The following is a 72,089-nucleotide window of genomic DNA, read 5'->3' on the forward strand; positions in this document are numbered from 1 at the left end:
GTTATCGAAAGCCACACCAAAACAACCTTTGTCAATCTCGTAGATGAATGTCCTCATGAAAACAAGAGATCAGAAACATTTAGAATACTTGGTCAAATGGAAGGGGCTCCCACCTAAAGATTTCACATGAATGACAGGTTCATATCAATTCATGTATAAAGTTAGTTTGCCGATGAAAATTTTCCTTCGTTCCTTTAGAGTCAAATCCAGAAGAAACAAACTATCATCCAAGATTTACTTTCCAAAAGATAATTTCATTAAACTCTTTTTCTCTTAATACTTGAGTTTGAGTAAGATTTTAGATAATTAGTAGCTATGTAATATTAGCAATTCAAATTATGTGGATTAGGAGGTTCCATATACAATATAATGAATTGAGTTTGAAATGTTTATATATATATATATATATATATATATATAATGAAGGTAGGGAAAAGGCCCTCAACTCTTAGAATCATTATAGATAGTTAGCACTACTCTGGGCCATTACACCCAAGTAGCAGGTTAAAGCATCATAAACCAAAAAATTTATCAAAAACAACTAACAACAACACTAATCAAACATCATTATGATTCGTCAGTATAAACGAAAAGAATATTGTTCAAGGATATCATAGCACTAAGCCTATGAAACAACTTACTCAAACTGAAATCAAACCAAAAATATATCTTGTAATGTTCAATTAGCAAAGATCATTGATATAACATGACCATCGATATAACATCACTGCAAATTTTTTTGTTTGTTATATAACACTCAATAAATTCACTAAGGGAGAAGTCTTTTTAGGTGTAAGAACTACTTAAACATATATCCAATAGGGAAAACAAGAGTGTGGTGTTTGCAATTTTCTTCTGATATTTTATTTTATTTTGTCGTGCCTTGATGTACATAATAAATTAACCAAGGAACAAGTCTTCTTATGTGTAGGATTCCAACAGGAAAAGAAATGACTTGAATAAATGAATAGTAATAGTGCAATTTTCCCGGTTAGTATGGGTTGGGCAACGAGGACCGCCTTGTTGAAATTCTTCTTGTACGTGGAACTCGGTCCCTTCGACTTGAAATATCGTACTCTTGTTAGACACTATTTATTTAATGGCTTGTCTGATTTTCTGCTTTCCCTTCTGTCAAGATAATTATTATTCCAACATAAACTTGTTAATGTACGCACATGTGTCTTCCTTTCATTGGTTCCTTTGGAAATATGATCATTTCTTTTGACTCCACATCAAATCAGCCACAATATGTCTGTGGGCGGCCTTACCCGATCAATCGGAAATATTCACACAAACAAATAAAATATCTGTTAAAGATAGGGAAACTTACTTCTTCTTTTGCGTTTTTAGCATTTTCTTCTGCTGTGTTTTGTGGAGGAAAATGAGTGAGTATTTTGAGGTGTCTCCGTCGTTTTCTCACTGCTTGAAGAGTGGAGAGTATAATAATCTTCCTACTACATTTCTTGCTGAGAATTTGTGTGCTGCTACTGCTGCTGCTCAACCCTCCAAAACAAGTGATGTTTCGGACAAGAATGGGCGTCATAAATTGATAGAAAGGCAGAGGAGAATGGAAATGAAATATCGCTATTCACAGCTCACATCCTTATTGCCTGCAAGAAATAATCGGGTATGCAATTCTTCAAACTCTTTATTACTTTTTGATGTAATTTAAGTTTTTCAAACCCTCAAAACTCAAAATAGAAGGATCTAGTTTAATGACTTTTTTAAAATTTTATGAATAGATCTTTCCCATTAAGATCTAGTTTAATGACTTTTGGAATGACTAGGTTTGGGGAAAATGAAAATAGTGCAAAATGCACAATACATTCCAAGCTTTCAAACTCCAAGGGATTTAGATAACAAGTCTTAAAATCATTATAATCTTGTAGATAAATAGATATAATTTAAATTTTGGAATTCTCTTACCATAGAGTACTTTCAGATTATAAGAACCTACGTCTAATGAATTCAATTTAACTGTTTACTTCAGTATAAGAATTTATGAGAGATTGAGATCATTTATAGGTGTATCCTTCATTTTGTTTATTAACTTTAATATTTGGATGGACTAATAGACTAACTATGTACTCATTATAGGAAATAGATGGAAAATTTCTCACAATTTTAACTATATAAATTTAGATAATTAGGTTAGATAAGAAATTTGAACTAAAATCATGTATATAACACATATTATATTGTAATCCTTAGAAAATAATAGTTAATGGTTAAAAACAAATGTAGAAGTGTCGTTATATTTGTAATAATATTATTATGAAATTTGATGGATGGACAAAGGTACAGGAAAAATAAAAAAAATATCAACACAATGTGTTGCTGCACAATAAAAATATATTATATTTCATTCACTGTGATTTCAAATGAATATATAGTGTTTTTTTATAGGCAAGTGTATAATATTATAGAGAAATCTCTTAGCATTACCTGACAACACAAAATATCTACAAACTTTTGGAAAATACTATAGCTGACTCAAACTTTTGGAAAATACTTCACCCGACACAACCTAAACCTAAACCTAATAATCTAGAAACATCTAATGATAGACGATTAATTCTTAGTAGAAATTACTATTTCTAACACTCCCCCCTAATTTCTACTATCAAATTTTGTTGCACAATGTGCCATATAAACTTCATATCTGTTAATACGAGTAGTGTTTTCCAACGCTCCAGGCTTTAATTTCTATAAACATTTTGTCAGCAATTGGGTGCCAATGATTTCCTCTTTTCATAGGATCCACTGATAGTCTTGATAATCTTGCCTCATCTGTCACAAATGCCGGTGACAGGGTTTACTAATAACCTTTTGCCTCTTTGATGCCTTACTCTTATTGGTTTTCCAATGCTACTGCATTTCTTCTTATACTTGAGCATTTGTAACTGAATAAACCTCTAATCATTCCTATAATTCTTTGCCAATCTGATCCATAGCTCCATCCACAATCCATTTTTATACAACCTGCCATAAAATCTTTATTGCACTCTTTATTCCAACATGTTTTATTAGAGTGATTTTTCAAGCCACAAATATTACAAGGATGTATATCCCAACATCTATCCTTTGTATGCCCTTTCCTGTTACAGTGGGAACATTGCACAATCTTTATGCTTTCAATTGATTCTCTTGAACCTTTATTCATCTTTCCACTCCTTGCATCATGTCCAAGACCTTCATATTTTAGCTTGACTATAGTCTTAGTTAGATTCCTTAATCCATGTTCATCCTTTCCTAAACCTTTACCTTTGAAACCCATTCTTTCCATAATCTTCAAACCAATATTTTCATAGCTAGAAGTTCTATCAATACAATTTTCATGTTCATCATTACACTCTTTTTTGCAAACAACTTCAACAAAATCAAATTTCTCAATCCCATAATCACTCAAATCATTTGTTTCATCACATACAAATGGTTTCACATTCAAATATTCTTTTTCTTGTTTCAAAGTAGACAATTCCTTCTTTAACATTCAATTTTCCTCTTCCAATTTCTTCAAATTTTCTTCTAAAACTTTGTTCTTTTTCTCAACATCATCGAACAACTTTAACTGTTGTTCCAATTCTTTATTCTACTCTCTAAGTTTGCATGCTTCCTTCACCTGTCAATTATGTACTTCTTCCACAAATTTTAGCCTATCCTCTAGCTCTTTCGTTCTCTCTTTATATTCACTAATTTCATTTAAAAGTCTACATTTTTATTCCAACCTCTCTCTAATCATTGCAAACTTTTCTATCTCTAGTTTCAATAACTTTTCTTTTAAACAATCCATCTCAAGAGTCAAATTTATATTTTCTTTTAACACTCTTTTATCTTGTTTTCCCATTTTAATTAACTCAAATCTATCAAAGGAAAGTCCAAGCTCCCTCTTAAAATACAAAGCTAAAAACCTTTCTGAACATCATATTTCATACTTACCATGATTCATTTTTATCAACACTCCTCTATGATTGTGACCTCATGACTATGATCTCTTTTCATAGACTCTATGCTCTGCAAACACTTTAACAGTCTCTTCCACAAACTAGTGACCCCAAAGAAATGCTCACTTTTTCTTCCAATATTCCAACAATTCTTTGGATAGTACATTCCTTTTCTTCAATGAAATCTGAATTGACATCTTTTTGACTCAAAACCTCCAAATGATCTGACCCATTGGTAGACAAAAACAATCTGACACTTCTCTATTTCAGCAGATATGATCTTCACTATATGACCTTCACACATTGACTACACCAATATATCACTTTCTCTTTTATTATGGTGGGCAATTTTATTCAACCTGGCTAGATCTCACAATAGCTTCCTATCCCCTTTCTCTGCTGCAAAACACCTCTTCTTAACCTTGCTCTGATACCAATATGATGGATGGGTAGAGGTATAGGAAAAAAATTTAAAAAACCAAACACAATGTGTTGCAACATAATAAAAATATATTATATTTCGTTCACCATGATTTCAAATGAATGCATAGTGTCTTTTTATAGGAAAGTGTATAATATTATACATAAATCTACTAGCATTACCCGATAAGACAAAATATCTAAAAACTTCTGGAAAATACTACAGCTGACTCAAACTTTCAAAAAATACTTTAACTAACACAACCTAAACCTAATAATCTAGAAACATCCAATGATGGACGATTAATTCTTAGTAGAAATTAGTAATTTTTAAAATAAAAATCTTATGTGTTAATTTTTGGATTTATTACATTAAATTAGGTTAGTTTTTAAGTTTAGTTTAAATAAATAATTTAATTAGATATATAGTTGCTGGGAAGTTATTCTCATAAGTATTTGTTCTAAGGGGAAATTGAGCTATATAAAGTTGTTCACATATCAATGTGAAACATTTAGTATCATTTCAATATCAAATTTGCATGTATCTAAATGTACCTAGAAAATTTGAATCAATAAATTGAGTCATTTTATATTTTAGCTCTTTCATTTGATATTAGAGCTAGTTGATAAATGGGAAGAAGAGTTCTTTTAATGGATTTTGGATGACCAAACCCTAACTTTTGTAGATGAGATCTTCTACAATTTTTTATTAAAGATAAGAGGCTAGAGGCAATGGAGGTTGGAGGGATTTTATCATCTTGAGCTAGCTTCTCGCTCAAAGACAATTATAACATGGGAAACATCTATTTGTGTCCTTGTAAAGTAGGGGATTGGAAGATTCATCCTTGAAGAGAAGATGAAACTTGATAGATTTGTGTCCCTGAGAAAAGAGGGGGCTTGGTTGCATGATTGTCCTTCTATGGAGCGAGGGGGGCAAGATTTGAATAATGGCATTAGAGACACTCTGTAATGTCCCCACTTTAGTAGTTGTCTGGTTGTGTGACCATTAGCCTTTTATTTTATTTATCCCACATTGCTTGTGAAAATTGGTCAACCCTATGAAGTAGGAATAAAAGGAGAGTTTGTAGCTATTTTTAGGAAGGTTGAATATGAGAAGAAATTGGAGTTACAGATCTATTCTTGGCATTAGAGGACATCTATCCTCTCTTGTGACATTCTAGATGTCATTCCCTTGGGGTTTGGCATTTGGAATTCATTTCTATTAGCTTCATTAATAGGAAGCTTGGGTGTATTTCCAGCTATAGGAGGATTGTGTGTTTTCTCATACCATTCTCATTCCTTGTCCGATACTCATGCCATTGTGGAGGAATGTTTTAATGAGGGTCTTGAATTAATTGAAGGCATTTTTTACTATACAAACACTATAGCGCAAAACTATTCGTATTATTGTAGCAGCAAGTTGAGAAATCATGACTCGAATAACATGTTATAATGTTCAAGTAATTAGTGAGTTTGAAAGTTTTCTATGTATTTGATTTTATTAGATTTAAAACTAAAATTATTTCAATTGTAGTTCAATATTCAATTTTGCATAAATTTCTTCTTGTTCATGTTATGTAGTTTCAAATCAATGCAAAGACATTAAAATCACTATTAGTAGTTGGTTCAATTTTTTGGGCATTTCGAGGGTGCCCATTATAGTGGTATTAGAGCTATAAGTCCTACCATCCTATGGATATCTTATAGGGAATTTGGAATAGCCAGATAGAGGGAAAAGTGTTTGACAAAATGTCAAAACACTAAAATTAGAAATTAAAAGGGCTAAGCATTTATATTTGAACATGCAATAGGGGCTTTATAATTTCCACAATACCAAAGCATGATAAAGTAGGAGTTTAGACTTGTAGAGTGAATAGACTAGTTCATCCATGCAGAGGGACATACAATCTAGTCATATAGACACAAAGGAGATATTATTTGAACAAGACAACAGTATGGGTGACCAAGATGACAAGGATATAAGAGTAGGTGGAAGCAGGAATACTAGTCCAAATGAGAAGGAGGTAATGTTTAGATGGTTACTGGGTACATTACAGGAGGGGCAACATTGCAACAAGAGAAAAATAGGTGAATGGATATGATGTTGTAGCTTATGGCTAGATAGATGGGCATCAATATTAATCTAGGTGATGCCAACAATGGAAACAATAATAATGGGGGAAATGATAACAATATGGGCATTAATAATAATGGAGGTTGAGGCAATAACATTAATGGTAATAATGGACATGGAAACAATGGGAATGAGGTTGTTAACTTTAGACATGTTGCACGACTATCTTGAACAGTGATCTCAAGACCTCTTCTACCCACCTTCCCACTCAGAGATCCAATTCAACTAGTTAATGAACCACAATGTACCAAGTTACAGGATCGATTCAGGAGGGACTAGGAGGCTAGTGGGCCAGAGTTTTAGGAAGATATTTCCCTCAAAGATTATACAGACTTGAGGATGAGACACATGTCCAGATCAGGAGGGAGAAATCAAAAATTTGAGCTGAGAAAGAAAGTTGGGAAAATTTATTTACCTTATTATGATGCTTCAGGGAAGATGACTGCATGAGCTTGGGTGCAAAAGGTAGATACATACTTCTAGCTGAATCCTATTCCTAAGGAGGAGGGTATCAAGTATGCAACTATTCATTTGCATGGTGTAGTGCATAAGTGGTGGCACATGGCATGATAACCCTGGAACATAATCAGATCACATCTTATGAGGAGTCCAGTAAGAGACTCATAGAGAGATTTGATACAAAAGATCTCAAGTTGCAGCTTAAGGAGTTAGCACAACTCAAGTAGTGGGGATCAGTTGAGATGAATATCAATGAATTTGAGAGGTCATCTATGTTTCTCACAAATATTTTAGAGAGGAGGTTAGTAGTGTTGTTTATGGATGGACTTTTAGATCCCTTGAGGTGTTGAGTCAAGGGGCATGACCCAGCTACATTACAAAAGACTACTAAGAAGGCTCATGACTTAGAACCTTCTTTTTTCAAGAGAATATTTCAGCATAGGGATTCATATATGAAAAAGGACAAGGAGAAGGAAAAAAAATATTTTCACAAGGATGCTTATCCAAAAAGGGATAATGAGTTGGATAATGACAACCTAAATGAGTTGAGGAAGAAGAAGCTATGTTTTCATTGTAGAGATCCTTGGGACTTATCTCATAAGGGTTCTCTCAAGGCTAAGGAAAATTAAATGGAGTATTTCTCAGCAGAGGAGTCATAGTCAAAGAGGGAGGATCAACACTCTTGACTCAGATGAGGATAGTACTATAGAGGAGAGTAGCATTCCTAAGTATGAGAATCCATTGGCATGATTAACGAGGGCTTAGAAGGAAATCACATTTAAGGTTAGGGGTACTATCCAGGGACAAAAAGTGATCTCAATCATTGAGATTGGGGCTACACATAATTTCATAGATGCACGATTGGTAGCCAAGAGTGGTTTATAGATCAAGAAGCATGCTAGGTTTAGAGCCATGGTAGTTAATGGTAACAAATTATTATGCATTTGGAAGATATCTAATCTTCAAATCAAGTTTGGAGATGGCTATGAGTTGGAGAATGAATTCTATGTAGTAAACATGTGAGACTATGATGTCATTCTCGGCATGACATGGATGGCCTGGCTAGTCGAGTTCACACTCCACCTAGCAAAATTGGAGATTAGGTTTCAGCATGAGGGCAGAACTATTGTATTTAGAGGACTTTTAGATGGGTGGTACAGAGTAATCTCCTTGAGGAGAATGTAGAGATCGTTTCGGCATGTTAATGTAGAGTGGGTGATAGAATGTTTTACTATGCTAGCCTCACATGAACCATAGGATGGATCATGTTTGCTGAACTCAAGAAGGGAGCCAAACTAGTTATGATTACTCCCTATCATCATCCTAAGAAACACAAGGATGAGATAGAAAAGGTGATTAAGGGTTTTTTGGAGATGGAGCATATCAGGCCTAGTAAGAGCCCCTTTTCTTTAGTAGTAGTATTGGTAAAGAAGAAGGATGGGATGGTGTGCATGTGCATCCATTATAGGGCATTAAATAAGAAGACCATTAAGAATAGATATCCCATCCCATGGATAGATGAGATGATTGATGAGTTGCATGGTGCATGCTTTTTTATGAAGATTGATTTATGGTCAGAGTATCATTAGATCAAGATGAGGGTGGAGGGCATTGAGAATATATCTTTTTGGTGTCACTATGGTCACTTTGAGTTTTTGGTTATGCCATTTGGGCTAACCAATGCCCCTGCTATGTTTTGGAGTTGCATGAATTAGGTATTCAAAGCATGGCTTAGGAGATTTCTACTAATTTTCTTTGATGATAATTTTGGTCTTCAGTAAGACTTGGGAGGACCATTTACACCATCTTGTGATGGTGTTGTCCATTTTTGAGAAAGAGTTGCTATATGCCAAGGAATCTAAGTGTGAGTTTGGGTTAACTGAGTTACTATACCTTGGGCATATCATGAGTGTAGATGGAGTTTGGGTAGATCTTGAAATGATTAGAGCTATTGTTGATTGGCCTACTCCTATGAACCTTATATAGCTTAAGGGTTTCTTTGGTCTTTATGGGTTTTATAGGAGATTTATTAAGGGATTTTCATAGACCATTGCACCCTTGATAGACCTTACCAAGAAAGGGGCCTTTCATGGAAAATGGTAGCTCAAAAATGCTTCAATCATTTCAAGAAGGTGATGTCATCATGTCCAGTATTAGCTCTACTAAACTTCACAAAGCCATTTGAGCTTCATTGTTGTTAGAGTAAATAATTAATTAATTGTTAATTATTTATTCTATTGCTTAAGCTTACTTAGGTTAATGCATGTAGTTGAGGTTAATTGTTGACAACACGAGAGTTTGTTCCCTTTAGCATACTTATCTTTTCCACCTTTTGTGGATGTATGCTTGGTTGTCAACCTTATCTCCTACCTCATTCCAGCTTGTTCTACAAGCTTCCATGAGGCCTTTATAAGCAGTCTCTCTCTCATTGTAAATTCATTCCAATTCCATTTTCACATAGCAATTCTAATTTCCTATTGTGAAATATTCTTGTGCGGTATTTGCTTCAAGCTCTTTTCTCCCTAGGTTTCTCTTTAGCAAGCTGTTTGCACTGTAGGTGATCTTGGCGCATTATCGGAGTCAGATTCTCGACTCCTACAATTGTGATGCATTAGGTGATGGGATTGGGGTAGTCTTGATACAAGAGAAGCATCCCATTGCCTTTGAGAGTAGAAAACTCCGTGGAGTGGAGAGGAGTTATTCCATCTATGATCAGGAGATGTTGGCTATTATGCATGCATTGGCCAAGTTTTGGTCCTACCTAGTTGGGGGGAAGTTTGTTATCATGACTGATCACAATAGCATCAAACACTTCATGACTTAGCATGATTTGAATTATGGACAACATAAGTGGATTACGAAGTTGCATGCTTATGACTTTGACATTGAGTTTGTCAAAGGTAAGAAGAATGTGGTGGAAGATGCTTTATCTAGGAGACTTCATATTTGTGCTATAGCTTAGATTACATGAGATTGGAGAAATAAGATTATGAAAGAGTATGTGAGGGACACTTGGGCTTATGGAGTGATTGTAGGCACCATACAAGATGATCATTATGTGGTGATGGATAGATTGATCCAGTTCTAGGGTAGGATATATTTGATTCCTTCATCATAGTCTAGGGAGGTAATAATGAAGGCATTTCATGATGCACCTATAGATGGGGGTATGTGCAGGATCATTGTCAACCAAACTATGTTCTTAAGTGGCAATAAAAAAACAGAAAATTAGGGTTATGTCAACTTGACATGCAATTTTTTACTTGTTATTAAATTTATATCAAAAAGTTGATTGAAAAGAATCTCTAGAGAATTGAATCTAGTTTCTAAACTACTAGGACCTATCTCAAAAAAAAAAAAAAATTGATTGGTCAAAATTTTGAATTTTAATGCAATATTACAAAAATTTCAGAACAAAAATAAGAAGTAGACGTATGTCTGACCACCTTAATTGAAATCAAATGGTAATATTTTTTAATAATATTCTAGATATAAGTAGTAGACTCATTCCTAGATGTGACACATATTTTTGGGTATTTTTATTCTAAATAAATAATTAATAATTAATTTTTTACTTTAGTATTTTTGGAATTAAAAAACTCTTGTGTCTGACCACCTGAACTAATTCAAAACTCTACAAAATCCAATTGCTCATTTTTTTTCCTTATAGTAGAAGAAACATAGAATGTGATGCATCTTTTGGATTTAAAAAATGTTGTACCATTTGAAAGTTATAGTCATTTTTCAAGTAGTGTGTCAGTTAGTAGTTTATACGTAACTCCATTACAAAATAAGTAATAATTCCTTACTTAACTCATAATTTGACAAACCTTACATTTATGGAAAGATAAGAATATTCTTAAGGAACCCTTTTCATTTCATCAAATTTTGGTAAAAAAAAAGTCATCAGCTACATGTTTGAATTATAAATCACATAAAAACAGGCCAAAAGCACATTTTAAGGATGTTTTTAAAGTTGACCATATAGCTTTGGTATCAAAAGATATAGTAGACCTTATAAAGATATTAATTGTTTTCATTTAATATCAGGGTGGGTGGGAAAAAAGTTAATATAGATTTTGAAATGGTTTGAGATATTTTAGAACTATAGATTTTTCTCATTGCCACTTTTTGGCACACCATGATCTTGCACATACCCATGGACATCTAGGGGTCTTTTAGACCTACAAGAAGACCCATGAGTAGTTCACATGGAAAGGGCTCAAGGATGATGTTCAGAAGCATGTTAGGGAGTATGGAATTTGTCAACAAAATAAGGGAGAGCACACATATCATGCCGGATTGTTATAGCATTTGCCCATTCCAGATAGGAATGGGAAAGTATTTCTATGGAATTCATCACCGAGTTACCATGAGTATAGGGGAGAGATTACATCTATGTCATAGTTGATCTGTTGGCAAATTTTGCTCACTTCTTTTCTATTCCATCCACTTAAACAACAACACAAGTGGCCGATCTTTTCTTCAAATAGACATTTAGGTTACATGGGCTACCTAGTTTCATTATCAGTGATTAGGATAGTAAATTTATGAGAGATTTTTGGCAAGAATCGTTCGGGTTGTGTGGTACAAATCTTACACCTAGCACTAGTTATCATCCAGAGATAGATGGGTAGACAAAGATTGTGAATAAATGGTTAGAAGGATATCTGAGGAACTATATGATTGCACAATAGAGGGCTTGGATCAAATGGCTACATATGGGAGTACTATTATAACACCACTTATCATATTTCCATCAAGATGATTCCATCCATGCAATTGTATGATTATGAAGCACCTAGTTTCATGGATCTAGTTTTGAGGATAGTAGTGTGCCCAAAGAAAAAAACTTCTTGCAAGATAGTCAAGATATTTTGATGGTGCTCAAGGAGGATATAGAGAAAACCCAAAATTATCAAAAAACATATGTTGACTAGCATTGGATAGATAAAAGCTTTAAGGTTGGCGATATGGTTCACTTGAGGCTACAACCATACAGACAGTCATCACTCAAGAAGAGTGGCATAGAGAAGTTAAAGCCTAGGTTTCATGGGCCCTACAAAGTTATTCATAGGTGGATGGGGTTTCCTATGAGATTGAGCTTCCAAAGGGTAGTCGGGTGCATAACGTGTTTCATGTGTTGAGGCTTAAGAAAGCCATTAGTTAGAGAGTTGTGCCTTCTATAGATTTTTGACCATTAGATTAGGAGGGGAAGCTTGTATTGATTCCTAAGGCTATTCTAGATACCAAGGAGAGGACTCTATAGAATAGGGTGACTAAAGAATATTTTGTCAAATGGAGAGACCTGCTAGAGGAAGATGCTACTTGGGAGAGTGAGCAAGTGTTATAGATAATAGGACTAAGATCGCTTGTGGACAAGCAATTTCAAGGGGTGTAGATTGTAATGTCCCCACTTTAGCAATTGTTTGTTTTGTAACTGTTAGCCTTTTATTTTATTTTATTTATCCCACATTGCTTGTGAAAAGTGGTCAACCCTATGAAGTAGGAATAAAAGGAGATCTTGTGGCTATTGTTAGGCAGGTTGAATATAAGAAGAAATTGAATGCATGAGTTACAGATTTGTTCTTGCCATTAGAGGATGTCTATCCTCTCTTGTGATATTCTTAGACATCATTCCCTTGGGTTTTGGCCTTTGAAATTAATTTCTATTAGCTTCATTAACAAGAAGTTTGGGCACATTTCCAGCTACAAGGAGATTGGGTGTTTTCTCATATCATTCTCATTCCTTGTCTAATACTATTGCCATTGTGGAGGAATATTTTTATGAGGGTCTTGGACTGATTGAAGGCAATTTTTACTATACTAGCACTATAGTGTGGCACTATTTATATGACTATAGTTATAGGTTGGGTAATCATGACTAGAATAACATGTTATAATGTTGAAGAAATTAGTGAGTTGGAAAGTTTGCTATGTATTTGATTTTTTTAGCTTGAAAATTAATATTATTTCAATAGTAGTTCAATATTCAGTTTTGCATAAATTCCTTCTTGTTCATATTATGTGGTTTCAAATCTATACAAAGACATTAAAATCACTATTAATAGTTGGTTCAGTTTTTTGGGAATTTCTATGGTGTCCATTACACACTCAGAGGAGATGTTGACTTTCAAACGAAAGGAATCTATGTGCACACATATTAGTGGTGCTTGTTTCTACAACACTTAAGGAGGCGTTAGACACACTCGAAGGGGATGTGGACTTTCAAAGGAAAGGAATCTCATGTGTAGCACAAAAGGAGGCATTAGACACACTCCAAGAAGATGTGAAATTTTGGAGGAACTATATCTCATCATGCAAGGGAGGTAGAAAAATGTTATTATGAGGACAACTTAAGGATTTATATTCTGAAGTTGAGATATGAAATCTATGTAAGAGGACAACTTTAGGGTTTGAAATCTAAATTTGCAGAGATAAAATGTACTACAATAAGTGAAGATTGGTGAAGCATTTCATCGAAGGATCCAATGAAAAACATTGGTGAAAGTAGCTTCATCAAAGTTTTAGTTAAAATATTTAAAACATTCACTCTTGTTGGATTAATGTAATAAGGGGGGAATGTTGGATTTATTACAGTAAATCAGGTTAGTGTCTAAGTTTAGTTTGAATAAATAAATAAATTAGGTATATAGTTGCTGGGAAACTATTCCCATAAGTAGATGTTGTCAAGGAAAATGAGCCTATATAAAGTTGTTCACATATCAATGTGAAACATTTAGTATCATTTAAGTATCAAATGTATATGTATTCGAATGTATCTGAATGTATCTAGAAAATCTAAATCAATAAATTCAGTCATTTTATATTTTAGATCTTTCATTAATTTCTCATTTGTGATTTATTGTTTATAAATTGGAATAATTCATCTTTTTATCTTTTTCTCCACATGATTTAGACAAGTAGAAAATAGAATGAAGAATTGAGTAGATGATTTCTATCCATAATTAACATAATTATTATTTTTATCTCTCCGTATCTTCTCAAAATAAATAGTTAACTTCAATCACAAGAAATTTATTTCCATAGCTTATTTCTTCAATAGAAAATTGTGAACTTCATTAATGTGCATAGCTTATTATCCTAATAATAAATGGCCTTGATATCAAGGTGCTTGATTTTTGCATCATATATAGGATCCAATTATTTTCATCACTATTGATGTCATTGGAATAAGCTATTTGGCTAAAAGACTATAACCTCCTTCAAGTTCAATCTATAACTTTAACAACCCATTTCTATAGGTTTTGAAAACAAATGACACAATCTCTATATATTTACAAAAAAAAAATACCTTCTAACTCTACACATTAAAGTTCTATTCTAGTGAAGAAAAACATTCTAAACTTTTATTTTCACAAGTTATAGGTGTCATGAAAGTGAGTCTATCAATGTCACCTTCTTAGTCTACTATTAGAGCTTTCAAAAGAAAATTGTGCTTAGAATATCCCAAAAATACATATCAAGCTCCTTTATATAGAAATAAATTCACGCCATAAATTAGTCAGCCCATTTATGCCTAAATTAATTCTTCATATTGTTATCCTATCAATTAATTTAGTAACAATATATCTTATAATTATTAGTGTTATACTATAGGATTGTCACCTATATTATATTTATTCATATATGTAACATTTCAATAACATTTTTTCTTCATCATTTCCTAATAATATCACCCACATTTAATCTTAAAAATGTAAGAATAATGATTTTTAAAAGAATAAATATACACTTTGACATTCTCTAAATTAAATTTAAAGCTTTCCCTCCTCTTATACATCCTACCCACCTTGTTAGAAACTCATATCAAGTATAAATATAATTATACCATTATGAATATTAGTAAAATAATATTAATAGAATTCTAGCATCTTGGTGGACTAGATTGCTACTTCTATTATTCCATAGACTCTAAGAAACTAATCCTTCCAATATCATAAAATAGTCATAAATAAAACTTTCCTTCTTAACAGTTTTTCAATACTAATCTTCTTGGAATCATCATAATCCATATATTATGAACACTGACAAAACCTCACATGTTATTCAAATAACTTGAAATCAATAACACAATATAAATATTTTTAAAACTCTATTCCAAAGTCATCTAACATAAATGTTTTTACACATTCTTATGGACTCAATGAAATTTGATTTTTCTCCACTAAGATTGATGAATTATTTATATTTCTAAGTACCTCTTTGAATTAATTAAATATACTTCATCTTTATCATTGATACTTATGCACATTCATTAGTCATCTCACAATTATAATTATTTGGATGTGTAACTATGCATATACATATGTCCACAATCCACACACTATTTTATTCATTATCTCTATCAAAAAATTATATTTAACTTTCATATGATATACTAGTGTTGAATTACTAGATTACTCTGATTAGACTGTAAAAATATTTTTTATTATCAATTTTAAAAGAAAATAAAAGTGAATTATACAAGTAATTACTTATGTATACATATCTTCATATGTTTACTTAAATTTAAATTAGATATGTGACTACCTCTTCTATTATAATGTAATTTTATAGTTTTTGTTTTATGATTTTATTAGATCATTTTTTTAAATCAAGAAAAGTATTTGTACATATTTTTAATATTCACTAAGATAATAAAAAACAAATATGAAACTTTTTGAAATCATTTTTACTTAGTTATCTATTATTACTTCTTTAGAAATGTAAAGCTTAAATTGTTAATATCACTATGAATAAATTTCACCAAATAGTAAACTATTATAATATTGTCATCTAAAAAATTCATATATATTCTTCATTTATGGATGTACTTGTGTTATCTAGTTATGACATGATGCTAAATTTTTCATAATGGTCTTTATTTTGTTGTTTTCTTGTATGTGATTTTTATTTCTATTATATTAGTTGTTAGATAATTCAATGCACACAACTTTATTTTAGTCTTGACAACATCTATCTATTTCTTCTATACTAAAAAATATTGTATGAAGTTTAATCCTATGACTTTTTCCTCAAAAATTTTTTTTTTTATACTTGAATCAAAAATCATATAGAAAACCTAAAATGAATATTTTTATAAAAGTACATTTAACATATTTATTAATAGACATAAACAATAATTATCCCTCTTAAACATATCTAAAATTAAATGGTCAAGCCTATTTACACTATAATAATAATAGATCAAAGTACCAATAGTTTTTGGCAAGTGAGGAAGTGGCATGATTGTGGTTCTTCTAGGGTTTCTAGTAGGAGAGGAAGCATGTAGGGGCCCACTTCTAAGTATTAATTTTATTAATTTGACAAATGAAGATGATGAAAATGCTATAGATTTATCTCAAATTCTCATTAACTCATTGGTACTAGTTTCTTTTCCACTTGAGTAGTAGTGTATGAGGCTCATTAGTGTCTTTCTTTGGCTTGTGATACCTATCTTTTCGGTTGTTTTTCCCTTCTTGGTGTAGTGAGATATCTCTTATGGAGTCCATATCTATTTGGTTGAATTTTTTTCTCTATGAGATAGAATTTTCTTAGAAACCTACATGGATCTCTATATTATTTTTAGTTTCATTTGCCCTCCTCTCTTTACCTTTGTGCTCTATATTTATAACTACTTAAGGTATGGTTTTTTTTTTTGTTGGGTGATAGAGTTTTTCATTTGCTTTCCTCTACTTATGGCTTTGGTTATAATTTTTGTTTCTATTGGAAATTCTCTTGTGGCTACATTATATTATTCATTAGTTGGAAAGTTAAGCTTTGGTAGTGCCTGCAATGAACTAGAGGTACATGATCCATTTTGTCAAGCTCTATGGTTAGATTGTTTTTTTCTTAGCCAATTTTTTTATTGTTCCATGTAATTACATAAACTCCTAGTTCTGGTCCATCAATTAGTGCTACTTTTTAAAAAGTTTATTATGAACTTTATTTTTATGGTTTATGGGATTTTTCGATTTGGTTTAAATATGATGCCAAGATTTTTTTCTTTATTGTTTCTAGTTGTTGTATTTTTTTAATTTTAAACATCGTGAGACTTCTACAAAGGTGGAAAGATGTGCTATTGAGTTTTGGTTTCTTTGTGTTTCCATGATGTGTGTTTTCCTTATCTTACTTTTGTTCTCCTATTATAGATTTTTTATTTAGGTCAAAACTCTCTAATGGAGGTAAAGATTTTCTTGATGCAAGGGGTTTCTTTTCCCTCCATGCCATCTACCTAGGTTTTTGGTTTCTTGAAAATGGGTTTAAATCCACAATTTTTGTGTCAACTAGAAATTTCTTTTTGAAACTCCTATTGATGTGGGATCCCTTTTTTTTTAAAGATTAAGGGAGGCTTTCTATAAACCTTTTTTCCCAATTTTTAGTGGCTTGGATTGTTTTATTTATAACTTGAGATTTTTTATTTTATTATATTTCAAGACATTAGAATTATGATGAGATAGATTTTTTATTTTTTATTTTCTATCTTTTGTATCTATTTGCAGGCCAATTTTGTTTTAATTTCCCTTTGAAAAATATTTTATCCTAATAAAAACTACTATAGTTATAATAAATGAAAGCTAAAGTGAAAAGTCTAAATTAATTAATGGGGAACGTTTAATCAAATGTAGCTTTGGTGCTTATGCTTGATCATGAGGTTCTTGAGTTGATAAAAAAAGTAGCCTTGGTAAATGTGCATGTGCTAGTGTGCAGAAAAAGAAAAAGGACAACCCTATGTCTTAAATGAATGAAATTTAGGAGGGGTTGAAGGAGGAGGTGCTATTTCTTATTTTGATACCGGTTTGGGTTTTCATATCCTTTTGATTTTTTGTATTTTTAAATGTATCTTATGGTTGTTGGTTGTAGGTTGTTTGTGTTGATTTTGTCAGTGGGTGTGCTACGTATTCAATGCAGTATTACTTTTTGGTAATTCAATGGTGAGATCTATATCTTGAAGTTTTTAGGTTTTAGGTCCCTTATAGAAAAATAATTTTACCCCTTAATCAAAAAATAATAAATGAAAGGCCAAATCCAAGAATAAAGGTTGAGTATTAATATAGTGAACTTTATTAACACATGTTTCAAGGCTATAAATAATTAAGCTAAAAGTATCAAAAGCTTATTTGATAATTAGCATGATACTTGAGATTGATAATTCTCTTAATACTTTATTTATTGAAAAACATTGAAAGTGGTAATTAGGCTGCTTCTAAGAAGATCCCATACACTTGTACTTAAAAAAAGTCAATTATATATTGAGTAGGCTAAAAAATGAACTTAATCCTATTAAAGATATGTATTCAAAATTGAACATGCTAGAGGGTGATATTGTAGAGGCCCTTAAAAACCTCCACTAATATATTGAAAAGTCTATTAACAAGTGCAAAAATTTTTACTTCAGTTTGAAAATTAAGGGTGATAATCCAATTAAGATTAGTCAACATGAGTTTTTAGTTGATCCTATTATGTACTAGAGAATCAAGTGTCTATTTGATAAGCAGACCCAATTCTTACATGTGCTCAAATATACTTAAAATAAGTCTACAAAGTAGGAGAAAATTAATCACTAAGCTATTAAATAAATGCATGAAAACATGAATATTTTGAAGGAATAAGTTTTCAAGATTCAAAAGAAGCTATAGTTGCATTTTGGCTTTCTTTTGTTGGGATATTACTCACCAATATTTTTATTTACCTTTTTTCTATTTTATGGCTGCAATTTTAGAGAGTATCTAGATGTAAGAAAATTTTGATTGGGAATTTGAGTCTATGCTTTATTAATTTTACATTAGAATAATATAATATCATAGAACTAGTCATCCATAAGTAAGGACATAAGGCTCATGAGTGTAGGAGAGGAATAGACACTAGGAAAATAATTACAAATTTTAATGGCTATTGTTACAAGTGTAATCGGTTGTTAAAAACTACAATTGGAAAAATTATTATGTTGTCATCAATATCAAACCTTATTGGCAAGATAGTTCTCTATCTGATCTGAGTTCCATATCCAGATGATTGATCAAGATAACTTGATAAATTAGATATAATAATTCCACCTAGAGGAAAGGTTGAGTTATGAAAATAAATTACAATGGGTACTTGATTAGTTAAACTTTGACAAGATAAAGTGATTGTTTAATAATACTACAAGTGTAGAAGATGATTGTACTAAATGCTTGAATAAGTGATCAAAGATTGACCAAATGCATAGGATTGACTGAGAAAAAGAGTAAAATATTAAGGAACATGAAGCATATGCCAAGTGATGCTAGTGTTGACAAAGCCACAATATATTTCGAGTAGAAGAAGTGTTGACTAAGCATTAGCATTGACTAAGTGATAGTATATATATTGAAGAGAAAGTTAGTAGTGACTTAGTAACCAAGTGATGACTAAGCATCAAAACACAGTGTTGATAGAGGGACAACATTTTGGTAGATATACGAGGAAATCATGTTTTCCATCTATCAAAGTTGATTTCTAGAAATATGGTTCAGAGCATTTTGAAGATGAGGATGGATGAATTGGATTATTTAATCTAAGGAAAAGGTTAGGTGATCCATCAAAGGATTAATTTGAAAGAGATATTTCTAGAAAAGAAGAGGATGAACAAGAATATGGATAGATTCATTCTATTTTTTCTATCTGATTGAAATCCTAAGCCCCATGATGATGTTTAAGCAACAAAAGACCAAAGTTACCTATTTCAAGAGGTACAACTTTTAGTCTAAAAGGAATTGAGTTTTGCAATGCTAGTGAAGACCTAAAAGTTTGTAATAGTTAATGATGTTATTTGTTGGAAAACTTAAGTAGAAGGCTGAGTAGAGTTGTGAAGATTGATTTCTTGAAGGGTTTCCAAGAAGACCAAAGATAGAGATGACAGTGAAGGTTAGTCAAGGGATTAGCATGTGATCCAAACTGTGATCTCTATTTATAAAGCAGGTTGTATTTGTAATATCAAAACTTCTTGTTATTTTTGAACCATTGTATTTGTACTAAAATCTTCTGATCTGTATCTATATTAAAATCCTTTAATCAAGGTGGAATTCTAATAAAATATTCTAAAGTCCTCTAACAAGGCCACTTGTAATAGGGTAATTAAATATTTTAATAGGATCACATTTAATAGTGTGTTTTGTAACCTTTAATAGGGTTGGCTCCTAACAAAGCTCACTTCAGAAGAGTGAAAATATTGGTGACAAGTTACTAGTGGTATTTTCCAAATTGGGTTTCTACATCAAATCCTAGCGTCAAACTTGTTTGGATGTTATTTTTGATGATTTACTATTAATGTTTTATAGTCAACAAGGCTATTATTATTATAATAGGAGATTGATCATTTGTGTTACTAAAAGATTACTATAGAGGCCAAGCTAATTAATGTTTATATTTGAAGTTTTTGAAGTGATTGTTTACTCAATTGTTACATCTAGACCTTTGATAATTGATTCACCTCCCCCCTGCCCATTTATTCTCAACATTCTAACAATTGGTATCAAATAATTGGTGCTTGTAGAGGAAAGTTTGAAGGTACTTGAAGATAAAGATCAAGATGTACAAAAAGGAGGTTCCAAGATTGAACACAGAGAACTTCCCTACATGAAAAAAGTGTTATGAGGCTACATCTAGCAAGAATTGGAGATGGTGAAATATATTTCATGGACAATCCATATCTTGAGATAACAGTTATTCCTCTAACAACTTAGTGCCTGAAATAGAAGTAGGAACACAACAAGCTATGTTTGAGATAGCATCATTCCTAAGCTATGCTGAGTTTGATGACATAAAAGATTCCAAAAATACTAAGGAAATGTGGGATACACTATAGACCATCTATGGAGGAGAAAAAAAATCTTGAGGGAAAAATCAGAGAGCTTGAGAGGTATGTTTGATGAAATGAGAATGATGGAAGGAGAGAATATACTTTAGTATTGTGGAAGAATCAAAGAAGTTGTAAATTCTATAAGAGGAGCCAATGTAAATATTGATGATTAGACTATAATCAGCAAGCTATTGAGAACTCTACTTCCTTTTTATGTTATTAAGGTTTTTTGTTGTACAAGAATTGAGATGTACTCATGGTGATAATCTAAATTTCAAAGATGTGATTGGTAGGCTTACCAATTTTAAAATGTCAAATTTTGAAAACTTCATTCCTACCACTATTTAATATTCTTTTAAATCACAATTAGTTATTAGTAAGAAAGGAAAAAGGAAAATGTGTGAAAAGTGATAGTGATGTTTTTGATGATGAACTTGATGAACTTTATGAACTTGAAGCACTAATGGCTAGAAGACTTCTAAGAGGTAGAGGAAAATAAAAAGGTAAATTTCCTATAATATATTTTTCCTATAACAAAATTGTTCGTATTGCTATAGGATGTCCTAGTAGAGAAGAAAGGATGAAAAAAGGGAAAGCAAGTACAAAGGAAAAGGAGATGATAGAGACAACAAGGGAAACAAGGACTACAAGGAAAAAAGTAAGAAATCTTGTTACATTGAAGAAGAAGAAACAAATAATGAATCTAAAGTAATGATGAATAAGTTACCTTTGTTGCTATGAAATAAGATTCTGATGAAGATGATAAAACTACATTAATCTCTTATGTGAGTAAAAGTGATAGGTGAATAATTGATATTCGCTATTTACATCACCCGACTAGTGATAAAAGTACATCTAAAACTATGGGGCCATACAAAGGTAGTTCTATTAAGTTTGGTAATGATGAACCATGTCTTATGAAAGGTAAAGGATCAATACAAAAACCTAATCACATCACATAGATAATCATGGAATAACATCATGATACAAATACAATAATCTCTAACTCAAATACCATTAAAACATGATGAACAAACATAATTAGGTAGCCACTAGCACACATTAGTGAAACCATCACCTACATCACAAATGATATATGGCTAGTAAGATCAAGTGTGAGAATGTTTTATTGGGTTCAAGGACTTAACTATAACATGTTGAGTATTTTATAGTTGAACAAATTAGGATACAAGGTTGAATTCCATCAACTTGGTCAAGATATTTGATGTTGATAGGAAACTTATTGGAAGCGGTGATAAAGAAGAGGTAACTTGTTCTATATGAATTTATCTGACGAGACATATTTGTTTGCAAAATATGAAGATATATGGCTATGTCATAAAAGGCCATATCATGTGAATTTTTATAATTTGGTGAGCATTAGTAAGATGAAAAGAGTACTTGAGGTTTACCAAAATTGAAGAAACTTGGTAATGCTATGTATAAATAATGGCAATTGGGAAAAAAGAAAAAGTTTAGTTTCAAGACATAATCATATTATGATATACTCGAATTGGTTCATATTGATGTTTTTGAACCTATTGGTGTTCAAAGCTATTGTGGAGAAAAGTATTTAATTCTATTTGTTGATGACTATTTTAGGATGATGAATGTGATGTTTCTTAAGGAAAATATTAATAATTTTATTTGTTTAAGTGGTATTGGGCCAGAGTTCAAAAGGAGACATGAAAGAGAGTGAAATCATTGAGATCTGGCAAAGCTAGAGAGTTTATCTATGATGAATTCAACATATTATACAATGATAGAGGAATCAAAAGGTGGATTTTGGCATTAAGGGCCCCTCCACAAAATAGAATAGATGAAAGGAGAAATAGATCAATCATGGATTGTGCTAGAATATTGATGATAGAGAAGAATGTATCAAAGAAGTATTTGGAGAAAAGTTGTATGTACAATAGTTTATACCTTGAACAAAGTGCAAGTAAAGAAAGGTACAAATGTTACACCCTAGGAATAATGCTATGGAAATGCACCTAATGTAAAGTATTTAAAATTTTTTGGAAGAAAATATTATATAATAAAGGATAATAGAAATGGTAAAATTGTTGCTAAACATTATGAAGGCATAGTCCTAGGATATTCTACTAAGGGAAAATCTTATAAGCATTTGAACTCTAACACTTACAAAATTGTGGTAAGTGCAAATGCAAAAGTTTATGAATATGAAGAAAAGAATGAAGTTCAATGCAAAACAAAACTTGAAGATTATAGAAAATTCATATATGTGAATGAAGGTTCTCCTTTCACCCTACCTGAGAAAGAGGACAAAGCTATAAATCTACAACAAAATGGCAATGTCAAGTTGCAATAGTCAGTTGTCGAGCATCGGACAGTGGTATCGATAAATAGAAAATTATGTTGATGAGCATGAAAAAGATGTCAAACATTAGGAAGAAATTTTTTCAGAAAGAAGAACCTCAACCAAAACTTGAATTAGAGAGACAAGATGAAAATGAAATAATTTTTCAAGATGAACTTATAGAAGAAGAGAGAAGGAAAGAACCTCTGCTATAAAAATATGTGAGAAGATAGCATGCATCTAAGAAAATAATTGGAAATAAATAATCTAGATAATTGACAAGGAAAAGACTCATCTAAGTGATACATGTTTACATTGTGAGTTTGAACCTAAATCCATGAAAGATTCATTGGATAATGAGGATTAGATCCAAGTAATAAATGATGAAATTGAGCATATAGAGAAGGACAAAACCTAGACAGTGGTACCTAGACCAAAGGAAAAAAATATTATTGGAACAAAGTGGGTATTTAAGATCAAGTTGAATATAAAAAGGTGAAGTCACAACGAATAAGGCTATACTGGTATGCAAAGGATATGCATGAGAAGAAGGAATTGATTATGGGGAAACATTTTCCCAAGTTGGAAGATTAGAAGGAGTTAGAACCTTACTCCTTACTTGCATATTATCATATTTGAACTAAAGGAAGAATTATGAAAACCATTTACAAAAGAGATGAAGAAGGAATTCGAAATATCTATGTTTGGTGAGATCATATTCTTTTTTGGTTTACAAGAATATCAAATAAAGCAAAGCATATTTATTACCAAATCAAAATAGAAGAAGGAGATACTATTTTTTTTTGAATGGAAGATTCAAAATCAATTAGTACACCTATGGCCATAGGACATAAGATATCTAACAATGATTATTTTGTTGACATAAACAAAACATTGTATAGATCAAAAAAAGAGAAAATACAATATGTTGTTTACAGTAGACCTGATATTGCATTAGTAGTTACGATAGTTGCAATATTTTCTACAAGTCCTAAGGAGAATCATATGATAGCAGTGTTAAGGATACTAAGATATCTAAAATGAGAAAAAGACTATGGATTATATTACAAGAAGAATAACAAGTTTGAATTGTATGTGCAGGACCATGATCAAACAAACTATGCCCTTAAGTGGCCATAAAAAATCAACAAATCAGGGTTATATCAACTTGACATGCAATTTTTAACTTGTTATGAACTTTCTATAAAAAAATTGAGACAAAAGAATATCTAAGAAATTAAATTTAGTTTCTAGAATACTAGGCTATATTTGAAAAAATAATCAAATTTGATTCATCAAAAATTTGAATTTTGATGCAACAGTACAAAAAATTCATGACAAAAATAAGAAGTAGAGATATGTCTAACCACCTTAATCAAAATCAAACAATAATATTTTTTAATAATATTATAGATATAAGAAATAGACTCAAGCTTGGATGTGACACATGTTTTTGGGTATTTTTATTTGAAATAAATAAATAATTATGAATTTTATACTATAGTATTTTCAGAATAAAAAATATCTCATGTCTGACCACCTTAACTAATTCAAAACTCTAGACAAAATTAATATTTCTTTTTTTTTTTCCTTATAGTAGAAGAAGTATATGTTGTGATGCATATTTTGGATTTAAAAAATGTTGTACCATTTGAAATTTATAGTTGTTTTCAGTCAATGTGTCAATTAACAGTTTATACATAACTCCATTTAAAATATGTAATAATTGCTTACTAAAATCATAATTTGATAGACATTAAATTTATGGAAAGATAAGAACATTCTTAAGAAACTCTTTTCGTTTCATCAAAATTAGGTGAAAATAGTCATCAGATACATGTTTGAAGTAAGAAAACATAGAGGATCAAGCCAACAACATAGTTTTGGGATGTCTTTAAAGTTGACCAAGTAGGGTTGCTATTCAAAGACTTATTAGCCCTTATAAAGGTATTAATTTTTAGGTTTGGTATTAAGATGGGTGGGAAAATAGTTGGAATAGATTTTGAAATTTTTTCAGGCATTTTAGAAATACATAATTTTCAAATCACTACTTTTTAGCACACCGTGATCCTATACATACCTTGAACTAAAAGTGTTTATTGATTCAGATTTTGAAGGAAATATTAATGACAAAAAGAGTACAAGTGGAGGATAATTATTTATAGGAAAGAGACCAATTTCATGGATTCATCAGAAGTAGAACTACATTTCTCAATCAACAACTGAAGCTAAATATGTGGCAGCAACAATGAATTTTTCAAATATCATATGGATCAAACAATTCTTGAAAGGAATGAAGAAATAATTAACTAATCTATTTTAATTTAATGTGATAATATTGGAGCTATAAATATAACAAATAATCACGTGATGCACAAAAATACTAAGCATTGGTATCAAGTATCATTACTTTAGAGAGCTAGTTCAAGACAAACAAGTGAGATTGGATTATCTAAACACTAGAGAGAAAATAGATAATATTTTAACTAAGGGTTCAACTAGATGATCAAGAATATCTAAGAGGTAAATTAGGGGTGATTCCACTAGAAAAGGCTACTTAAGCTAAGATGGAGCTTTGTATCAAATGGGTTTATCAGAATAACTTACAAGTTCATGCTATATTAGTCATACATAAGATGATAGTTGATGAACTCAAAATTGATATGGAGATATCTACATGGTAAAGATGTATGAGATAGATGAAGTGTGTATGGAACATTGTCAAAGAGGGAGTATTGTGAAGTAGTTAACATGAAGACTGAATAAGAAAGAGTGAGAGTGTGTAGGATAACAAGTGTTGCAAATCAAGACCTATTTCCAAAAATATAGAAGAAACTAATTGATTTCAAGATCTTATATGATAAAGGGAGCTTATTTGTTTTGTATCAGAGATTCATGGATGAGAATCATAATGAAACTATGTTAAGCATAGACAACTAATCCAAAGGTTTAAAAATTTATTTATAACTATCAATACTCCATAGATGAAGCCAACTCATCCAACTATTTATACCTTCAAATGTATAGCAAGTGAATCTCACATTATCAAAATATCCAATCTATAACTTATAATCACAAACTTTAAGAGAAATATCAATGACATATACACCAAGATTCTTCCACTATAAAAGATAATGTGAAATCTATAACCAATCCACTCACAAAATCTCATAGAAGTGAATTCAGTCAATATAAAGGACATCCACAATACATAAACCAATAACCTACAAGAACAACTTTCATAACAGGTATCTAACACTCTCCCATGTTTTCCATAACCAAAAAAGGAAAGAGATAAAGAAATAACCATGTCATATCTCACATGACATACATGAACACAAACTAGTGGTCACAATCTTCAAACCAATCTCAAATCTAATGTAACTAAAAGAAAACATTGAAGGAGATAGCCAAGACTAACAAGAAACCATGAAACTCATAACAGGTATCATATCCTTCTACACACACCTCTAGATGTAAACTGTGCCATGTAAGATCTCCTCCATACAACCACAACCAAGAATGCACAACACCACCCAAACTATGCCATATAATCTATCATGTATGTAAGCCTCTCACAAGAAGAATAAACTCATAAAAAAATTCCTAAACCAAGGAATAACCATTTCTAATCCAAGGAATATGCCCACTATAAACCATCTCCAAAGCTTAGCCATAATAGAAAAAGTATATACACATGGTGATAAAAAATGATAAACCATATCTCAAATGAATGATATAGAACTAACTCATGTACCATAGATTAAGGTCCATATCAATAAAAGATACACATAAACATAGTGCACCTAAGAGCAAGAAAGGGATATACCTCTTAAGTAGTAAATCACCAAGTAGACTAGGAGTGGGGAATGAGAATGATCATCAAGATATCCAAACTCTAACCATGAATTATATAAGACCAATCTCCTATCATGTCCATATCAGGTGAATACCCATCACACTTCTTGCTAAAACTATTAACTATCCCAACAAATACATATCTAATCATAAGAGACATCAACATCACCACTATCTCTAGGTAAACATGGGAACCTATAACCAATCAACCCATGCAACTCCAAATGTAACTTAGTAATATCATGAAGTATCCAAGAAATTATAATTTTTATTCAATACAAAGATACTAAACAAAGATCAATGTCAATGTTCCAACCATGGTCTCAGGAACATAAACATGACAACATGATGTAAACCATCTCAACGAAAGAGATAACACACTTCATTTGAATATACCATAACATGTTAAAATTATAAATGTGTATCAAGAGTAGAACATAAAATAATAATGAAACCATTGTAAGACCAAGGAATACATGTGAACTGAAAAAATAAACCTCACCTTTACTAAGAATCCCATGATTCCTCAAGATGAAACCATCTCTATACACTGAATAACTAAGTGCACCATGTAAATGTCAAAGACACTTCTATAGAAATAGGATGTAAAATATTTTTCAATGTCTACAAACACTCAATAAATATAGATCAATGCCAACTATTGACATTCCAATCATTTTTGTTATTAGTGACATACACTTACTCAAATTGTTAGTTGATAACAAGCATATTGTACAGTTAATAGTGTTAACCAAGTATTTTAGTTGCTACTGAGTCCTATAGTTTCTATTGAGTCCTATGGATAGATTTGAGTTTGAACCAAGAAATTACTAGAGAGTTGAATTTTAGTATTATAAATTGATCATTTTAGTGTATGCCAAGTTTACCAGTGTAAATCGAGTTGTGCAGTGTTTATAGAGTTTTTAGTTGATGTGATGCAAGTCCAGTGTTGACCAAGCTACTCAGTGTTAACCAAGTGACTCATTTTATACTGAGCTCAAGGTGATAGTGTTTACCAAGCTATGTAGTGTTAATCAAGTGATTTAGTTTATATGTTGAGTTTTACAATATTCACTAAGTCAGCAATGCAGTCCGAGTTGAAGACTACTTGGAAGTGATCAAGTTGGACTGAGCTTCTATTTCTTCTCATTGCATGAAGATTCTAAGCATTGACAATGGATTTTGAGTATCAAAACCACATTGAGTTAGTCTTTGAAGCCTGAGTTTCTACACTTTGGCCAACTTTGCAATATTTTTGTGTAAACTTGTATTGTGGCTGACTTTGTAATTGTGTAATTGGATATATATATATATAATTTATTTTATCAATCTCATTCAACAACTAAGTTGCAAATCAGAGATCAACCACTATTTCATCATAATAGGTGGATCATTCAAATCCTTTAACAAGGTAGACCTAACAGTCTTATGTAAACATCTTTACCAAGTGCATACTTTATTGTATGTTTGTAAATCCTTTCACAAGGTGGACCTAATAGTCCTTATGGCTCTTAATAAGGCAAATCATTAGAAGTGATCAATGTAAGCTTTAACAGGCCAACTTTATACTGTAGTAAAAAGCTTGTGGGTATCATCCCCACCCTAGTTTTACTTTCTATTTCGAAGGTTTTTGGGTCACCAAATCTTGTGTTAATGTGTTCTATAAGCTTTCATACTTTTTTATTTTCTCATGTACGAAGTTAGATGATAATTCATATAAAGGATTAATTGCTAATTAGTATAAAAGTTTTAGAAGTTATTTATTCACCCCTCCCTTGATAGTAACTTAGCTTGTCATAATATTTCCAACAATTGGTATCAGAGCATTGTGGTTCTTAGTGTAAAATTTAACAAGCTTGACCAAAGATCAAAGGCAGTGAAGGTATTCAGACTTGACAAGGCCCTTGACAATGAGAAGCTAGATTTAGAATTGGCCATTGGAAGATCTTGCAATCCAGATGAATGATTCACTCTACATTGAAGAAAGAATTGAAGATATCATTCCAAGCAATTCAGATGATGCTGATGAAGCAATCAAAGAACTATTGGAAAATAATAATACTCTTCAAGAAGAAGTAAGAAAACTAAGAAGAGAGCAAGAAATTTAGTCAATAAGATTGTGTGAACTAATGGAAGAGAAAATAAGATAAGAGAAGAGCTAGAAGGAAATAATAGTGAAATTCAACACCTATCCCTTTAGCAAGTAGACTTCATTGATCATCTCACCAATGAAAATGAAGAAATCATGAACCTTAGACCAAATAATAAAATATTATAGAATGATCCAAACATTGAAAGGAAAACCAATGAAAGAATGTTGAAATCCCAAGTAAACATGAATCAGTTGAATGAATAAAGTCACTTCAAACAAAAGGGAAAAGCACGGATTGGATATACAAAAGAAGGAGAATCATCCAACAAGGAGCTCAAAGGAACCAAAAACCTACTTGCAATCACTATGGTGAGATAGTTCATACTTCAAACAAATGTTGTAGCAATAGGAAAGAAAAATTCAATGGAAAATCTTATAATTGTAATCAACATGGTCATAGAGTGAATGAATGCAAAGAGAAAACAAGATTTGAACGCAAATATCACAAATGTAAGAAGCATGGGAACAAATCATCAGAATGCAGAACCAAGATATTGAATCCAGTAGAACAAATTGTGAAAGCTATATTTGGTTGAGACTTTAACACCTAGTGCAGATGTCATTAATGTGAAGAATTTGGACACATTGGTATGAATTGTGTGAAACATCACATGAGAAAAAGGGATACTACCAAAAGATGTTTCATATGTACATAAATTGGTCACCTTGCCAAGACCTATATGAACATTGGAAGAATAGAAGATGAAAAGAAGGAAAAAGTTGACAACATCAAAAAAAAATGAGACAACAATGGGTTCCAAAGTCTATAGAGAATGCAAGTCTGAGCAATGATGATCAAGTCACTCAAGAATTGGATAGCTCCACTATTTCCACTTGATTACTCAGAGGAAAACTAGAACTAGGCTACCAAAGAAGACATATAAATAAGTTCCAACTATCAATACAAAAGATCCATATCAGCATTCAAGATGTGAAAGGGATCACCGAGTAAAAGGTACCAGTTACTACCAAGTTATCTCCTTACTGAGTGAGGTCAGGTCACAGACTCTACCGAGCGAGGTTAGGAGTAGTTAAGTTTTACATGTGGTTACCAAATGATTAAAGACTTTACTGAGTGATCAATGCAAGAAAAGTGGATGATAGTTTATAAAATTCAGCTAACTTTTGTACTAGGCATTTATGGTGAAATTTGATAAAAGGTATGAAATCAAAGTCATTTCACTGTGAATTTTTGAGATCAATTGCGTAGAGCAATCTTCAAGAGCAATCAAGTGATTTGAGAAAATTATTGTCAAAATGTTTGAATTCTCTCAAACCCTACTAAGTGAAGATTGCAACTACCATCAATAAGGAAAAGCAAGCGTAAGACACATTAGTTCATGGTATAGAATGGAAAGCACCAAATTTTAAGCTCACTCTTATAGTCATTGAAACCCTAGACCCAAGTGGAGTGAAGTTGCAAATCCCTTCCAAGGTACTATTGATCAATGACATATGTTCTCATTTTAAATGTGCAATTCAAGATATTGGCATCCTAGAAATGGATGAATTTTTAAAAGAGTTATGTGTTGATGGTGTTTTGAAACCTGAGCACAAACTTCTCAAAGCCAAAGGTTTAACCCATACTCCTCACATGCCTCATGATTTCCAAGTCAAATGGATTATGTATATTCTCAACCATGTGCACAAACGATAGTTGTGGTTGGAGAAACCTATTTTGATTACAAAGAAGATGATTCATAGAATCACTAGTCTCCCTATGCTAGCTAAAGCTAAAGTGACAAAAACCCTAGGTCGGGTCAAATTGGAGAAGAAAACCCTAGCCAAGTGGGATGGTAGGGGAATGAAAATTAGTAGTATCACTGACATGGAATTGAAGTTTGACATTCATGTCATTGTAGACAAGATCTATGGTTTGAGTAGGTTGAATAGTGTGTCATGTGAAGTAGTTGACCTGGCATACAAAGTTGTCAAGAATAACCTTTCTCTTGACCTTGCCAAGCTACTGTTGAATCAATTCAATAAGAACATGGAGAGCATCAAGACATCAAAGAATAATACATGTAATTTTGGCTCTTTTTTGACATGTTTATTCTTTTATGTTCAAAAATTCTTTCCATCAAAAGGTATTGTTGTGTGGAGGAAAGATGTGTCAATGCTCTATCAGATTAATGAATATATTGTTGAGATGGGAGAAAATTACACCAGTATTATGGATAACTATTTTAATACTTTCAAGGAGAAAATGAATAATAGATAATGAATCCCCAAGAAACTAGTTGAAAATTAAAAGGATGATGTATGTTTTATGGTGGATAGTGATAAGGTATACATTCAGGTAGTTAGGCCTAGAATTGCATGTGTAAAACCTCTAGGATATGAGGTAATCATTGATGAAACAAAAGATATTATTGAGGCACTGATTAATAAACTAGTTGACCCCAAAGACTAAATATTTTGAAACATGTGATGAGGCTAAGGCCCAAATAGAACTAGATGTCAAGCTCCCTCAAGCAGTTAACAAAGGCAAGAAAAGGATTACCAAGTTGAAAACAAGTTCTACTCTTTTGTTAACTGAGGGAAAAGGTGAAGATGAAGAAGTAGAGGATGAAAAATTAGAGGAAGAGGAATGACTGAAGAAAAAGGGTAAGGTAATCATTACCAAGCCTGCCAAGACATCTACTGTAGTATTCACTAGGAGATCCTCTAGGAAGAAGGCAGAAAAAGAAGAGGGAGACATAATTTTCAAGAGATGTCCACCCACATTTGAAGAGAGGATGAAGGAACTAGAATCAAGTTCTTGGATAACAAATTTTAAAGCATTAAAATATGAGACTAGAATAGCTAATTAGCAAAAATAGATTGAAGATATTTTGATATCTAAAATGGGCAAATGGAAATACTCACATGACAAGCTCACTCAGAAAATTCTAGAAGCTCTAATGAAAAAAATCAAGCCAAGATGGGAACATGCAGTGCAAACTACGAAGAACATGCATGAGCAAACCTTGAGGCAACTGATGATAAATATGACTAAAAAGGAAATCAAGGAATCTTTAAAGAAAAATGAAGAAAAGCTAATTTTAAGATTCAATACTTGTCCAATTTTGTTAAAAGAAATAGAGCATGTTGTGAAGAATGAAAAAAATACATGGAAAAATATCTATCATCTTCATAAACTAAGTAATTTTCTAGTCAACATAAGTGATAAAGATGATGATGACGATGATCAAGAAAAGGATAAAGAGAAAAATTATGAAGTAACACATTTTGATAATGAGGATGATGAAGAGGAACAAGAGCAAGAGGCTATCGAGGAAGGAACTCAAGATGTTGAGGAAACTAACCTAGTCAAGATTGTTGTAGCAGTTATTGCCTCACTTCCTCACTCTCCAAGCAAAATAGTGACAACATCAAGCATGGAGACAACCTCTATAGGATTGATTGTGTCTAGCACCACAAGTACAAGCATCAAATAAATCTTTGCACTAGTTCAACTTAGCACATCATTGACTAAAGTGCCAACTACTTTATCTACCAAGCTATAGAATATTCCCTCTTCAACAATTTTGGATACATCAAGTTTGGCTTTAATAGGTACTTCTACTAGTATTTCTACAATAAGTGTGGTATAAATTTTTGTAGCAAGCCCCACTATTTCTACTATTGTTTCCATTCCAAGTACACAAGCAATAAGTGCAAGGAAAGTTGAGACCAAGCCTCAATGAAGCACAAAATTTTTGGGTAAAAGTAAAGAAAAGGAGGAGGATGTAGATCTTGATCAGGAAATTGTGATTCCTAATTGGGATATTTCAAAACTCAATCCTGATCAAATGTAGACCTTTAGAGAGTTACTTCAAAAGAAATCCAAGCAATAAAGACTAAGAGAGAAAAGAGATAAAGAATGCAAAATCATTGAGGATGCAAAGAATATTTTGGTAGAGGCTATAGGTATAAAGATTGATTCTTCTCATAAATTAGTTTGTAGAAATAGTCCAAAAGCATAATCAAGATCTAGATGGACAAGACAAGTTATTACAAAAAGTAGAGAAGAAGTTTGAGAATAAGATCTTAGAACTTATTGCTCAAAAGATTGTCATTTACCAAGTAGAGTTATCTACTATTTTGGGTTCTCTTGAAGCTTCTTGTACTAATGTAACTTTAATTTTTGGTAAATTATGTGATATTCCAAGATTGATGAAGATCTTAAGGCGAGTGCTTAGTAATTGCAGCTTGAACCAAATTCAAGCTTTGCCCATTTCAAAAGAATCAAATTTTTGAAAGAAATGCCATAGAATTTCTTAAAGAAGAGGCCAAAATCATATCTACATTGGTAGATATTCAACATATGATACTTGCTAAGATGGATGCATTACAAAAGCATATTTCTTATTCAAAAACTCTCATCCATGATAATAATTTCTCTATTTCACACCATATGATTGAACTATCAGCAAAAGTGTAGGTGGCATTGGACACATGTACGGTCTTGCAAGAGAACTGGGACAAGACTTTGGCAATCATACTAAACATACATTCAGATTTCTTGTCTCATTTTGGCATTACTATGTAAATACATATAGTATAAATCTTTGGAATTAATGTCAAAAAGGGGGAGAAGATATTGAAAAGATATAAGATCCTATAAAGAGGAGAAAGATGTAAAAAGATAAGGGGAGAAAATTGTAAGAAAATTGTAAAGAAATGTATTCTTTTGAGAAAGCATTACCATGCATAGAAATGTACACTTTACAATTTTTTTTTTGAAAAATCTCAAAAATAGTATACTCACCAAGTTGGAGATATAAGGTGATGGATAATTCAGTTTTGAATGATAAGAATTTTTGTCACTAATGCCAAAGGGGGAGATTGTTGACATTCCAGTCATGTTTGTTATTAGTGACATAAACTTACTTAGATTGTGAGTTCATACCAAGCATATTGTATAGTTAACAATGTTAACCAAGCATTTCAGTTGCTACCGAGTCCTATAGTTGCTACTGAGTCCTACAATTGCTACCAAGTCCTATGGACATATTTTAAGTTGAACCAAGCAGTTGCTATAGAGCTGAAGTTCAACAGTATAAACCAAGTATCTCAGTGTATGTAATGTTTACCAGTGTAAACTAAGTTGTGCAGTGTTTACCAAGTTCACAGTTGATGTGATGTGATTCTAGTGTTGACCGAGCTACTTAGTGTTAACCAAGTGACTCAGTTTATACTGAGCTCGAGGTGATAGTGTTTACAAAACTATGCAGTATTAACCAAGTGATTCAGTTTATATGCTGAGTTTCACAATATTTGCCGAGTCACCAGTGTAGAATGAGTTCAAGACTACTTGGAAGTGATCAGCATGGACCGAGCTTCTACATCTACCAAGTGCATGACAATGCTAAGCATTGACAGTGGATGTTGAGTATTAGAATCTCACCGAGTCAGTCCTTAAAGCCTAAGTTTCTACACTTTGGCCAACTTTGTAATATTTTTGTGTAAACTTGTATTGTGGCTGACTTTGTAATTGTGTAATTGGATTGATATATAATCTATTATATCACATCAAACGTATGCATGAATAAACAAGTAAGTAATGTAATCATCTAGAAAAGAGAAGAGTGAATTACAAAGTCTACAACAATATAAGGAGTAGCAAAGATTCATCTATCACAGCAAGGTGATTTGTACAGTTAGATGAATCTCATTTAGCAAACCAAGTTGGAGATCAGAGATTAGCCACTATTTTATCCTAACAGGTGGATCAATCAAATCCTTTAACAAGGTAGACCTAACAATCTTATGTAAATCTCTTTATCGAGTGTATACTTTATTGTATACTTGTAAATCATTTCACAAGGTGGACTTAGCAGCCCTTATTGCACCTAACAGGGTAGATCATCAAAAGTGATCAATGTAAGCCTTAACAAGCCAACTTTATATTGCAATACTAAATCTTGTGGGTATCATCCCCACCCTGGTTTTACTTTCTATTTTAAAGGTTTCTAGGTCACCAAATCTTGTGTTAAAGTGTTGTGTATGCTTTCATGTTTTTTCAATTTCTTATGCATGAAGTTACATCAGAATTTATATAAAGGATTAATTGCTAATTGGAATAAAAGTTTTAGAAGTTACTAATTTACCCCTCCCCTCTCAGTAACTTAGCTTTTCATAATATTTTCAATATCCAACAACTCCCACTCAATTGTAGTACCAACTTATATATGGAATCATGATATGCATCTCTGACATGAGGAACCTCTAGGTCTACACACACAACTAAAGTTTTAGTACCAATTGAAACCAAGATTTTCCAATGTAAGAAGATACAAATGAAATTAGGAACTAATCTCATACTACCATATCATGATTGTCATAAGCTCTCACTAAAAACTGTATCCAAGCTATCCATGACATTATGATCAAAAAATACCCTCTAACCATGAGAATCAATCAGGGCATTAAACCATTAATGAGCACAAAGTGAACATCATGAGTTTGTTCAAAGTGTAAGAGGAGTAATTGAGAGGGAAGGATTGAATCAGTTACCACAAAAATAAATACAATTCTCTTACATGTCAACACAAACTTTTGCTTCTTTAACCCAATACTTACACTGATCAATTAGAACTAAATATTCATTATACCTCAATTAACAAAGAAATGTCTAGAAATTAGTGTATATTGACCTTTAGTAACTTAGTTGTAGAACCATCAACCATAAAGAAAATAAAATGAACACATGAGACACCGGGATTTAACATGGAAACCCAATTTGGGAAAAATAACCAATGCAACTAGTTATAAATTTTCACTCTTTTGAAGTGAGGCATGTTAGGAGCCAACTTTGTTAAAGGTTACAAAACACATGGTTAAGTGTGACCCTTTTAGAGGATTTGAATCACCCTATTAGGAGTGACCTTGTTAGAAGTCTTTAGACACTTCAAACTAGAAATGCCACCTTTTTAGAGGATTTACAAAATAACTGTTGAGTGAACTCTATCAAGAGATTTCTTCACTTCTATAATTGTTAGAGAGTAACAATGGTTGACCTAATTGATGAAAAAAATAACTTTTCAAATTACGATCATTGATCTAGTTCATACTCTTGATCATTCCTAATTAGAATATTTTTTGTAGCTCCTTGGAAGTTCTGTGTTCAATCAAATATCCTTCTTATTTTGCATCTTTCTCATACTTCATATTCCTTCATTTAATCTACTACTTGAAATTTTATATATATGAAACCTAATTTCAAGTTATCTTAAATATCCTTTCAAAAAAATGATTAACATGCATTAAGTCAACTTGTATTAACCATCTAATTAGCATCTTATCTTAAGACTCTATCTAGATCAACTCTCCCTCTTTCTCTTGAACAAATCTTTTCCTCATATTCTTTTCTATGACTATGACATCAATCTAATCTCTCCTATTTTTTCATCAAATGCTAAATACCATATTTAATGAATTTTTAGTATGCCTAATGTACTCATTCATAATGAATGTTCTATAAAAATCTTGCATTAACTTGATAAATCTTCAATACAAATTGTTTGATGCATCACTAATCTATACTCTAGTGATCATCTACTAGGAGAATCACCCCTAAATTATCTCTTAGATGGAAAAATGCATCCTTAGGTAATGGATTAGTGACTATGTCAGCTATCTACTCCTTGGTGTTCACATATTCCAATCTTACCTCCTTCTCTTGAACCAATTCCCTTAGGAAATGATATTTGATTTCAATGTGGTTTTTCTTAGAGTGGATCACTAGATTTTGGATATATTGATTGCACTTGTGTTATCAAAATAGATAACTATTGGTTACTTGTTTTATTCCTTCATTCCCGATATCAAAAACTTGATCCACATTATGTTAGAACAATTAACTCTTGAAACACCATATTTTTCTTCTTACTTGTCCAAGACACTAGCCTTTTTCCAAGGAAAAACCCTCCTCCACTAGAACTTTTTTTTCATCAATGCTTCCTATTCGATCCGCATTAGTGAAGGCCCTTAATTCAAGACTTCCTCCTCTTTTGTACCATAAGAAATAATCCTTAGTTCCTTTTAGATATCTCATAATTATTTTGACTACCATCATATTATTTTCTTTAGGATTAGTAGAGAATCTTGCAACTATGCCAATTGCCAATGCAATATCAGGTCTTTTGTGAACCATATACTGAATTTTCCCAATCATTGATCTATAAGAAGTTTGTTTTACCTCCTTTGAATCATCATCCTTTGCGATATTATGTCTAGTAGACATAACTGTCCCAACTAGTTTGGAATCTTCCATTCTTAACACTTTCAATCTTTCCCTAATGTACTTTGATTAAGTGATAAATATTTGATCCTTCATCTAATTAACTTGTAAATTTCTTGATATAAAAATTTCTATTATCATTTGTCTTCTTAAAAACACTTTTTACTAGGTATCCATGAATTCTTTCATACCATGCTCTAGGGTATTTCTTTAAATGATATAGGGCTTTATAAAGTTTACATACTATTTCTCTTTGGCTTGGATCTATGAAATAGTTAGGTTGATCAATGTAGAGCCTTTTTTCCAAGACTCCATTCAAGAAAGATGATTCAAGACATCCATGTGATAAATTTTGAATCCCTTTTTTGTTGCATATGCTAGAGGTGATCTAATTCCTTCAAGTCTTGTCACATGGGATAATGTCTCCCCATAATCAATACCTTCTTGAGCATTTACCTTGCAAACAAGTATTGCCTTGTTTCTTGTCACTTCACCTTTCTCATTCAATTTATTTCTGAATATCTAAGTTGTACCAATTACATTTTAATCCTTGGGTCTAGGAAGAAGAGACCATGTATTATTCTTTTATATTTTCTCAATCTCTTCATTCATTACTTCTATCAAATTTTAATCTTCTAAAGTATCTTTTAGAGATCTAGGTTCAACTTCACTAAGTAAACATGTACCTTTTAGTTTTTTCCTTGTTAATATTCCTTTTCACTCCCTTCCAATTATTTGATCAAGTTTGTGATGCCTCTTGACATATTTTGCAAGCCTTAGGTCCTTTGTTCTTTGCTTAGAACTTTGTTCTTCAAGTTCTTCCTCCTTTTCCTCAGGTTTCTGTGGCAAGTCTAGCTATAGCTTTGGTGGTACTACCCGTGAGTTTGGTTGCACTACCTTGGGTAGTAACTCAGGTTGCACTAACTGTGACTTAAGTTGAACTACAAGTGAGTTTCTAGATGCACTTGGTTTTTGTATGCTTTCAACCTTCTAAGGTAAGGTTTTAGGCTCTTCATAGTATACAAACTTTTTGTAATCCTCAAGCTCTTTGCTACTATTTACTTCACTTCTTTTAGCAAACTCATCAATTTTTAGATGTGCACTTTCTATGACTTTGTGTGTAGAAAGATTTAGACATTTATATGCATTTCTTTTAGTTGATTACCCTAGGAATATTCCTTCATCACTCTTTGCATCAAGCTTTCCTTTTCTTACATCTTTTAAGAGATAACATTTTCTTCCTAATACTCTAAGATAACCAACATTAGCCATATACCCATTCCATAATTCATAAAGTGTTTTGTGTGTACCTTTATTCAATTGAATTTGGTTCAGTGTGTGAACTGTTGTGTTGGTTTCTTCGCTCCAGTACTTTGGTGAAACATTCTTTTCTAATAATAATGTTCTTACTCATTCGTTGATGGATATATTCCATTTTTTCCTAGAGTTTTAGGTGTCGATATTTATCTTTTAATTCTTCTTCCATTGCAAAACTCATTGAATTCATTTGAGATAAATTCTCCTCCTCCATTTGATCTCAAGAATTTTTTATTTTTACCCATTTCTTTATCAACTTGAGCCAAGTACCATTTGAACTTTTCAACAGAATCAAAGTTATTCTTTAAAAACATTATAGTCATCATTCTAGAGTAATCATCAACAAATAAAATGAAATACACATCTCCACAATAGCTTTCTATACCAATTCACCCACAAAGATATGTGTGAACTAGTTGTAAAATATCCTCAAAGTTATAGGACTTACTTTTGAAATTTCATTTACTCATTTTTTCAATTTGACATTGTTTACACATTCTTATCTTAGGTTTCTTTAGATAAGCTATGCATGCATCTTACTCTTTTATTCTTTATTATGTTGATCAAATTAACAAAGTTAACATGATAGATTCTTCTATGTCATAGCCAACTTTCTTCAAATTGAGATAATAAACAAGAAGTTTTATTGAGATCTAGATCAAACAAATTACCTTTAGTTTGATATCCAATTCCAACAAGTTTTCACTTTTGATCCAATAGTTTTTCTTTCACATTCAAGAATTAAACTTTGTATCCTATATTCTTTAGTTGGGCTACAATAAGTATATTAGGTCTTAAAACTTTGACCCAATAGGCATGCTTAGATTTTATTTCATTGGTTAATGCAACGAAACCTTTTTCTTTTACATAACATAATTCATTTTTCCCAACTCTAACACTTCCACCACCATAATGTTCTAAATCTTCAAATTTTATTTTATCATTAGTCATGTGATGAAAACAACCACTATCTATAATCAATGTATCATTTTTCTATCATGGATCTTTTCATTTTCCCCATCATTGGACTCATCTTTGATAGCAATATAAACTACTTTATCTTCATCATCATCACTATCAAAATCTTTTGCAATGTAACATGATTTCCTACCTTTTCCTCTAAAGTCCTTGTATCTTTTCAAGTCTTTCTTACCTTTGAATTTTCAAAACTTCATTTCTTCTTTATCTTCCTTGTTTGGACATTTAGTTGCAATTTGTCAAACTTCATCACATGAGAAACAAATCAAGGAAATCTTTCCTTAAAATTTTCCTTTCCCTTTGCTACCCTTTTTATAGGATAACCCCAATAACTATTAGGTCCTCATCTAAATCCTCTTCATCTTTACTGCCAACTTTTTTTCCTTTTGAGCTCCCTCCTTTTCTACCAAAGTTTAGTTTATCTTTGAATGCATATTCATGATTGTTAGAAGAAGGAGCATAATTATCAAAATTGTCCACCTTAAAAGAAGTCGATCTTCCCACAAGAGTATGTAGGGTTACATAATTTGTAGGATTGCATCTCATCTCTTTAATAGTTGAAACCCTAATTGCATAAATAAGAAGAAGAGCTCTTAGTACCTTACTGACTACTATTTGATCATCAATTTTTCTACTCAAGGATCTGATTGCAGTCACACTTTCTTTGACCCTTTGACAGTACTAGGTGATGTTCTCACATTTTTTCATTCTCAATTGATTAAACTTTCCTCTTAAGCTTTCTACCTTAGCTCTTGCACATTGTTGTCACCTCCAAAAACTTTCTTCAATTTTCACCACATGTCAAATGTAGTAGGACAATCCTTGACTTCATCAAATTCAAAATAGTTCAAAGAAGATGCAATATCAATTATCATAATTTTGTTCTCATTTTCTTCTTTGATATGCCCCAAAGACATAGACTTGGGCACTTTCGTATATTTGTTCTCCAAATAAAATACACCATCATCATTGATGCTTGATATATGAAGCTTCATCAACTCTTTCCATGGTGAGATGTTTTCTTTATTAATTTTAGGAATCTCCTTTTAGTAAGACATCCTAATCTTTAACTTATGTCTTAAAACCTTTTCCTACAAGCACCAATTCTCTAACACCAATTGTCTGAAATGTAAGAGGAGTAACTGAGAGGGGAGGAGTGAATCAATCACCAAAAAAACAAATCTGAGTCCCTTAGATGTCAACACAAAATTTTACTCCTTAAACCAAATACTTGCACTACTAGGTTAGAACTAATTATTCACTATAATTTAGTTAACATAGCAATCTAAAGATATTAATGTGTAGTAACCTTTAGTAACTTAGTTGCAAAACTATAAACCATAAAGAAACCAACATGAATATAAGAGAGGATGTGATTTAACATGGAAACCCAATTTGAGAAAAACCACCAATGCAACTAGTAACAATTTTCACTCTTCTGAATTGAGTCATATTAGGAGCCAACCCTATTAAAGGTTACAAAACACATAGTTAAGTGTGACCATGTTAGAGGATTTGAATCACCCTATTAGAAGCGGCCTTGTCAGAGGTCTTTAGACAATTCAAACAAGAAATGTCACTTGTTAGAGGATTTACAAAATAACTATTAAGTCAACTTTGTTAAGTGATTTATTCACTACTATAATTGTTAGAGAGTAACAATGATTGACATGATTGATAAAGAAACTAACTTTGCAAATTCAAATCATTGTTTAGGTTTATCCTTTTGATCCTTCCTAGTCATAATATTCTTTGCAGCTCCTTGGATGTTCTTTCTTCAATTGGATATCCTTCTTATTTAACATATTTCTCATACTTAATATTCCTCCATTCAATCCACTTATTGCCCTTTCATATATATGAAACCTAATCTCAAGTTAGTTTGAATATCTTTTTGAAGAAGAAATTAATATGCACTAAGTTATCTTGTATGAACAATTTAATCAACAAAAATATTCTATTGGTAGTCAGCTAACACTAAAATGGGTCACTCAGTTAATACTAAATTTCTTTGGTATCTGACCTAACATGGTTAATACAAAAAACCTACATTGACCTACCTAACTAGGTTTACATTGAATTTCTTTGATGACCAACTAATCTTGGTTCCTTTTCATTTTAACTTGATTGATACTAGAATCTCCTTTTGTGCCTGACTAAGCTTGATTAACACTAGCTATGCTCAGTTAGAGTGAGACATTTGTGTAACATCAATGACAATATATAATTGAATAATTTCTTTCAATAGAGTTCCTCGAAAGAAAATATACCCATAATCCTCAACCAAGAAGATATATACCATCATAACTACATCAGGGATCCAAACCAATAAAAATCAATAATGCATATCTATATCTAATCATGTAATGCCAAAATATACTACTCTATAATCACATATATAAACTGAGATACTAAATCTCAAAGTGTCCAATCTATTAGCATAAAATAGTCAACTGCAATTCTCCACCATGTTTGTGCCTAGTAACAACATCTCATCTACATTTATATGAACACAAATCAAAAAATTGTGTGACTAACTAAGGGCATATAAAACCCAATTCCAAGCCACATATATGAATATGCTTCAATAATGAAAGATCAATGGGAAAAGTTAACCCATATCCAAGCCATTAATGCAACCTATAAGTCTAGACCACTTAGAACATTACACAACTTGTAGACCCAATAAATTATCATGTATATCAAAACTAAACACGAATAACCATATCATTGTGAGACTAATTTTAAATATAAGCTTTGAATACAATGATATCAAATCTCCAAAAGATGCAATATCATCAACTCACAATGTTGCTATAGTGAATATATATCATAAATAATTCAATTCAATATATTATTGAATAAATCATTCAAACATGTGTCAAATCTAACCCAATATGTAGAACTCTACAAGAGTTTTCTATTGACTATTTGAAGTCCAGATTTCAACTTCGTATTCCAAGTTATGCCCAAAATTGTGTTATAAATAATCAACATCTAAAATTTTTGGGCTCTTATTAAAACTAACAAAATATCAAAATCACAAAATAAAACCCATAACAAGTTGTACTACCCTGAAATAGTTTTTTTAATAACTCTAAGAAGTTTACAATTTGATAACCTAAGTGAAAGTTATGGTCATTTTACCAAGACAATCTTTTTACCACTTCCAAAGAGATTTTTTTTATTGGGTGATGAGAATTCTAGTGGCACTAAATTTGATGGTCATTACTACCTTAAGCTAAAAATCTTTTGCATTTTCTATTAACATGGTAAAACTAGGACATATTGCATATCAAAATTTGTTCAAAGGAAAAACCTGGATCCAATGGCAAAATTTTTTTCCCAAGAGGTAATTTTTCAAAGCTTCCCACTAAAAACTTGCATTTAAATGAAACATCCAAAAAGTTCATTTGACCAGCAATTTCACATGCCAAAAATATGTCAACATTATATCATAATAGCAAACCAAAAATCCTTTGATTTTCAATAAATAACCTATAAAACCCATATATTTTTCCCTTTCTTTCATTATTTCATGTATTCTCATGCATTCAATCTAGGGTTATAACAACATACACATAGCTCTAATACCACTTGTAAGGAAGCTTATAACTCAAAATACTATAGTTTCTACATAACCCTATATATATATATATGTATATATATATATATATATATATATATATATATATATATATATATATATATATATATATATATATATATATATATATATATATATATATATATATATATATATTTTGAGAGAAAAACTCAATCTACAAATCCATCCATCACCATGTATTATTAAGTGAAAACACTATTGCAATATAACCATGGAAGCCTTCAAACCCATAGTCACAATCAAGAAAACATGTGAACAAGCATGAATCCACACATCCCATACAATGCTTACAATGCTCACAAATGCCCATTTAGCTAATATGTCAAGCCTTGTCTTTCTTGACTTTCTTTTTCTCCTTTTTTTTGCCATTTTTGCCTTACATCTAAAACTACTGTTAAGGTTTCTTTCATAGTAGCAAGTCCCATAAAACCACTAAGTGGTATTACATAAACCATGTGCTACCTAATCCATTGACCCAACATTTAATTTTTATTTTTTTTTTCCAATATTAAATAATAACATCAAATATTATCACAATGTTTACAATACACCTCATCAAGAATATCCCATTTGATTGTCTACATGTTGCACATCCATCTAGGTGGTCCTAGGTGTAATATTACATAATAAAATAAAATTATATAATATAAATAGTATTATGTAATGTTAAGAATACATGTAATTTCAATTGCCAACTATCCCATCTCATCAATAGAGGAAGATATGTAGTAGCCACTTCAACATACTATCTATCAGTATGGATGAATAGATTGATAAGTGATTTTGAATAGGTAACAAAGAAGAAAAAAATTGCGATCTTTTTCTACAACAACTCAACAATTGCAATTCTGAGTAATCTAGTCTTTCATTAGAAGGGAAATCACATTGAAACATATTATCATTTAAATAAAAAGATTGTTAACAATGGATAAATCAACCTATATGATTGTAAATCTAATGATCAATTGGTAGACATATTTACTAAGCATCCAACAAAAAGATAAATTTAATTTTAAAAGGAATAATTAGGGATTTTTTGTATTAAAATTGAGGTACTATAAATAAGGTAAAAATTAAGGGTGTGTTTCGAAAAATTATGGTCCCATTTTATTCCTTTATTTTAGATCTTTTAGATGATTATGTATCCAATTCTAACTCAAGTAATAGATTGAATAGGGTTTCTTGTGGTTTTCATGTTTTACTTTATTTTTTCTCTGTTTAGAAAATATTTGATAATAATAAGTTTTAGGTTTAGAGTTTTAGTGTTTGGGTCTACAACATATGTATTTTTTTAGTGTATATAGCTTACTAGTTGAGTTGTGATGACTCAAATATCAACAAATTGTATATATGATATTTATTTAGTAATTGAGCTACTAATTTTATAAATAAAATGAATTATCATTTTTTCATTAGGTTAATAGTATATATGATTAGAGTTTAGATCAGTGCAACGAGACTCAAACTTAGCTCGAAATCGGCAAGGGTAACTTGACTCGTGACCCAGCCTGACTCCTGACCTGGCTCAGTGGTGACTCAACAAAGTGAAAAAAACCTCAAAAATTTTGAGATTTTTTAGGATTTAAATAACATTTCATGCATCCATTATTGAATAAAGCATAAAGACACAATAACATCATTAAATAGAAGATAATTTAATCATAATGCACATACTTAAAGTTAAAACGTAAAAGTAAAACATAGATTACATAAGTACAATACTACAAAGGTAAATTGCTAAAAGTAAATACTATATTACTAGTAATTAAAGTTTAAATTTTAACTTTAAAATTTAGACATACTTTAAAGTTAAATAGTAGTTGAACCCTGAAGGAAACATTATAAAAGTAAAAGTGTAAAACATAGAATCATATATAAAATGATAAATCCATGCAAACCATCAAAATGTTTATGTATTATGTATTATGAAATTCAACATATCAAGATTCAATATTCATCATCAACTTCAAATGTTCCAAATGCTGATCATATATTAAGTTAAATTGTTAAACAAAAAGTTAAAGCAAGACTATAAGTCTATAGCTATGGCTCCTAGTCAGAGTCCTCATCATCATCCTCATCCTCAAGCTCATCATCATCGTCATCCTCATCGTCATCATCATCATCATCCTCATCCCCAACCTCAACCTCAACCTCAAGCTTAGTATAATCTATAAAATGCCTCTTAGTAAGGTGTCTAAGGTAGGTCCTGGATGTCTTAGTAGCTATAGCATCAGCCTATGAGGTGCCTCTAGGAGCAATTGTACTCTCTACCTCTGGCTTTGCAAATGTCTGTGAGGTGCCACTAGGAACAACTGGAGCTCTCTGGTCCTCTACTACCATATCCACAGCCTCAGCTTGGCCCTCTCTATCTGCCTAGTCAAGCCACTGTAGGTCCTCGTCATCAAAGACAAGATGAGTAGCCTCAATGATCCAATCAAACTCTGGATCAACCTCCTCTAGAGTAATCAGAGAGGTGTCACTATCCAAAATCTCCCTGATCATAATGCATAGGTTGTAATACACAAAGACTAACCTATTCATTTTTTTCACAGACAACTTGTTACGCCTCTTCAAGTGGATGTGCTCGAACATGCTCTAGTTGCGTTCACATCTAGAAGCACTACTTGGTTGGCTCAAAATGCGAATGGTGATTTGCTAAAAGTTTTTGGTTGAAGGCCTAAACATTTGCCACCATCTATCTGAATTTTGAAAAAAAGGGAAACAAAAAAATATTAGTTTCATTTCAAAATTTGAACTTTAAGTTTGAAGCTAGAAATTTAGAAACTAGATTGTATAAGGCTTAAGCTACAATTTTTACTTGGCTACAATTTTATATGACCTTCTTTACAAATTTGACTCGAAAAAATGGGCCCTGATGCATTATTATAGGCATCCATCTCAAGCAATATATCTATGGGATTAGGGGACATCTTTGATATCACTGTGTATAGGCCACTAAGAACCTCCTCATCTACCTTGAAATCATCACAGAAATGGTATGATGTATTGAGGTAATAGGCTACTACATGGATGAGCTTATGAAGTTGATTTTTCCATCTCCTACCAATTATGTCCCAAATAGGACCATAGTTTTTCTCAACTCCTACATATTCGGCCTTAACAGCCTCCTTGACCCTATCTATGCCCTCATAAATGTAGCCCATAGAGCGCTTCTCACCATCAGCAACTCGTAGGAGGGCTACAAGGGGCTCAATGATCTACAAAACAATTTAGTGAATGATGAAACTTTGCAAAGTTGCACAATGAAAATAAAACAAAAATATGTATGAGATAAATTAATTTATAAAATTTTAAGACTTAAGCTTTTAAAATTTAAAATTTAACTTTTAAATTACCTCCACAATCTTCGAACATGGCTCCAAAAAACCATCATCATCATAAATGCATTTTGTTGCATCTATCCCTTCAAGGCTACTAGCAAAGGAGGAGGAACTCCATTTTGGACCAACAAACATGCACCTCAACTCTAACCTTGAAGTCAGCAAGGATTCTAGTGTGATAAAGTTAGAGGCAAATCTTGTGATACTAGGATGAGCCAACTCTTTTCCCTTCGTGTATTTCCTCATAGTGTTGAGGACCAAGGCATGATTATAAATGAACTTACAAAGATTTTTGGCCTTGGTAACACATGATTTCACCCATACAAGCTTGCCAATATCCTCTAACATGAGGTCAATGCAATGGGCCACACATGGAGTTCAAAAGATTTTTGGGTGTCTCTCCATCAATAGTTTTCCTAAAGCAATTTTAAAATAGTTAGAAAACAATGAAATTTTTTGATGTATTAAAAGAAATTTAATTTTCAAAATTTAATAAAAAACTAAAACAATTTTAAAAGAAGTAGAAATTAGAAAGTTAAAAGTTAAAATTTTACCTCTAGCAACATAATTAGCTGCATTATCAATCACCACTTGGACAACATTGTCTTCCCCCACCTCCCTTATGCCCTCCTCAATAGTCTCACATAAGAATTTTGCATTTTTCACACATGAGGAAGCATCTATGGACCTCAAAAACATGGTGGATCCTAAAAGTGAAAATTAAACAAAATAATTATCATTCAAGAATCAATACTCAATAAATAAATAAATTTGTTATTCAATAATAGTATACATTAAATTTTAGACTTCAAGAAGTAGAGCATGATGAGTTACCTCTGCTAGAAACAAGAAAATTTAGGAGGCTTCTGGACCTCCTATATGTCCATCCATCTGTCATGATGATACACCCCTTTTGGCTCCAAATCTTTTTGTGATCCTCCAACTCAAGTTTCATCTCCTCAACCATATCTAGAAAGAGGGGGCCACTCAACTCATCTTCAGTGGGGGCTTTGAACCTGACACCACATATGGAAACTGCATCAATCATCCCCTAGGAATAAGGAGTCTTGTTACATTTATAAAAATATTTTAATTAGCATATTTCAAATTTTCAACATCAAGTTAAATGTATAATATTGAATATAAATTTTAAAACTTAAAACGTAAAACAATCAAATATAAATGAAGTTAAAAACTTGAAGTACCTAGCTACTATAAATGGAATGTTGCAGAAAAACCAAAACTTGCAAATTGCTCTTACTCCAGCTTCATGTATCTCCCTATTCCAGCCCATGCTCTCAAGTGAGGGTTGTGCACCAGAAGTGGTATGTGGTACAAAAAAATTGTCCAACCTACTAGATTTTATGACTCTAGGATGAAAGGTAAAGCCAACACTACTAGAAGGGGCCAGCAGTAGCATCCCTAGAAGTACAAGGAATAGATGTAGAAGAAGCATGAGAAACAAAAGCACTAGGATGATGGGGGGGATGGGAAGAACCTTCTCCAACATAGCCTACTGACTCAGAAACATTTGCAAATGAGCATGGAAGGGAACTAGAACCAATATGAGCTAACTCTTCTAATTGTTTTCTTTTTAATTCTTATTCTTGTTCATATTTTTCCAAGGCTACATAACAAAAATGTTGAGCCTCAACAAGTTGCAACTCCACAAGGCTCAGTATCATGACCACATATAACAGCAATATGATATTTTAATATATTTATCCCCCCACTATTAATGGTTTTGCAAAATAGGCATTTTGTTTGAGTTCTCTTTCTACCCAAAAATTCTATGGTGAACTTCCAACACTCATCTTTTTTGTTGCCTTTAGAGAGCTTGGGTTTTTAACCTCCAGAAGCCATTATGACGTAATTAAGGAAAAATGTAAAGGTTGGTGCAATAAGACATTTTAGACCAAATATTACCATTTTAGCATTGCATTTTATGAAGATCTAAAATTTTAAAAAAAAACTTATAAACAAACAAAAAAATTCATGCAAAAAATCCATAAGCATAGACAAAAAAATCATCAAAATCTAAACAATCAAGTCTTACCTCTTTCAAATGCTTTGGGAAGTGTTGAGAAGAGCTCCTATAAATTCTTTGATGATCTAAATGCAAGCTCCAATGTCACAAATGCAAGCTTTTCTCCTCTTCCTTTCAATTGGTTGCAAAACAAGAAAGCTCTATTTCTTTTCTACCTCTCTCTCTCTCTCTTTCTTCTTTTCAATATAGACTGTTATGGGATCCCTTTTAGGGTTATATGAGTGAGGAATGTAAAAAAAAACATTAAAAAAAATGTAAAAAATTATATTTTAATTGGCGGATTTCAAGCCTACCGCGGTTGGGTCAAGGTAGGCTGGGTCACGCAAGTCACTCCTCGTGACTCTCTGCTCGCAGGTCACGAGTCATTGTGACTCGGCGAGGTCAGCGCAGCTCACTGACTCGCGTGACTCGTGTGACTCACCGCGAGTCACATTACCCTGGTTTAGATATTATCAATGATTTTAGCTCTCTACAACTTGGTTTTACCACAATTTGATTATATTACATGGCTACAGATTTCATAAGAGGATTTTTATATTGTCTATATTACCGATTGATTGCTATATTCTTTATGACATTTATATCTCATGTATCATTCCTATGCTTTTTCTTTAGATCTTTTTAGATTGGATTTGTGTAGATGTGAAGGATGTGCCCTACAATTTATGATCTACGGATGCAATTATTTTATGTATAGCTTGTTATCATGGTTTTGTAGGAGTTATTTATTATTATTTTTTATGGAAAATATTTTAATTGTTGATATTTTTAAAGATTTCTTTGATTAGATAGCAACAATGAGACTTCGCTCCCATGCAACATGTTGATTGGAAATAAATCATCACCATTAGATCTAGGTTGATCAATCTAATGAGTAATACCATGCATGCTACTAATCATCTTGTACCTAATATAAATTCCATAGAATAAGTCATTGATCAAGAAATATCTTTCCAAATAAATGATCATTTCACTTAACACAAAGAGATTGTTCCTAAGCATAAAGGCTTGTGTAATTATTATATAATGTAGCAACTCCCTATGACTACATTATTTTGCATTTCAAATTAATACATTGTTTATATGAAACAATTACATATGTTTAAAGAAACTTTATCTGAATTAATATATAATTACTGTTATCCAACTATATCATATTCTCCATAAAAATATATTTTTTAACTCAAAAAATTTATAAATCATTGCACTAAATTTCACACTTTTTATGGGGCTTCCTATCAGGAGGATTATAATATCTTAGAATTTTTCGTACAAAGATAACTATGTGATGCCTAAAACTTGATCTATGAATAGAGCATCGAGTGACATCTTAGTCACTTTCTTCATCTTAGAATATATTAACCAATATTTACTTGAGAAAAATCTTAGATATATAATGAGCATGTAGGTCACGTCTATGTAGAAGACTTAAAAAGGCCCTCTGATTACCTATTCTCCCTAGCTGATTGCTACCTAACATATCATGCTTAAATTATGGATGACCACGGTCAAGAAACTAAAAATTGTAATTCTAATTATTGTGCGTTAAATGATTGAAAGGGTCACATAATTAATAAATCACCATTCTATATTTGAACATCAGTCGAATAGGAACATCACCTTCTTTGGATTAACCAAAACACTTAATGGACTATTATCCAGGGCCATACTTCAATCGCTGATCGGTTGTCAGAAGCCACATAATATATAAGTCATCTGCAGGAAAAAGTGAATGAGCTTGCAAAGAAAAGAGATGAAATGAAGATGAAGATGAATAATGAGAAGCAATGTTGTTATTCCTACAACAAAGAAGGCAATGTAGTATCCTTCTCTAACATGGAATGAATGTAAATGGTGGGGGTTCAGTAGTGTTTGCCATAACAAACACCATTAAAGAAGGGATAAACTTGTCCGAGCTCGTGTTGGCTGTTGAAGAACAAGGCCTCAAAATACTTTGCGTTGCCTCTTTTGCCACTGATGGAAAAGTGTTCCACACCATCCACTATAAGGTAGGAATCTATACTGTTATACTTAAAATGAGCTTTTAGGGTTAATTAGTTCTCTAAGGCACATTTTTGATGTATACTTGTTGGCATTCATATTAGGTGTTGGATACACTGAGTTTCAGAAACGGCAAACTCAAGCAAACCCTTAGGAAATTGATGGAACGAAACCACAGTTCAAATGTATCTCCAATGATCTGCTGAAGCTATGGAATTGATTGAGCTTTAGCTGATTGAAATAAATCAAATTGAACTAATTATTTCATCTTATTTCAACATTTACAATGATTTTGGATGGACCAATAGTAAGAAGGCCCGTCGTTGGTTGGAACCCACCTGCTGGTGATTTATAATTGAGCTATAACAATGTAGTTGTATAGTTTTCCATTTATTCTAAATTATTTGTCTTTATCCGAGCATGTACGGATAAACCTAATTTCAGATTATAAGATTATGGCAATCTAGTGGTGAGGTTTTGCACTCTTGATTTAGGTTCAAATCATATTCTTAGATTGTTTTCCTTTTCCTTAAGGCCCCGTTTGGTTGCTGGCATAAGAATAGAAAATTAGAATAGAAAAATGGAATGGGAATGGAAATGAGGAATGGGAATAGAAATAGGCAATTCCAATCATGTTTGGTGCACTTGGAATTCGACTGGGAATATGTTAATCTATTGTTTGGTTGTACAAAAATAGAATAGGAATAAGGTTAAGTTTTGTATTTTTAAAAACATTTTTCCTAATTTTTTTAAATTTTTTTTTTTTTAAGTTAATTCATTTTCATTTTTTTTAAAAAACAAATAGATATAATTTAAAAAAATGTTATTAAAAAAAAATTTAACAAAAAAAATTCAAAAAGTAAAAGTAAAAAAAAAATTCAAAAAAAAGAAATTCAATTTTTTTTTTTTTTTTTAAATTTTAAAAAATAATAAATAAATAAAAATTTAATTTTTTTTTTTTTTTTAATGGAAAATTGGAATGGGAATGGAAATGGCCTATTCCAATAACAAATATTTTTTGGCATAGACATATGCTCATTTTAGGGGCAAAATTGGAATATGTCTTCCTATTCCCAATTTCGATTGAGCTTACCAAGCAACGAATATAAAACATATTCTAATTTCGTTTTCCTATTCCACTCATATTCCAGCAGCCAAACGGGGCCTAATAGTGAATAAGAAGTAATTGTTTTGGTAATTTGGTCATGAAAAGCCTTTAATATTACTATTAAATGGTAGGTATCCATGTTCCTCACTACCCAACCAAACCTAAGCTCTGTAGAAAGCAGGGAGTAGTTAAAAAAAAATAAGGTAAAGTTTTAACTTCCAGTGAATTAGTGAACATCATAGGTTGCTTATATGGAGGCATTAATTTTGTGACACTCGTAACTGGAATGTACTTATATAATATTAAGTAGTATTTGTTTAGATTAAAGTTGGTTCACATGGTAAGTTTTGAATCTTAGGAGAAAGTCAAGTTGGATAGATTTGTATCACTGTATGAGGTATTGAATTTCAGTTTATTTGAATTTAATAAGTTATATATGTGTTGTTGTGGGCTTTTCACACCATCGCCTCATTGCAAATGGGGGCCCTCCTTTTGTTTCTTGGTCTTGTCCTTTCAGCTTTCGTTCTTGGTAGTATTGGGCTCAATCTTCTAAAGTTCCCTCTTTCAAATGAGAATTGGTAAAATTGGCCATATGTGGAAAGTGTTGTCCATGTGTCTCTGAGAATGGATATTATCTTCTTGTTTGAGAATTGAATGTCTTGACTTACTATTTTTAGGAAGTCTATTTTTAGTAAATTTCATAGCCTCTGAATCGACCTTAATTTTCCTTTGGGACAAGTTACTATTTTTAGAAAGTTTATTTTTAGTAAGTCTATTTTTAGTAAATTTCAAAGCCTCTCAAATTGACCTTATTTTGACTTTGGGATAACTTACTATTTTTAGAATGTCTATTTTTGGTAGGTCTATTTCAACAAATAAAGAGCCAAAATGGTACATGTTTCTATATCCAAAAGAATGAGCAAGCATGACAGTCAATCAAGAAAAAAATGGTTAAGTCTGGAATAACCCATGAAATATCCAAAAGTAGAAAGGCATGAAAATAACAGGAAAAATGGTTGTTGCAGAATTCTTCCATCATGGACAAAATCCATGACCACTCAAAATTTTCACGAGCAAGAGAATTAGAAATCATGGAAGCAAAAAATGGCTAAGTGTTGGAAATTTCTCCTTCATGGAAGCAAAAATGGCTTAAGTGTTGGAGATTTGTCCTTCATAGAAGTAAAAAGGGTGAAGTGTTAGAAATTCCTCCTTCATGGAAGAAAAATTGCTAGTGTTGGAAGTTTCTCCTTCATGGAAGAAAAACTAGCTAAGTGTTGGCAATTCCTCCTTCATGGAAGAATAAATGGTGTTGGAAACTTTCTCCTTCATGGAAAAATGAAAAAGGATTAAGTGCTGGAAATTTCTCCTCCGAATCTTGAATTTCACCCTCTTCAAGTGTGTACCCAAGACTGGAAAAATGATTGATGATGATAAAAGAAAGAGGAAATTCTTCAAAATGTAAGAAAAGGCATAAAAGTGAATTGAAGGCATTTGAAGAAAAAGGAGGAGAAAGATCTAGTTCTAAAAATTCAAGAAAGACGCTCGAATCCAAAATTCTAGTACCAAGATCAAAGTACTAAGTGATCCCGTCCTAGACATTCAAGGTTCAAAGATCAAAGTTCAAATCCAAAAATCCAAGAACATGGTGAAGGAAGTTCAATATGAAGAAATTCTAGAGTAACATAATCATCAGCAAGGGATTCCAATCCATTTTAGGGAGATAAATTTCAAGGCAAGTACATAGAAGACGAGAATGTTCGAAGAGAGATTTTCAAAAAAGTCAGTCAAAGTTGGATCTTAGTTAAAATGACATAGTTGGAAAAGGCTCAAGCTTACATGGCCTCCATCATCATTTTGTGGCATCCAATTATCTTTGATGAAGAATTGAGGTCTCCAAGTCAAACTTCTATGCATTCAAAGAATGGAATAAAGAATAATTTATTCAAGGAAGACTAAACATTTATTGACTAATGAACATGCATGGTGGATATTTATTGCACCCCACTCCTTCATAAACAAGCATGCATAGTGGGCATTTATTACCCACTACAGTAGTGAATTCCTTGTTGCATTAATGTAGATTTCTTTCCTTTGCCCTAACCTTAATTAGGGCCGATGTGGCATAATCTTGGCCATCGGTTATTGTGATCATCCAGGCCACCTATTGTAATTGAGGACCTATATAAAGGCCTCATTTCTCATTTGTAAAGAGAGACTTTTATGAGATTGTTGCTATGAGCTACTGAGATAATAGAGTTTTCATTGGAGCTTGGTGAATACTTGATGTGTCTTAGTGCTTTCTTGTTCTCTTAAATTTTTTCAATTAGATTAAATTTAGCCTAGTTAATGTGTGGTGATTACAATGAAGAATATGATGGTGTATTGATGAATTCTTTTGGTTCATACTTTTGACGTTTTAGTGATTCTAACTTGTCATGCAAAGTTAGCCTGAACCCCTTTCATGCATATACTTAACTTCTATCATTCGTATACATTGTTCTTTATGATGGCATATGTGGTGATATGAAAATCTTTAGCATAACCCTTGAAGATTGCACTAGTTCATACGTAGTTGTAGTATAACTTGGCAAAGCAGAATTCAGTAAATTGAGGAATTTGTCTACTAGAGTACTATTTGTTGTTATCACTATGCTTAGGATTAGAATAGAATTCTTGAACCCTGTCTTATTGAATTTCTACATATTTTGTGAAAACTCCAAAAAGTACATTGCAAAACCTTAAGATAGCTCCCACATCCAATATGGCTTGAAATGAATCTAAATAAACACATAAGGCCCCTTGTGATCATCAGCAAATGACATCAACCACCGATCTTATCCACAGTCAAGACCTGGCATTAAAGGAACCTTGAAGCCATTGTATGATCTTCTAGCGATCTTAGCATACACAAGACTTTATTCAAGAGAGGATAAGATATTTCGATATTTTGTTCTACTATTTGGTGAGTCATAAAACACACATCAACATGTGTATGTGTATTTCATGTGTGTTTGTTTCGGTATGATTGTGTTGCATTTTTTTGTCATCAATATTTTGGGTCCTATTCAATGATCTATCATAAGGATGGAAGAATAAGGGGAAACAAAATGGATCCTTTTTTTGATTCTGTTGATAGATCATTGAGTATGATAAAAAACATTGATGACAGAAAATGACAATATAATCATACCCAAACAAGTATATACCTATAAAATTCTTGAGTGTCGAAATCTGCTTACATTAATTAATAGTTTTTATTCCTATTAATAATCCAAAAATAATAATTCATATTTTAATAGTGGTACATTTTTCATGCCCTAGTGATGGTTATTCCTCCAAATGATATTGACCTAGTTTCTGAGACTGTTGCTGAATTTGTCAGGGCAAGTGGTTCATACAACTCGCGACAATAAGCCTCCTATATAACTCTGTTGAGGCATATCTTGTTGGTTGTTAATGTAGCCATAGCTACTAGGGCTCTTGGTCCTTGTGTAAAATTAAAGTGCTCTATAAAAAGTAGTTCTTCAGTCGGATTATTTTGCAAAGTAGGTCTTAGGTATTTACAGTTTTGCACTTCTCTTTCTAATTTGCAACAATGGGTTTAAGAGGTTTGGCCTCCTTTGTTTGAGGGATACACAAGAGTTTTCATCATGGTTTGTTTTGATTTAGAGGTTTATCACGAAGTTGTGATTCATGGTAACATTGACTTAGCTTTCCTATTATTTCATTTTCCTACTTGATGAAGTCCATGAGGTGACTGATAACATTTTAGTATATTTCTATTGATTAATCATATAGAAAAGCCTTCACCTAATAATGCTATCTTCATAGAGTTCACCAATAAATGTAAGATTTGGAAACCATTTCTTGTTCCAATGAGTTATGTTACTCCCTATTCTACTATAATTTAAATATACTTCTAATAACTAATAATAATAAAATGTTAGTTAAATATGTACATCAAATAACAAAACTCACAATTCTGTCAAAGATTCATTTATGTTTGTTCGCTGCAATTAACCTAGAATAGGGAAACGGGAATAGGAAAATTGGAATAAATCTATTCCAATTTTGGCCCAAAATGAGAATAAATCGAATTCTATTTTTTTTTGGAATTCGATTTATTCTCATTTTGGGCCAAAATTGGAATAGATTTATTCCAATTTTCCTATTCCCGTTTCCCTATTCCAAGTTAATTCCAGCAAACAAACGGGGTTATACTTCTATTCGTAGTGATGCTGTTGTATAAAACTATATTACTAAATCATTTGTACTCCTGAATGATGTTGTTCTTTCAAACATTATTGATAAATCTTTCATCACTCAGTGTGTTACTCTTTCAGATTATATTTTTCAAGGTCTAAATTTTTTTTTGTTTTTTTTTTTTTTTTTTATGTCAAAAAGTTTTCAGTCATCTCATAAAAAATTGTCATGGTTGTGACCTTGCCAACTGCACGAGCTTCCCAATGGTCGAGCTATGTTGGTCTCCAATTCTCATTTCTAGTAGTGAGGTGTCTGCGCTAGACTTCCCAATGTTAGTGAAACGAGGGCAATTTGGCTTTGCACGGTAATCAAATTTATTGACTTCAATTTTTGTGGTTATGCGACTGTTTATGAGTTCCACTTTACCTAATTTTTGTGAAAACTTCACAAAAATATTGCTGGGCAATCAAGTGACACAGTGAGTGTCTAGTTGCTCCGCACCTTAAGTGGTCAAATGACACTATAGCTTCAGTTGGAAGTAGATAATAAGTTGCTGTTTAAAAAATTATATCTTTTTAAAGTTTAATTTAATTTTTATATTTAATATTTAATGTTGATTAAGAGAAGTTATTAACAAAAATTATATACAATCGATTATGTTGTTGTACTTACTTAGAGAATACTATTGCATTCACTTTGTCCAAATGTTCAATTAACTTTAACACCACTTAATATAAGAACTATTATTTTGACAAAGTTTAAATTTATATTAATATATATTTTGTAAACATTAATTTTGTTGATACCCTTCTATTGTTTTCAAAATTATATCTTCAAAGTGAAAGAATTAATACTCATTACGATTCAATTGACTTCAATAAGAAAAAATATTTTAGAGGAGAGTGAGGGAATAAGCTAAAATAATTATAATTAAAATCATTAAGTACTATAAACAAAACAATTTCTTATAGGTAACCAGACTTACCATATATAAAATTTGACACACATAAATTAATAACTAAAATTTGAATTATTTGATGTAGAGTTAAATGATACACAATTGTATTTTTTTAATTCTATATATTTTAACATAATTAACAAACATTTTGATAATTAAAATGTGTAAATGGTCTAATGCCTTTTTAATTATCATTATAATTAATATTTAAAATCTAATGCCTTTTTAATGTAGATAATTGATTGGTGGGTGTGTAAATTGAAAACATCATTTTTTTCCTTAGTAGAAATGCATCTTATTATTGATTTTAATGCATCTTATTATCTTATTATTAGTTTTATATCTATAATGTTTAGATTCCATTGTAATTCTTAAGTTGTAAAAAATTGTATCATTCTATGTATGATTCTATGTATCATTCTAGTAATAATAGTTCAAATAATTGATTATATGTCTAACAATGATATTATTAATATACATAAATAAATTAGGAAAGAGCCTACAACACAATGGGAACTTCAATCATCTTTTCATTTGTTTATTAATAATATTATTATTTCTAATATTATTCATTAACCAATTTTTAATTTTTTTTTTTCTAAGATAAGAAACAAATAATATAATTTGACATATTGAAGAGTAAAATTTCAAACAAATGAGGTAAGAGCCTACAACACAATGGTAAATTGTGAGCCTCTTATCTGAGAGGTTTTGGATTTGACTCATACATGATGGCTTCGGCCTCTTACCAATCCAAAAAAATGTAAACAAATGATTTTGATTTCTTTCATCTATACCTTTTACTCTTTTATTCTACTAAATTTAATATTAAATAATTAAATAATAGAGGCTTTGCCACTATGTGACACTTGTTATAAATGCATTGGTTGCCACTAGATCTCCACTTGATCCACCTTGGAATATTGACATAGATAGGTTATACTACATGGCTTAAAAATTCAAACAAATGATTTTGATTTCTTTCATCTATACCTTTTACACTTTTATTCTACTAAGTTTAATATTAAATAATTAAATAGTTGAAGCTTTGTCACTATGTGACACTTGTTATAAATGCATTGGTTGCCACTAGATCTCCACTTGATCCACCTTGGAATATTGACATTGGTTTCCACATGGAAAGAATTTTATTCCTTAAACTTTATCTAGTATATGTTCCATCATCTTGAATGTTAACACTATTGCTTCAGTTGGAAGTAGATAATAAGTCGATGTTTATTAAATTATATCTTTTTTATATTTATTAATTTGTATATTTAATTTTTAACTTGTATTAAGAGAAGCTATCAACAAAAATAATATACAATTGATTCTCTTGTTATTAGGAAATAGTAAAATTTATTAATTATTTTTGGAAAAAACATGATGTAGTATAAGAAACAAAAGAATTTATAGGTGCACTAGTATTTCATGTTGTCCATAGACATTAAAAATAAAATGTTCTTTTTTCTTTCCCCAATTAGTATGTTGTCAACAACAGAATGATATATTTTTGTCCCTTTGAATCAGATGGTTTCATGATATCCCATTGTAGGTTTAGAGTATTGTAAATATGCTTATAGTGTTGTAAATATGCTTGAAATGATAGCAAAGGATTAAGAAATTCTTTGAGCAGAGTTGTTTAGTATGTTTGGCTATTGATTAATCATATATACAAAATGGTAGCATTCTGTAGCTATGAGTTCTTCAATAAGACATGTCAACAATAACAATCACAAAATCAATGATAAGATTAAAACTCCAAGTTCTAAATCACTGTTAACAGCTTTCCAATGGGTCATCCCAGAAGGTCCTCTAGTGAAGTTCGATGCTGTAGGCACATTATAGATTTATTCGGAACTTGTACCTTTGAGTGTTTTTTTAATCAATTAATTGCAATAGTCTCTGCTTAAGTTTAAGGCCATTCTTGAAGCTCTGTGTATCCAGAACCTTCAACACATTCCAAACAAATAAGAAATAATCATTTTCTCGAAATCAATGAATTCTAAACAATGTTTGTAGTTGCGATATTATAGATCTCTGCCTTACAATGGACGTTGTGGAAGATGTTTCCAGCGGAGGCAAACGAGGCTGAACTGAGTAGTCAAAGGCCTTGTTCTTGAACAGCAAGGAGAAGCTTAGACAACATCATTTCTTGTTCTCATTGTTGTAACAATACTCTTTCTCCTCGATAATCCTCAGCTTTATTTCATCTCTTTTCTTTGCAAGCTCATTCACTTTCTCCTGCAGATGGCTGATATATTCTGTGGCTTCTGACAGCTGATCAGCAATTGAAGATTGACCCTGTATCATAGTACACACCAAAGAATTAATAATAAAAAGGCCTAATTTTCTACATGTTTCGGATTACCATTTGTGGGAACTAATTTTCTAGATGTTTCATATTTCTTTTTGTGGGAACGAAGAAAAAGTTCTGTCGCCTGAAATGGGTTGCTGTCAACAATCAAGAAAAGCTGCCCTAGATTGTATGATTTGGGAGACAATCTTTGTTGATATTGTGAAGGCCAACAGTCACGTCATTCTTCCCTCCAATAAGCGAGTCTCTTGGTTTCCAAAGACTCTTCATTTGTAATATTATTGGGGCCCTTTTTATATGCTGCTCCTGTTCATTTTGTAACAATCTTGTTATATATTAATCTAATACTCTGCAGTCTGGACGTAGTCACTATTGTGGTGAACTAGGATAAATCTGGTGTTGTGTATTTCTTCTTATTGTGTCTATTAAATTTTTTTGTTTTAAATCCTTTCAATTGGTATCAGAGCAGGAGGTGTGGAGATTGGGAAATCGGTGTTGAATTTTGCAGAAAGATGGAGGATTTGAAAATAGAGAAATTTACAGGCAAGAATTACAGCCTATGGAAAGTGCAAATGCGGCCCTTGCTGGTTAAGCAAGACTTGGCTCTCGCAATTGAAGGAAAGTCTAAGAAACCATCTACAAAAACTGATGAATATTGGGAAAAGATGGATGAGAAGGCGATGGCATCAATTTTTCTCTCACTAGCAAAAATTGTCTTGTTCAGTGTCTCAAATGAGAAGTTAACAAAAGAAGTTTGGGATAAACTTCAGAATATGTATCAAACGGCATCGGCTGTAAACAAAATCTTCATTATGAAGAAACTCTACAAACTAAAAATGAAGGAAGGGACTACGATATCCAATCATATAAATGATTTGAATACCCTACTATGTCAAGCAAGCTCGGTTGGTATAACTCAAGATGATGAATCTAAAGCCATCATCTTGTTATGTTCTTTACCTGATAGTTAGGATCTCGTAGTTACAGCTGTAAGTACTTCAAACTCTACAAAGTCAAAGTTGGCCTATGATGAAGTTGTTGCCACTTTATTAAGTGAAGACAAGAGAAGGAGTAACAAAGACTCCTCATGCGGTGATGCTCTCACTATGATGAAGTTGGCCTATGATGAAGTTGTTGCCACATTATTAAGTGAAGACATGAGAAGGAGTAACAAAGACTCCTCATGCGGTGATGCTGTGAAGACATGAGAAGGAGTAACAAATAATCCTCATGCGGTGATGCGGTGTTGAATTTTGCAGAAAGATGGAGGATTTGAAAATAGAGAAATTTATAGGCAAGAATTACAGCCTATGGAAAGTGCAGATGTACCCCTTGCTGGTTAAGCAAGACTTGGCTCTCGCAATTGAAGGAAAGTCTAAGAAACCATCTACAAAAACTGATGAAGATTGGGGAAAGATGGATGAGAAGGCGATGGCATCAATTTTTCTCTCACTAGCAAAAATTGTCTTGCTCAATGTCTCAAATGAGAAGTCAACAAAAGAAGTTTGGGACAAACTTCATAATATGTATCAAACGACATCGGCTGCAAACAAAATCTTCATTATGAAGAAACTCTACAAACTAAAAATGAAGGAAGGGACTACGATGTCCAATCATATAAATGATTTGAATACCCTACTATGTCAAGCAAGCTCAGTTGGTATAACTCAAGATGACGAATCCAAAGCCATCATCTTGTTATGTTCTTTACCTGACAGTTAGGATCCTGTAGTTACAGCTGTAAGTACTTCAAACTCTACGAAGTCAAAGTTGGCCTATGATGAAGTTGTTGCCACTTTATTAAGTGAAGACAAGAGAAGGAGTAACAAAGACTCCTCATGCGGTGATGCTCTCACTATGGTCAGCACTAAGACAACAGGAAGAAGCCATCATAGAGAAAATAATAATTACAATTAGCGAAGATCAAAGTCACCCAATCATTCAACGTCAAGAGGTAGGAATGGTGAATGCTGATTTTGTGGTTAGCCTAGCCACACAAAGAGAAATTGTTAGGCTTACAAGAAAGCACAAGAAAATTTGAGAAACATGGAAGCAAATACAGCCTATTAGAAAGATAAAAGTTCTTTAGTTCTTTCTACAAGTGACACAAAATCAGATTCTTGGGTGATAGATTGTGGAGATTCTTTCCATGCTACTTCATGTACGGATTGTTTCACAAACTACCATGGTGGTCAATTTGGAGAGATATTTCTTGGAGACAACAAATCCTGCAAAATAGTTGGCAAAGATGATATTTTGTTACCACTAAAGACAGAGGGCAATGGTTGTTAAAAGGTGTTCACCATGTTCCCAAATTAAAGTGAAATCTGATTTCTGTCAGTCAGCTCTTTGCACAAGGATATTATCCATTCTTATATCTGGATACTTGGAAAGTTACTAAGGGTTCAAGAATCATTGCCAAGGGAAACAAAGTTGGTAATCTTTATCTTCTTGAGAAGCCTACTAAAATAGGGGCTGCTATGATGGTCATGGGTAGCAATGCAGCACTTTGGCATCAAAGATTAGGCCACATGAGCAAAAAAAGGCCTTGAGATAATGCTCAAAAGGGATCAACTACCGGTTCTCCAATCAGAACATTTAGAATTTTGCGAACATTGCCTTTACGGAAAGCAAAAGTGGGTCAGCTTCTTGAAAGATGGACATAATCTCAAAGAAAAACCATTGGAACTTGTACACTCGGATGTCTTTGGTCTGGTTGAGATAAGCTCTTTAGGAGGTTCAAAAAGTTTTGTTACGTTCCTTGATGACTGTTCTAGAAAAGTATGGATATACATGATGGCAAATAAATCTGAATTTTTTTCTAAGTTTAAAGTTTTCAAAGCTCTTGTTTAAAACCAAAGGGATCATAAGATCAAATGTTTAAAAACAGATAATGGAGGTGAGTTTTGTTCACTGGAGTTCGACAATTATTGTGTAGATAATGGTATTTGTAAGGTGAAATTTGTACCCTACACCCCTCAAGGAAATGGGGTAGCGGAAGGACTCAACAGGACAATAATGGAGAAAGCTCAGTGTATGCTTTCAAATGTAGGTTTGGGAAAAGAATTATGGGCTGAGGCATGTAATATAGCTATATATCTCATTAATCAGAGTCCCTCTTCAAGGTTGAACTTCAGAATTTCGGAAGAGGAATGGCAAGGTAGAAGAATTTCTTACTCTCATCTTAAAGTTTTTGGTTGTCAGGCTTTTGCACATGTGCCCAAAGAAAAGAGAAGCAAGCTGGATCCTAAATCCGAACCTTGCATATTTGTTGGATATGGAGAGGATCAGTTTTGCTTCAGGCTTTGGAGTTTAACTAAAAAGAAGATCATTAGGAGTAGAGATGTCGTCTTTAATGAGAAGGTGTTTCCTCATTCTAAAGATGAGACTCCCAATAGAGAATTGATTCCTTTACTTGATATGATGAGTAATGGAACACACTCTCAGCATGGCAATAACCAGTTGCTATATCCAATAAATAACCTCTCTCCTACATCAGTTCTTGCTCCTACCCGTATCTCTTTTTCAAAGGATACATGGCATACGGATACATGGCATATTGAACAAGAAGATTCCCTCTTCAACTCGGGAAGTTATCACAATGGAAGTGCAAATTTAGAACAATTCACTACCATAAATCAATCAGATGCTCGGCCTATATCTTCACAACCTCAGGTCTGTGAAACAGAGCACATTCATTGCCAAGGTAGTTGCAAATTAATAAGGCATGATGGAAAATCACTGGAGGACACACGTGGGACTGAGCACTCCACCCACTATAGCCAAGAAGACTCTATTTTTTAGGGAAGCCAAGGGGAACAGTCACTTAATCAATAGTCCACCCATAGATGTTCACAACCAATAGTGAATAGCACTGGCTATGAAGACTTTTCTATGTGCAACACCCACTTTGGGCTCAGGCAAGTTAATTCATAGAAAATGTTGGAAGCTGCACAAGTAAGACCCCATGGTGCTCCCTCCACCAAGGTCAATCTGTAGGTTCCAAAAGTTGATCTACAGGTTGCACAAGCTAATCTGCAGATGCAATTTACAGAAGTAAATCCATAGGGGGCAATTAATCTACAGGATCAAACACCAACTTTGGGCATAGGCCATGGTATTTTCACTAATTGGCCTATGCCATACTCTGCTCCTTACAGCAACACTACAGTGGGCATATATCAATCTCAACAGCAGTCTTCACTAGATCTATCAAATTTACCTCCTTTGCGAAAACTCTCCTATCCAAGGGACTTTATTGGTGAGCAGCCAAACATAATTCGAATGGAACTTGATGATATATTCTCACTCCCTCATGAGTCTGGGATGTTTAACATGGATGTAAGAAATATTAAAGGAAATACAGAGCTCACCAATTCAACTACTATCAATGACCAAAGTCCAATGCGCGAGTGTAGAAGGGTAATTCAAAATTTAAATCAATGAACTAGAGTAATTGGTTCTCCATTTGAATTAGTTCAAATAGAGAACAAAGAGCCACAATGTAGAAAGTCTACTAGAGAAAGGAAAATACCAGCCAAATATTCTGATTATGAATTATTGTATGCTGAAGAAGCAGAGTCTTCAATTCTAGTTTCAGAATTTTCAGAACTGTCTACATTCAAAGCAGCTCTCAAAGATGTCAATAGTGATAAATGACAAACAGTGATGTGTGAAGAAATGGATTCTTTACTTAAGAATCGAACCTAGGATTTGGTCTCTCTTCCACCTAATCAAAGACCACTTAGGAACAAGTGGATATATTGTGTGAAAGACGAAGCGGGAGGCAATAAACGCTTCAAAGCAAGAATGGTGGTTAAGGGATTTGATCAAGAAAAAGGGATAGATTTCAATGAAATCTTCTCACCGGTTGTCAAGATGAAAACTATCTGAATTGTTTTGGGATTAGCAGTAGCGTGGGATCTTGAGTTAGAACAAGTTGATTTGAAAACTGCATTCCTACATGGTGATGTAGAAGAAGAACTTTACATGGAGCAGCCTCAAGGGTTCATAAAGAAGGGACATGAACATCTTTATTGCAGATTGAATCAAAGCTTGTATGGCCTCAAACAAGCCCCAAGATAGTGGTATGTAAAATTTGATTGCTTCATGGCTGAGCATAATTTCACAAGATGTGAATCAGACCCATGTGTCTACTTCAAGAAACTTCCAAGTGGTGAGTTTTTCATCCTTCTTCTTTATGTTGATGACATGTTAGTAGCTAGCACAAACAAAAGAATAGTTAATGAGTTGAAGCAAAAATTTACAAGCAAATTTGCAATGAAAGACTTAGGGGAAACTAAAAAGATTTTTGGCATGACAATCACAAGGGATAGGAAAAAGAGGGAAATCACTTTGTCTCAAAAACAATACATTGACAAAGTTGTTGAAAGATTCAGCATGGCTGATGCAAAAGTAACTCCTATTCCTCTTCCTGGTCATTTTCGATTAAGTTCTTAATTATGTCCTAAAATACAAGAAGAAAAAGAATTTATGGAGAAAATTCCCTACAAATCAGCCATTGGTAGCATTATGTATGCTATGGTTTGTACTTGCCCCAACATTGCTCATGTAGTGGGAGTTGTGAGCAGGTTCATGAGCAATCCCAGAAAAGCTCATTGGGAAGCCGTCAAATGGATACTAAGGTATCTAAAAGGTACTTCAGATTATGTTTTATGTTTTAGCGGAAACAAAGTTCAACTACAAGGTTACACTAATTCTGATCTTGCCATTTCTTGATATTGTGAAGGCCAACAGTCACGTCATTCTTCCCTCCACTAAGTGAGTCTCTTGGTTTCCAAGGACTCCTCATTTGTAATATTATTGGAGCCCTTTTTATATACTTCTCCTGCTCATTTTGTAACAATCATTTTATATATTAATCTAATACTCTATAGTCTGGACATAGCCTCTATTGTGGTGAACCAAGATAAATCTAGTGTTGTGTATTTCTTCTTATTGCATCTATTAAATTTCTTTGTTTTAAATCCTTTCAATCTTAACCCCGATGAAAATGACGTGATCGTATTGTTAAAGAACCAACCAAAGCAAGATGTTTGTATGTGGTGTTATAGATTTCCTTCTTTTTATTGAGATTTAACTCAATCTGCAAGATTCTTTAGGAGAGAGAGGAAGGCTAGAATGTGCTTTATCTACATGTTCTGACGAGCAAGGACAATGACAAACCCTAAGAGTCCATTTGGTGAGCGAAATAGGAATATAGGAATAGGAATACTTATTTCCGGTTTGTTATTTTAGGAATACAAAATTGGAATACATATTCCTCTTCTCTGTTTGGTTCACATAGAATTTGATAAGGAATATGTATAATCTTTGTTTGGTTGTGCAAAAGCAGAATTGGAATAAGATTATTTTTTATTGTTATTTAATATTTTAATTTATACATTTGATTGATTTGGATTACTTTTAATTTTTTATAGATTATTTTTTCAATTTTTAAATTATGAATTGACAATCAATTGAAATAGTAATGAAGCTAGTATTGCTTTTTTTTTTTTAATTATGAATTTTTGTAAAAAATAATAATCAATTGAAATAGTAATAAAACTAGTATTACTTTTATTTTAAAGATTATTTTTTCAATTTTTAAATTATGAATTTTATTCTTTTAAAGAGACAATCAATTGAAATAGTAATGAAACTAGTATTGCTTTTTTTTTTTTTAAAAGATAATTTTTTAATTATGATTTTTTTAAAAAAGATTATAATTAATTGAAATAGTAATGAAACTAGTATTACTTTTTTTTTTTTAAAGATTATTTTTTCAATTTTTAAATTAGGAATTAAAAAAAAAAATTAGGGGCATTCAATTGAAATTCCTGTATGAAACTCGTATAATTTATTCATCATTTTAACATAATTTGTCACCACAATATGATCAAACACCTGTTCCAAACAAAAAAATAGTCAAATCATTATTAAATATGTCCACCATTTCTATTCAAAACCATAAAACATGCCTCACAATGTTCAATTTTTATTATTAAGGAAAATAGGTTTTGAAGCGTGTCTAAAACCCTTTTACAAGACTTTTTAATGCATATGGTCCCAACAAACTAGTAATATTGAAACAATTATAATTCCCAACATGCCTTGAAGAAACATGTTTTCACTCTCTCTGATCCTACACAACTTGCAATCAATACTTTTAGGTGCTACAGATTTAGCTATGGTAGATGTGGGTAGGACATCATCGACCCACTGAAAGAAATTACAATCACCATCCCTCTACAATACGAAATCTAAATTAGTAGTCTCCACAATAACTAGTTGATACAAAAAATGTAAACATACAACAAAAATTAGTGATATAACCTTTTTTCCATTTGGACAACAAAGGAATTTATGCTTGGGATTATTTGTTGTGTGCAAGGTCTTCAGTATCACATGGCCAGTGCCACACTCACACATTGGAAAATTTAAATCAATCAATCCTATATAAAATATGAACAAATACAAATAAAATGAAACATCCAATTATCAAGATATATTATTTAAGAAACATTCATTATAGAAGCTTACGTCCATTGATTAATTGTATTAATTTTAACCTCAAAATTAAGTTGCATAAATCATTCTTCCTCATCAAACTTGACTGAAATGGGAAATTCACTAGATTATAAAGGAGATCTAATAAGAAAATAATCTCTCCAGTTAAAATTTAAAATGAAAATGCATACAAGATTTGGTCAACTACTTTCTTAGTGAAAGTCCTCTATGATGACATTGAAAGCTATAGCTAAATTAGAAAAACACAACCCTACAAAATAGATAAATACTTGAGATTTTCTTAGGTGGTTACTCAATCAAAGTGACACAAATTTGACCAAAATATGAACATTACCCTATATGCTATCATTCACAATCATTGAAGGGGGCAAATTCTGAGTTTTGTGACTAATACAAAGTCAAGGAAGGGCTACAAATAAGGTATCTTTAGACCAAAATCTGAACATTACCATGTATGCTATTATTCACAATCATTGAAGGGGGAAAATTATGAGTATTGTGACTAATACAAAGCCAAGAAAGTGTTGCAAGTAAGGTATCTTTAGACCAAAATCTGAACATTACCATATAAGTATAAATAGCATCAACATATAAATATAAATCTGAACATTACCATATAAGTATAAACAACATCAACATATAAATATTAAAAAAAATAAAATAGGATCAACATCAGCATTACCTTTGAAATGAAATCCTGAAACCAATATCTAAATATCATGTAAAGTTTTCTACATTTGAAGCCTCCATATAGCAAAAGAAATCTAATATTAGAAATAAATAATAGGATAAGAATCAACATTGCCATTCTAAGAAACCATGACTAAGTTTCTTATGACTAAGTAAAATAGCACCAACATATAAATATTAAAAATAAATAATAAGATCAGCATAAGCATTACCTTCACGCATAGTAAAATCCATCTTCTTAAACAGTAGCCACTTCTATTTCTAAAGAAATAACTATTCATGGTACTACCTTACATATTAAAAATTGGATTTCTACCTACTTTGGAACCATTTCTTAGATGAGACATATCTTGTTTTCAGTTTTTATATAGAAGACTTTTACCTTTTGAACTACAATCATTAACCAGATATCCAAATCATCAACAAACTTGAAGCAGACCACTAATAGTAAATATAATCACAAAAGCAACAATGATCTACCCAAAATCACATTGAATCATTAGTTGTGTTCATATTCAAAGTAACCGTAGTGGGTTCCATATTCAAGTTAATATTAACTAGTCAAACCATGCTAATGTCCAAGATAAGTAGATTTCTAGTGGTGATGATTTACCCCATTACCATTTTGATCCTAGTACAAGTTGAATGTTGAGTATCCGATGCAATATGTTTTGATATCTAGCATACCTAAATAAATAAGTCATACATAGCCACTTGAACTAATTTATTGTATATTCCACAACATTTTCAAAATAGAGCTTTCCTCTTGTTCCTTGTAATAGTGTAGAAGCTTGTGACAGGAATCTCAACATTGTCAATTTGCTTTTGCCTTGTAAATAATGAAGAATTGATCATTTCTCTTAGATTTTATTTACAGTTATCAGATTGGTAGATTCCATTTCTATCTAATACAATGGTTTAGTGAGGCCATTAGCATTAATGGTGTCTCCTTTTAGCAATGGGTTTTGTATTGCTATTGTCACTAGGAATTCAGGCTGGCTTGACTATTTAGCCTGAAGCTAGTTTATGTAAGAAACTCCTTGTTAGGCTTTTATAACTTGGATGATGTTCAATCTACTTTTTAATTATAAATGTCTTAAATATTTTGTAAATGATTTAGATGACACTGATCTTGTGAATCACCTTCTATGGTTTCATTTGGAACTAATTTTTCCTTGATACTTGTTATATATTTGTATTTGTAGATTTGAAAGGCTACCAAGGTGTTCATGACTACTTGGGTACAAAAGGTGTATGTTGTGTGAGCCTTGGATGCTTTTTATCCTTTGCCCTTAGCCTATGAAAATGATTGATTGTAATAGTAATATTAAAAATAAATAAAACAACATCAACATATAAATATTAAAAATAAATAACAGGATCAGCATCAACATTACCTTCAAATTGAAATCCTAAAACCAATATCTAAATATCATATAAGTTTCTCTACATTTGAAGCCTCCATATAGCAAAAAAACTCTAATATTAGAAATAAATAATAGGATAATCATCAACATTTCCATTCTAAGAAACAGTGACTAAGTTTCTTATGACTAATTATAAACAACATCAACATATAAATATTAAAGGATCAACATTAGCATTACCTTCAAATTGAAATCCTAAAACCAATATCTAAATATCATCAACACAACAATAATAATTAATAATAAAAAACCATTATATAAAAAATAATAATAAACTTCGGTAATGAGAAACAAGAGTTATATAGATCAATAGTTCAATACAAAAGATGACAACATCTTTCAGCTTGAAAGAAAAAAATTGATAGTTAAAATGTTTGTTTCTAATATCTAATATAAAATCATTACAATCCTACAAATTTATATCTAATATAATCTTCCCTTGCTAGGTCATCCATCTCTAAGAACAAAATAGCTCTTGTTGGTTCTTGCATAAAAGTATTAGATACAATAGTCGTAGTCTCTCGATTGATTCCAGGGATGGCTTTCAAGGCAACAAACAAATCTATAGCCTCTTTCGTAGTATCCTCTTTATCAAATTTAATGATGTGTGACTTATTGAATCCCTCTCATATTTCATGGACACTTTCAAATATTATGTCCAAAGAAGCAATCATGCTTGCCTTCTGGCTCTTTGGCCTCCTTGTCATTGATGTGGAAGGATTGTTTCTAGTGGATGTAGTGGACTTATTTGACTAAAGGTAATTTTCATTTAAATCATCAGCAACATTTAGAGGTGTATTAAAGTCGTCATCATCAGCTAGATCAATAGCCTCATCAAAGAGGTTACCATCATGGACATCTTGAGCAGTTGCAGCTACATTTCCTTCTGCCATGTCATTTCCCACAATGACTGCTAGATCATAAAAATAGGTGAATGGCTACCTCCTATACACTTTTGCTATCCTAAATTCATTTCTCTACACATTGGAAAAATTAAATAATTATATTTTTTTTCTAATTAGAATAGGACATGACTTTGAAGAGGACATTACCTTCAAAAGTTACTGTCATCAACATCCATGCACTATGTTGTCTCATTCCAAGCAAAACCACTTGTATTTTGTAGCTATTTCATTACTCTATACACCAACTTCCACATTTTCAACTTATTTTTAAAGTTATCTCTTCCAAGATTCAAATTTAAATCCTCATTAAATCTCCTCTCTATTGCTGTCCATGCTTCTTTCCCAAAATCTCCTCCACCTTTCCTTCCTAGAGTAAGTTGCTCAAGGAGCAAGTCAAGAAGTTTCCTCTCCATCTCTCTCATCCATACCACTTTTGGAATTCTAGAAGAACTACCAAGGGGGGTAGCAATGGAGGTAGAGATAGGAGTGCCAATGGGGGGCATACGAACATCCTTATATATGCTCATCAATAGATTAGGGAAAGACATTTTCACATTGAAGAAAAGCAACTATTATATTGCTACAAAACTTGCAATAAGTTATGAGTTGTTACTAATAATGAGTTGTTAGAGTGTGTGGAGAGCCACTGACATAATATATAGATGGACCATGAAAAATATAATTCACAATTCATAAATCATAGTTTTAAATCATAATTAATGCATAAATTTAGTCACAAATTAAAGCATAACAATAATTGTGATTCTTAATTCATAAATCACAGTTTTAAATCACTCAATGAGCTATTTGAAAGCATAACAATAATTCTATTTTGCAAGTCATAAATCATAGTTTTAAATCACTCAATCAATAGTTTAATGCATAACAATAATTCTAATTTGCAACTCATAAATTACAATTTTAAATCACTTAATCAATAGTTTAGTGCATAACAATAATTCTAATTTGTAACTCATAAATCATAGTTTTAAATCACTCAATTAACAATTTAGTGCATAACAATAATTCTGATTTGTAATTCATAAATCATAGTTTTAAATCACTTAATCAACAATTTGAAAGCATAACAATAATTTTGATTTGTAATTCAAGTATTGTACCTATTCAAAAGTGAGAAAAGAAGTGTAAATGCTAGTAAAAAGCATAGCTAATGTCAAGTAAAAAAACCTACTATCAAGATCTATAGTCCTCCCACATCCTTCATACTATTTCATCTCAAAAATTTCCCCAGTCATCTCTATCTCGTTGATTCATCCCATAAGTTTCAAGAATTTGCACGTTTATCCCATCACGATCATCATCCTCTTCAATTTCCATATTAGGTGGAACACCATCCTCTATCATAATTAAATTGTGTAGTATGCAACATGCTAACACGATCTGTGTTTGACTCAGGATACTAGAGGATGTCGTATGCCTCAAGATAAGTAAAAGGTTGCTTCAAAATACCAAATGTGCACTCAATCACATTCCTAAGAGAGAAGTGTCAATGGTTAAATAGCTCATGAGCACTATTGATTGGGTTTACTCTGGAAAATACTTTGAGGTGGTACCACATACACCGATAAGGTGCAAGAAATCTAGGAACATTTGGATAGCCGACATCAACTAAATATAATTTTCCTATAAAAAGGAAAAAGAATACTATAGATTGGAAATAGCATAAAAACTATGGTTGACAATAATGAATATATAATCATTAAAATAATGATTTAAATATACCTAGGGAGACTAGTAGTGGATCTACTCTTGTCAGAGCTAAAGCAAGAGCATGGCTATCTATAGATGAGCCTTCCCAACCAGTAAGAACATATTGAAACTTGTAGTCAAATGAACAAACACCAATTAAATTTTGTGATAGGTGGCCTTTTCTATCACGATATTTTGGTTGGTTTTTGACATCAATGGTAACTGGAATATGGGTTCCATTGATTACTCCAATATAGTCCTAGTGTAAGAAATATTATTCTCAAATATGTAGCAATAGAATCAAGCAACAAAATACATGACAATATGAGATTTACCTTGAAGTATGGATCAAAACGGTCCTTTCTAATAATCTCTAGAGGAGTGTTTGGAGAAGGGGGCAAAAAGTAAATGGTATGGAGTGATATAATAGCCTTCAAGACCTTGTGGAAGTGGCGACTCACTATCTCTCCAGAGTAACCAAAGTTATGGCCAATCTTATGATTCCTTAGATTGTGGCCAAGAGTATGTAGGAACATAACTAGTTGTTCTTCCAATTTCATGTTTATCATATCTTTAATGCTCCCTTT

The 72,089-nt window shown here is 31.9% G+C and overlaps 1 pseudogene; it reads left to right on the forward strand.

Moving 5' to 3' along the window:
* Positions 1-1,381: 1,381 nt before the first annotated feature.
* LOC149531523 (transcription factor bHLH162-like) lies at positions 1,382-50,860 on the forward strand (annotated as a pseudogene).
* The last annotated feature ends 21,229 nt before the right edge of the window (positions 50,861-72,089 follow it).

The sequence above is a fragment of the Cupressus sempervirens genome, chromosome 11 (genome assembly GCF_028749045.1).
Source record: "Cupressus sempervirens isolate cs-2001-9-10 chromosome 11, ASM2874904v1, whole genome shotgun sequence".
Lineage (NCBI taxonomy): Eukaryota > Viridiplantae > Streptophyta > Pinopsida > Cupressales > Cupressaceae > Cupressus > Cupressus sempervirens.